A 72,089-nucleotide genomic window follows, 5' to 3' on the forward strand; every position below is an offset into this window, starting at 1 on the left:
CCCACGGTTACTTGAGTGGGACACTGCACTATGACCACCCAAAAATCCAGCAGCGGTGGTCGTGCTTGCACACTATAGGAAAAAACTACGACCTCTCTGGTGGCCGGACAGCGGGAGTGTGCTTAGGCCACTTTTTCGTATAGTGTGCAAGCATGACCACCACTTCTGGATTGCAAGGTGGTCGTAACTCCTGGATACAAGCAGTGAATAATATGATAGTAAAAAATAAAAAAAATAAAAAAAAAAAACTATGAAATGTACTGTAATATTAGACCCCTGTGGCTGTTGATCTTAACCTGTTCTCCTTCTTCTCTTCCTTAGTGGATGAGTTTTGTGAAGAAAATTGCAACACCAACAGCATTATCACCATTGGACGCATCAGTGTCTGTTTTTAATCCAGTATGGCACGCCTCATAGCAAATCCATAGCATTTTCTGTATAGATCTTTCTTTTTATATGAATAAAGCATTTATATCAATGTCTTTTTAATCTTATGTTTTGTATCATGAGTGAGACAACTGGTGCAAAATGATAAATTATATTTAAGCGATTGTCCACAACTATATACACTCATTGCCAAAACAAAAATAACACACCAAAAATGATTGGTTCAATGAAACTTTCTATGTGTGAATGTAAGGATGATATCAGCAGCACCCAATCATTTACACTGGGGATGAACAACGCATGTGCTTGTTCCCCTGCCCATCTCCGATGTTGGAATAGACGGTCACATGACCCTCCATCTGTTATCAACATAAGAAAGGTAATATGGAAAACCATTGTTAAAACCCACCGAGTATGATCACAAAGTGTACATCTTTTTCAAGATTTAGGTAAATCCCTGCACAGTTAGAGGAATGGGAGGATGAAGGTGGGCAAAGTTTAGATTTAATACCAAGAAGAACTGAGCAAAAGAGGAACCTCTGGTAACCAGATGAAATGATCCCCAAATTGGTTGACAGGAAGTAGCTGTCAGAAACTTACTGAGACAGAAACTGAAGACAGGAAACATCTGTAGCACAGAGTTACCGTACATAAGCAGTGTTGAAGTAAACTTCTCTGGGCCCACCTAAGAAAATTATTATCAGGGTCCACGCTTCATCCCTTTTCCATATGTCCATTCCACAAAAAAAATGAAACATGTCTTATTATTATCCGCATTATGGACAAGGATAGGACTGTTCTATTAGGGAACAACTGTTCTGTTCAGCAAAATATAGAATGAACATGGACGTCATCCGTATTATTTGGGTGAAGACCAGGGATAGGTCCTGTCTAACAAATTTGATCAAACTTCTATGAGGAGGCACAGTACTTTCTAGGCTGGACGAGGGTAATGCTGTGGATGTTATGTATCTGGACTTTTCAAAAATATTTGATACTGTATTACAAAGAAGGTTAGTACATAAAATGAGGATGCTGGGACTAGTGGAGAACACGTGTACAACATGAGTTAAAGGGATTTTCCAAGTGCTTAATGCTGATAACCTACAGTATCCTCAGGATAGGTCATCAATTTCATACCAGTGGGGGTCCAACTCTTGGCATCCCTGCCAGTCAGCCGTTTGAAGTGACTGCAGTGCTGTGCTTGGAAGCCTGCAAAGAGGCTGTGGCTCTTACTGGAGAACCATGGCCTCATCAAACAGCTGTTCAGCAGGGCTTCAGTGTGTCGGATCCCCACCAATCTGATATTGACGAGCTATCCTGAGGATAGGCCATCAACATCAAACACCCGGTAAACTCCTTTAATCTCTTCTGTTGCATCTTTAAACATAGCACCCTCTAAGGAGTTGAGCTGGCACCATCTGGTTTCTGCAATTTTAAACAGCAGAAACCCAGAGCTAATGCCTGTGATCAGCGATAACACCAGTCACAAACATTGAACCACTCCGATGCTGTTGTCAATTATGACCACGGTTTCTGAGAGCCGTTCATTCGTTGTGGTAGCCTCTGGCCTTCCAAAGGCTCTAAACAGGGAGTAAAAACCAAAAATTCAAAAACAGAAAATTGCAGGGTCTTGAGTTAACAACTGGCATAGGGATAGGAAACCTAAGGTGGTTATCAATGGATCACAGTCACCAGTGGGGTACCACAGGGGTCAATATTGGGCCTTTACAGTTCAATATGATTATTAATGATCATGTAGAGGCACTAGAGAGAAAAATAAAAAATGTTATCGACGACACTGAACACTGTAAAATATTTAGCATAATATCTGACCATCATCTAGTTAAAACAAAGTTATCTTGGCTCAGGAAATATGGCTTCATTGCCAAGGGTGGTGCAAATAATTTTCTAAATCATGTTCCAGAATGGCCAAACCAGGCAGCCTGCAAAGAGAATATGCAGCAGATTACAATTTCTTTATAACCATGGCAGCAATAACAGGTTGAAGTACAATCTATTTTATTTAGTAATTGTAATGTCTTATACCATCTCAATATGATCTTATAATTGAGTTCCTAAAGCCTAGTAGAAATCAAGACTGAGTGCAAGTTGTGTCATAAAAGCCTTATTTAGGTCTCTTTCCCATTTTCAGTTTACAATGCAATTGTGTGTGTCATAAGGAGAGAGATACGGCAACCTGAGAAGACACCAGTGCAGAGTGTGCAGAGTGCACCAGTAAGAGTCTTATCACGGCATGTAAAGCAGTAAAGCAATCATTGCTGCCTAACAGATATCTTAGACAAGTTTTGTAACCAAGGGGAGTTGGGTTCACTTGAATGGAGCGAGCACTTGTAATTACACTATGTAACGGCTGTAAGGGAGACGACACATAGTGTAATGAAGAGGAAGCAGAGCTCGGTGGAGTGCTGACTCCTCTCCAAACAGTTGATTAGGGATCAATCTGTCGGACCACTACCGATCAGATATTGATAACCTATCCTGAGGATTATTAAGAAATAATAAAAAAAAAACATATAACATACTGATACCACATGAATAAAAAAAAGTCCAATCTTTTATGCTCCTTATAAAAATATTACAATGAATGTCACTACTATCAAGTAAAAATCACAAGCATGAAAAGAAAAATGAATTCAAGTTGCCACTAAAACAATTCTTTGCACAGTATTAAAAAACATAGAATAGTAAAGTACTCCAGGCCACAGTATTACCCTGTGGCCTGGAGACTAAGCATACTTATAAATTTCATCTATGGCTTTCTCAAGAAAGAGGGTACTATGTGCCCTCTGAACAGTAACAATGCCTAGTTGACTGAAATAAAGCCCCCTTTCTGTCCCTAGAAAGTAATAATTCCCTGTGAGTGCCCCCTGGAAAGTAGTAATGCACCTCATCTACCTTAAAATAGTAAGATGTTCTCCTCACACAATAAATATAAACAATAAATATAAAATATATATATATATACTTTTATTTCCCCTGATAGAATAGTGCCCTATTTGTTTGAAAAAGTAAACTGATACTGACCTAATCCTGTGTGAAGAGTGTAGCGTCAGGTGCCATGATGCAGTGATGTCATCGAATCTCCTGTGATGGTATTCTGACATCCTGTGCATGATCTTGGTGTCTTATAAGCCATAGGCCTGAAAAGCATGTAGTAAGTAGCATCCAGATGAATGCTAGAACCCAAAGTTGTCCAGCATAACAGTACCCAGAACATCACACAGCCTTCTCCAGTTTTCCTTTCCATAGTGAATCCTGGTGCCATCTCTTGCCCAGGAAAGTGACATACATGCACATGGTCATCCACATGATTTGAAAGAAATGATTCATTAGACCAGGTCACCTTCTTTTGCTTCTCCATGGTCCAGTTCTGATGCTCAAATGCCCTTTGGAGGTGTTTTCAGAGGTTGAAAGCATGGGCTTTCTGACTGGTCTGTAGCTACTCAGTTCCATACATATACTTTTAAGAACACATAGAATCTTTTCTGTGGAGTTGGACCAGATGGGTTATTCTGTGTTTCCCATGCCCATCAATGAGCCTTCAGCACCCATGTGTCACAACCAGACAGCTGAGAAGCTCTGACAGAGGCCTTTCAGAACCTCCTCCTTGAGTTTTCTTTGTTGTGGTATTCAGTTCCTCATCTCGTTAGCCTCTCTCAGCTGTCATGTAGTTGGACTGATTGCTTCCCTTTAAATTCCTCCCCATAATGCTTTACTGGGCGGCTTATACTTCTTCCTGGAGTGTGTGTGCATGCTGATCCTGTTTCCCAGTCTGCTACAAAGTTAAGTGCTGTACATTTATCTGTTATTTTCTGTTTGCTGGATCCCAGGTGACCCTGACTCCCTCCGTGTCTGGTGTAGGGAGCCGGTGGTCGTGTCCCCTCACTATTGTAGGGTGTTCAGGGGTTATATAGTCGAGGTACGTGGATATGCAACCATCCACCTTTGGGATCTTTGCATAGGCTGAGCAGCCAGGGAAAGTGCTAGGTCTTGTGCAGGGGTCTCCCTTTTGGTTCCTTAGCTTTGGATCCAGTGAGTCATATATGCATGTTGCTTTGTCCTGTTTCCTGTACACCGTCAGTGACATTATAAGCCGCCCAAAACCGTCTCAAGCATGGATCCGGTTTCACTTTTGGCTAAACGCCTTCAGGGTCTTTCATTGGAGGTAGCTGATCTCCGCAGGACTTTTTCTCAGCTTCAAGTGACCGGTTCAGCTGGCGTTCATGGAGTTTGTTCTGAGCCTAAGATCTCGCCCCCGGATACGTTTTCCGGGGGTAGTGAGAATTTTGTGCGTTTTAGAGAGGCTTGCAAACTCCATTTTCGCCTTCTTCCCCATTCCTCTGGTGATGAGGAACGGAGGGTGGGGATCATTATATCGCTGCTCAGGGGTAACGCTCAGTCCTGGGCCTTTTCACTGCCGGAGGGGGCACGGCCCCTCCGTTCAGTGGATGAATTCTTTTTAGCCCTGGGTCAGATATATGATGATCCAGATCGTATTGCTCTGGCTGAGTCTAGACTACGTCTATTATGCCAGGGTAAACAATCCGCAGAGATATACTGGTCAGAATTTCGAAGATGGGCAGCTGATACTGGTTGGAATGATGCTGCACTCCGAAGTCAATTTTGCCATGGTCTTTCAGAGGGATTGAAAGATGCATTTGCCTTTCATGAAAGGCCTATTTTCTTGGACTCTGCTATGTCTCAGGCCGTTCGTATTGACAGGCGTCTTAGAGAGAAAGGAGAGATCTCTCCTCCCTGTCATACTCAGTCCCAGGACAGTGCAGCGGTCCCATTCTGTGCGCAGGGGTCTCAGTCGCTGTCAGCCCCTTCTGAGCAGGAGCCCATGCAGCTGGGGTTGATTGCTTCTGACAATAGAAGATTCAGCCCACATGGGAGAGTTTGTTTTTGTTGTGGAGGTATAAATCATTTGAAGGTTTGAAATTGAAAGGTTTTCCGTTTGCTTGTAGTTCCCGTTTTGTCCTGCCTGCTAGGGTGGCGCTAGAGAGCAAGAACATTTTTTGTGAGATTTTTGTGGATAGTGGAGCAGCGGTCAATCTCATTGATAGTCAATTTGCAATAACTCATGGTTTCCAGGTGTGCACTTTGGGAAAGGATATTCCTGTTTTTGCTATTGATTCCGCTCCACTTTCTCAGAAATCATTAAAGGGCATAGTTCACAATATCCGTTTAATTGTGAGTGATGCTCATGTTGAGGATGTGTCATGTTTCGTCCTTAGCGGTTTGCCTACTCCTCTAGTGTTGGGGCTACCCTGGCTCACTAAACATAATCCCACCATTGATTGGCAAGCGAGGCAAATAAATGGTTGGAGTGACTTTTGCAGAGAGAATTGCCTCACGACATCTGTTTCTGAGGTTGCTACTAAGACTGTACCATCTTTTCTCTCTGAATTTTTGGATGTCTTCTCTGAGAGTGGAGTTCAGGATTTGCCCCCGCACAGGGAGTACGATTGCCCTATTAATCTCATCCCAGGCGCCAAGCTGCCTAAATCTCGTTTATACAATCTTTCCCAACCTGAAAGGATCGCTATGCGTGCTTATATCTCTGAGAGTCTGAGAAAAGGACACATACGACCCTCGAAGTCACCTGTTGCCGCTGGTTTTTTCTTTGTTAAGAAAAAAGATGGTTCTTTAAGACCTTGTCTGGATTTCAGGGAGCTGAACAGTATCACTATTCGTGACCCTTATCCGCTTCCTCTAATCCCGGACCTGTTTAACCAGGTTGTTGGGGCTAAAGTCTATTCCAAATTAGATCTAAGAGGCGCATACAACCTGATCAGGGTCAGAGAAGGAGACGAATGGAAGACGGCCTTCAATACCCCTGAGGGCCATTTTGAAAATTTGGTTATGCCTTTTGGTTTGATGAATGCCCCAGCCGTTTTTCAGCATTTCGTGAACAGCATTTTTTATCATTTGATGGGAAAATTTGTATTAGTGTATTTGGATGACATTTTGATTTTTTCTCCTGATTTCAAAACTAATAAGGAACATTTACGTCAGGTATTGCTCATTCTGCGGGAGAATAAATTATATGCGAAATTGGAAAAATGTGTGTTTGCGGTTCCAGAAATTCAATTTCTGGGGTTTCTTCTCTCCGCTTCTGGTTTTCGCATGGACCCCAAGAAGGTCCGCGCTGTGCTTGAGTGGGAGCTTCCTGAGAATCAGAAGACGCTGATGCGTTTTTTGGGCTTTGCCAATTATTACAGGAAGTTTATTTTGAATTATTCCTCTATTGTTAAACCACTCACTGATATGACCAGAAAGGGGGTAGATTTTTCTTATTGGTCGGTAGAGGCGCGTAAGGCTTTTTCTAATATCAAGGAGAGTTTTGCTTCCGCTCCCATCTTGGTGCAACCTGATATTTCTTTACCCTTCATAGTTGAGGTTGATGCTTCTGAGGTGGGTGTGGGTGCGGTCTTGTCTCAGGGTTCCTCTCCTGCCAAATGGCGACCCTGTGCCTTTTTCTCGAAAAAACTCTCCTCCGCAGAGAGAAATTACGATGTGGGAGATAGGGAATTGTTGGCCATCAAGTTGGCTTTTGAGGAATGGCGCCATTGGCTGGAGGGAGTCAGACACCCTATTACCGTGTTTACTGACCATAAAAATCTGGCCTACTTGGAGTCAGCCAAGCGTCTGAACCCGAGACAGGCCAGATGGTCTTTGTTCTTTTCAAGATTTAATTTTGTTGTCACGTTCCGCCCTGGAGTTAAGAATGTGAAGGCAGATGCCCTGTCACGTTGTTTTCCGGGAGGCGGGAATTTTGAAGACCCGGTTCCCATTTTGGCTGAAGGTGTGGTGGTCTCTGCTCTTTTTTCTGAATTGGAGGCAGAGGTGCAGGCAGCCCAGTCAGAGGCTCCTGATCTTTGTCCTCCTGGGAGGTTGTTTGTGCCTCTCGCTTTAAGACACAAGATTTTTAAGGAACACCACGATACGGTCCGTGCTGGGCACCCGGGGGCAAGAGCCACACTGGATCTCATCGCTCGGAGATTCTGGTGGCCTGCGCTTCGTAAGTCGGTTGAGGGTTTTGTGGCAGCCTGCGAGACTTGCGCTCGTGCCAAAGTCCCTCATTCACGGCCATCAGGTCCTCTCCTTCCCTTACCCATTCCTTCCCGTCCTTGGACACATCTGTCCATGGACTTCATAATGGACCTGCCTCGTTCTTAGGGGAAGACTGTGATTCTGGTGGTGGTGGACCGTTTTAGCAAAATGGTGCATTTCATTCCTTTTCCTGGTTTGCCCAATGCTAAGACGCTGGCGCAGGCATTTATTGATCACATTGTCAAATTGCACGGTATTCCTTCAGAAATAGTCTCTGATAGGGGCACGCAGTTTGTTTCCAGATTCTGGAAGGCTTTCTGTTCTCGCTTGGGGGTTCGGTTGTCATTCTCTTCTGCCTTCCACCCGCAGTCGAATGGCCAGACAGAGCGCGTCAATCAGAATCTGGAGACATATCTGCGCTGTTTTGTGGCGGAGAATCAAGAGGATTGGTGTTCTTTTTTGTCCCTTGCTGAGTTTGCTTTAAATAACCGTCGTCAGGAGTCCTCTGATAAGTCACCATTTTTTGGTGCATATGGGTTTCATCCGCAGTTTGGGACTTTCTCGGGAGAGGGGTCTTCTGGTTTACCTGATGAGGACAGATTCTCCTTGTCTTTGTCATCTATTTGGCAAAAGATTCAGGATAATCTAAAGAGCATGAGTGAGAGATATAAGCGTGTGGCAGATAAGAGACGTGTGCTTGGTCCGGACCTGAATGTTGGTGATCTGGTGTGGTTGTCTACCAAGAATATCAAGTTGAAGGTTCCCTCCTGGAAGTTGGGTCCTAGGTTTATTGGGCCTTACAAAATCCTGTCTGTCATCAATCCTGTTGCCTACCGTCTTGATCTTCCTCAGACTTGGAAGATCCATAATGTTTTTCATAAGTCCTTATTGAAACCTTATATTCAACCCATTGTACCCTCGCCTTTGCCTCCTCCTCCGATTATGGTTGATGGGAATCTTGAATTTCAGGTCTCTAGGATTGTGGATTCTCGTCTTGTCCACGGTTCTCTTCAGTACCTTGTTCATTGGGAGGGTTATGGTCCTGAGGAGAGGATGTGGGTCCCAGTGACGGACATTAAGGCCTCTCGTCTCATCAGGGTTTTCCATAGGTCCCATCCTGAGAAGGTGGGTTCTGAGTGTCCAGAGTCCACTCGTAGAGGGAGGGGTACTGTCACAACCAGACAGCTGAGAAGCTCTGACAGAGGCCTTTCAGAACCTCCTCCTTGAGTTTTCTTTGTTGTGGTATTCAGTTCCTCATCTCGTTAGCCTCTCTCAGCTGTCATGTAGTTGGACTGATTGCTTCCCTTTAAATTCCTCCCCATAATGCTTTACTGGGCGGCTTATACTTCTTCCTGGAGTGTGTGTGCATGCTGATCCTGTTTCCCAGTCTGCTACAAAGTAAAGTGCTGTACATTTATCTGTTATTTTCTGTTTGCTGGATCCCAGGTGACCCTGACTCCCTCCTTGTCTGGTGTAGGGAGCCGGTGGTCGTGTCCCCTCACTATTGTAGGGTGTTCAGGGGTTATATAGTCGAGGTACGTGGATATGCAACCATCCACCTTTGGGATCTTTGCATAGGCTGAGCAGCCAGGGAAAGTGCTAGGTCTTGTGCAGGGGTCTCCCTTTTGGTTCCTTAGCTTTGGATCCAGTGAGTCATATATGCATGTTGCTTTGTCTTGTTTCCTGTACACCGTCTGTGACACCATGACCCTGTCATCAGTTAACTGTTATCCTTCCTAATACCACATTTGCTAGGTAGTAACCACTATACACTGGGGACACCCCACTGTAGAATAATATACCATATTGTCTCAGTCAGGCATCTTTTATTTCTATGTTATACAGTATTTGTACCTTAAAGTTCATCATAGAGTTAAAGTGAGGAAATAACTTGTTTATTGGTGAATAATTTTGCTAAAAAAAATAGAGGTCCTCACGTGATCGATGAAAACATATGTTTTCTGATTAGGAGTAGCCATGAGATCATGGCGTCTTAGTGACATATTTATGTATTCCATTGGTTTTTCTAGATACTTTATTATTGGACATTTGTCAGCTTCATTAGTTTATGGCAAACACTTTTAAGGACAATGAGATCAGAGGAAGATGGAACAAAGTTTAAAATGCATTAGATACTCATGCTTATACGTGCTAAAACACTTTTGGCCAATTAACTATCATTAAGTATAAAGAGGCGTAGGTCTTCCTTATGCATATCGATGTTTGAAGGTTGTCACATAACCAGAACTTTTCACCAATCAAGAATTGTGTAGTGTACAGCAGGTGTGACTTTTCTTACATATGGTAATGTTATAATGTGGTTTTCATAGAAATGAATATTAACATATCAATGATGTAATGTGAAACATTGGTATCTATGGACTGATGTACACTGCGGCAAACTTGATTTATACTAATGATCTCTCCTTTGTTCTCTGAGGTATAAAAGTTCCTGTTTGGTGAGATAAGGCACCATTACCTTCACTACCATCAACTCTGCTTCATTGCCGTGATCTGCTCGCCACCTATATTATTTCCTGTTACTTGTCTTGATGCTCTGTCTCTAATAAACATATAAGAACTTTCCCAAGAAGACTTTATCTCAAGAGTTTCATATTCCTGTGGATGACTTCTAACACCAACAAGTTCTCCAGTTTAGTAGATACTTTGGCCTAGTCAACTAGCAATTAGATTTGGCCCTTGCTTAGATCTTTTTGTTTGCCCATTTTTAGTGCTTCCAACATGTCAACTTCAAGAAATGACTGTGCCCAATGCATGCCCCCACCTTGACAGTTGCCATTGTTGTGAGATAATCGATGTTATTCACTACACCTATCAGTAGTTTCAATGTTATGGCTTATTGGCATAGTAATATGGTATACTTATGCAGATTTATTGATCAATGTGAAAATCAACCTTTAAAGAACAAATATTGATAGAAGGATCCTGTTCATCATAAGACATCACATGGAAGAGTTGTTAGTTGGGCAACCAACAATGAAAACCTCCATATGCTCCATCAGCCACACAACTTGAAAATGCAGACCTCAGTCTAGACCAGGGGTGCACAACGTTTCCTGGTTGGGGGCCACATTGCCAGACTAAACCAATGACGAGGGCCGAAATAAAAATTTAAAGGTGTATTAACAACTGAAATATTGTACTTATGGCATATTGAACACACATTATATACCATTAATGTCTAGTTACACTTCAGGACTACGATCTAATGGGAGAAATACCTGAAAAATACATACGAGCAGCCACAAGACATAGGCATACATGTCTGTTACCAGATGGTTGGGGGCCACACAGAATGGTATCAAGGGCCGCAGGTTGTGCACCCCTGGTCTAGACTATTAAATTATACTTAATATATTAACTATGGCTGCTGTGGAAGTAAGTTACACCACTTCTCACTGAGGTTCAGCAACTTATTGCACTTATTCAGCTTGCTAGGTTAGATTTTTACATAGTTTTATATATTTCAGTTAGTTTTCATTGTTATTTGCATAACCTAACTTAAAAAACAATAATAATTATAGTGTGGCATTTATGCTTAGTATTGGTGTTCTGCTTCCTGGAGGGTCTGTTTTCAACAGTAAAATTCCCAAGAAACCAGGCAGGCTTACTAATTCCCAAATATTAATAAGCCTGCCATTGGCAAGACTCACATTGTATAGTCCAAGCGTCATAACAAAGTTCCTTAGAGACTTCATAGTGATCCTTCAACCATTGAGAGTAGTGATGAATGAACATCGGCTGGGACGGTTCGCAAACACGATCGTGCGAACGCAATTAAATGTTCACGCACAACAAGTTCGTGGCATGCCCAATTCACTTTAAAAGCAGGCGAACCTGGAATACCTTCAGGTCAAATTTGCAGCCACCAAATACTAGACGTGCACAAATAGTCCCACAACATGGACAGTGACATACCAGATGTATTATTCGAATTTACGATCTCCATTCATAATTATTTTCAATGCAAAATTTTGGCAATGTAATTTTTGCCTATGTGCATGCGCAAAATAGGTGCGGCCTACTACAGCAACTGGGTTTCCACCAGACCGAAGTTGGATGCAATCAGAAAAGATGGTTGGCAACAATTTTCGCGACGTTGAGGAAGAATTTCTGATCGCTGTAAGTAATTTGACATTAAAGCAGTGTATTTGATTACATTTCACATGCATGTTATAACAATCACTTTATATGCAGATTGAGTGTTTAAAAAAAGCGCCATTGAGAAAATCTCTAATGATGCGATTAATTTTTTCGCAAGTACACACAACTTCACATTTTATAAGGTCTCATGAGATATTAGTGATTGATGCAAGTATTGTTGTGAGAACTTGCCACTCCAGTACAGGCCCCAAAAATTAGCCAATAGGCATTCACCTGACAGCAAACAACTTTGGATTCTGTGGCTGGAGGTACATTAAGCGGTCACAGGATAAATATGTAACTGTCGGCCAGTACAGGCCCCAAAAATTTGACAATAGGCGTTCACCTGACAACAAACAACTTTGGATTCTGTGGCTGGAGGTACATTAGGCGGTCACAGGATAAAAATGTAACCGTCGGCCAGTACAGGCCCCTAAAATTAGGCATTCACCTGACAGAAAAGGCCTTTTATGCTGCTGTATTTACCTAAGACAGGCACCATGATTTGGTTCTGGGAGGTGGTGGATATTTGTGCGCTGTGAGGAAATTCAATCAAACATGGTCGACTCGTCACATGTGTTTAATTCCTCTGGGATCCATGCCTCATTCATTTATAGAAATGTGAGGCATTCCACACTGTCGTTAGTTAGGTCACGATACCCCCTGCTGCGCTGAAAGTCCTTTTGTACAGGACACTGGACGAGGGGCAAGCCAACAGTTCCATGGCAAATTGTGCCAGCTCTGGCCACAGGTCAAGCCTGCAGACCCAGTAGTCTAGGGGTTCATCACTTCTCAAAGCGTCCACATCGGCCGTTAACCCGATGTAGTCGGACACCTGTCGCTCTAGGCATTCCCTGAGGCTGGATCCGGAGGACAGCTGTCGATGGGTTGGCTGCAAGAATGATCTCATATCCGAAGTGACCAACACATCTTCAAACCGCCCTCTTCTTCCATGCGCTGTTGGATTGGTACCCGCAACTGTTTCTCTGTGAGTGGAAATTTGTCTGCCAGAGCCCGCAAAAGCAGAATGCAGCATTTCTCGAAGCAAGGCCTGGAAGTGCTGCATTCTGACAGCCCTCTGTGATGGTGGTAACATTTCCTCCATTTTGTGTTTGTACCGGGGATCTAAGTACGTGCCACCCAGTACTGGTCCATGCCCTTTATGCTTTTATACAGGGATCCCTCTTCAAACACTGAAGCATGAAGGCCCCCATTTGCACTAAACTGAAAGCAGTGTAGAGGCCTGGCACCTGCTCATCATTCAGGATAATGTCGTCCTCGTTTTCCTGCCCCCATCCACGGACAGCACCAGGGATCCCAGAAACGTTTAAAGCATGCTCTTCTTGTTCCTCCTCCACCCCGGCAACACCCTCCTCTGACTCTTCTTCGTATTCCTGTTGTTTACTTGTCTCTGATTACATTCATCCAGCATTGCAACTTCCTCATCTTCCTGCTCCTCGACAGCTTGATCAATGACACAACGCAATGCACGCTCCAGAAAGAAAGCATAAGGTACGATGTCACTGATGGCGCCCTGGCTGCGACTGACCAGTTTGGTGATCTCATTAACTGGCCACAGAAGTCTGCATGCGTCGTGCATGAGCAGCCACTGGCGCAGTGAAAAAAAACCAAGCTCCCAAAACCTGACCTGCCGCAGAGTTCGTATGGGTAGTCATCAACTGCATGTTTCTGCTGGAGCAGCCTATCAAGCATATACAATGTGGAGTTCCATCGCGTCGGGCAGTCACAAATCAGACGTTGGACGGGCAGGTGTTGTCGCCGCTGAATGTCAGCAAGGCGAGCCATGGCTGTGTAAGATCTTCTAAAATGAAGTCCTGGACCCTTGGGTATTTGGCAACGAATCGCTGCACGATTAAGTTCAGGATGTGTGCCATGCACGGCACGTGTGTCATTTTGCCCTGTTTCAGCGCGCTCAGCAGATTGGCACCAATGTTGCACACCACTTTGACAACTGTCAAATAGAGCGGGGTTAGCCACTGATCTGCCTGTGACAGCAAAGCTGAAAGGAGTGCAGGACCAGTGTGGCTCTTGGCTTCCAGGCACAACAGACGCAACACAGCATGGCAACGTCTCAACTGGCACGTCGAATAGGTTCTGGGGACCTTGGGGGGTGCAGTGGAAGAGACGGTATCTGTGAAAAAGAGTCAGCCGAGGAGGAAAGGGAGGATGGAATAGGAGGAGGAGAAGAAGAGGCATGCCTGCATGCAATCTGTGACGGTAACACCAAATCTACACGGGTGCCACGGGTTGCATGCTTGACGGCCGTCAGAAGGTTTACCAAGTGGGCAGTAAAAGTTATGTACCTTCCCTGCCCGTGTTTGCTAGACCACGTGTCTGTGGTCAGATGTATCTTGGTATCGACACTGTGTGCCAGAGATATATTCACTTGCCGCTGAACGTGGCCATATAGCTCTGGGATGCCCTTCTGGGAAAAATATTTCCTTCTGGGGACCTTCCATTGCGGTGTTCCAATGGTCACAAATTTTCTAAAAGCCTCCGAGTCCACCAGTTTATATGGCAGTAGTTGGCAGGCTAGCAGTTCTGACAAACCAGCGTTCAGCCGTTGGGCAAGAGGGTTATCCGGCGTCATCATATTTTTGGGGTCGAACATTTGGGGCAAGGAAGCCTGCCTTTTGCCGAATGAACGCGACAACGGCACGGTGGAAGGTGGAGTGGAGGATAACTGGGAGGAGAGAGAGAAGGAGAAGAGGCAAGACGGTGAGCGCTGGGAGTGTGGCTTTGTGGGTTCTGACAGTGTTGCTCCCACTAGGCACGGTGATGGGAGGCCAGGTGCCTTCTTAAGGCGGTCGTCCCTAGGTGAGTGTTGGGCTTACCGCGACTTATGCGTTGACAGCAAAGGCTGCAGATGGCAACACTATTTTCAGAGCAGACACATTAAAAAACTCCCACAGATCTGACCGTGCATGGTGGATGTTTCGTTCCAGATACATTAGCAGTCTGCTTTTTGCCTCCTGTGCACTGTAAGTTCTGCCTGCTTCTCCTCCTTCTCCTCCCTATCTGCTGCCCCGTCTTTCCCTCTGAACTCCCCTCCTCTTCCTCTCTTATGGGCAACCACGTGACGTCCATTGACACGTCATCATCGTCACCATCACCACCACTGACATTAGAGATCTCGTAGTAGGCAGTAACAGCGGGGACCACCCTCCTTGGGCTGATCTGGGTACTGTCATCAGACTGCTGGGTGGTGACCGTTGATACCTCCTCTTCCTGATCCAAGGCCAAGAATGGCTGTGCATTGGTAAGGTCTTGGAATGTATGGGAAAATAATTCTTCTGACTCGAGAAGAAGGGATATGGTGGTGGTGGTGGTGTTTTTGGGGGGGAACACAGCAGAGAACGAAGAGGGTGCAGATAGAGAAGATGAGAGTGCAGAAGCGGAAGGCTGAGTGAGCCACTCAACCAAGTCTGGTGCGTCCTTCTGCACGCACCTTCTGCAAATTCCCACTTAGGCTCCGGCCTGGTGCACCTGCCCGACCCCTACCACCCCTGCGGAATGGCATGCCTGTTCTTCTGCCTGCAATTTTCAAAATGACCCTGTGACAAAAGTCCCTATAGAAGAGCCGTATTTGTCGAAAAAGGTATATCACCCCCCGCCTCAATCAGTTTTTTTTGGGGGGCAACTGGTAAATTACACCAGTAGAAATTAGTGGTTCCAATAGTGTTTGTTACTCTGTGTAGATGCAGTAATGCAAATGCACTATATAGAACGTATATTATTGGTATATAAAATCCCTGCTTCAATCAGTTTTTTGGGGGGGCAACTGGTAAATCACACCAGTAGAAATTATTTCTTCAAATAGAGTTTTTCACTCTGTGTAGATGCGGTAATGCAGCAAAACCGCAAACAAATGCTGCACTACCTAAATGCACTATATAGAAAGTATATTATTGGTATACAGTTGCAAGAAAAAGTATGTGAACCCTTTGGAATTATATGGATTTCTGCACAAATTGGTCATAAAATGTGATCTGATCTTCATCTAAGTCACAACAATAGACAATCACAGTCTGCTTAAACTAATAACACACAAAGAATTAAATGTTACGATGTTTTTATTTAACACACCATGTAAACATTTACAGTGCAGGTGGAAAAAGTATGCAAACCCTTGGATTTAATGACTGGTTGAACCCCCTTTGGCAGCAATAACTTCAACCAAACGTTTCCTGTAGTTGCAGATCAGACGTGCACAACGGTCAGGAGTAATTCTTGACCATTCCTCTTTACAGAACTGTTTCAGTTCAGAAATATTCTTGGGATATCTGGTGTGAATCGTTTTCTTGAGGTTATGCCATAGCATCTCAATCGGGTTGAGGTCAGGACTCTGACTGGGCTACTCCAGAAGGCGTATTTTCTTCTGTTTAAGCCATTCTGTTGTTGATTTACTTCTATGCTTTGGGTCGTTGTCCTGTTGCAACACCCATCTTCTGTTGAGCTTCAGCTGCTGGACAGATGGCCTTAAGTTATCCTGAAAAATGTCTTGATAAACTTGGGAATACATTTTTAACTCAATGATAGCAATCCATCCAGGCCCTGACGCAGCAAAGCAGCCACAAACCATGATGCCCCCACCACCATACTTCACAGTTGGGATCAGGCTTTGATGTTGGTGTGCTGTGCCTCTTTTTCTCCACACATAGTATTGTGTGTTTCTTCCAAACAACACAACTTTGGTTTCATCTGTCTACAGAATATTTTGCCAGTACTGCTGTGGAACTCTAGGATTCTTTTTCACCTTATTGCGCAGGCTGCGCTGTGCTCTTGCAGTCATCTTTACAGGACGGCCACTCCTAGGGAGAGTAGAGGCAGTGCTGAACTTTCTCAATTTATAGACAATTTGTCTTACCGTGGACTGATGAACAGCAAGGCCTTTGGAGATACTTTTATAACCCTTTCCAGCTTTATGCAAGTCAACAATTCTTAGTCGTAGGTCTTCTGAGAGATCTTTTGTGCGAGGCATCATTCACATCAGGCAATGCTTCTTGTGAAAAGCAAACCCAGAACTGGTGTGTGTTTTTTATAGGGCAGGGCAGCTGTAACCAACACCTCCAATCTCATCTCATTGATTGGACTCCAGTTGGCTGACACCTCACTCCAATTAGCTCTTGGAGATGTCATTAGTCTAGGGGTTCACATACTTTTTCCACCTGCACTGTAAATGTTTACATTGTGTGTTCAATAAAAACATGGTAACATATAATTCTTTGTGTGTTATTAGTTTAAGCAGACTGTGATTGTATATTGTTGTGACTTAGATGAAGATCAGATCACATTTTATGACCAATTTGTGCAGAAATCCAAATCATTCCAAAGGGTTCACATACTTTTTCTTGCAACTGTATAGCACCCCTGCCTCAATCAGGTTTTGGGGGGGCAACTGGTAAATCACACCAGTAGAAATTATTTCTTCCAATAGCATTTGTCCCTCTATCTAGCTGCAGTATCACAGCAGAACTGCACACAACTGCTGAACAATACAACTGAACTATAATATACTTTCTATGTTAGAAAGTATATTATACGTATATTACACCCCTCAGTATGTCACACCTATCGGTAGCACACCTATACCAGTCCATAAAAGGACTTTTGTGGCCCTATTAGCTAGAGATTTGTGTCCCTAACAGCCTGTACCTGCTCCACACAGCAACCTCTCCCTACACTGGCAAAATACTGAAAGTAAAATGGCGGCCAGATCAGGTCTATTTATAAGGTAGGGGGTATGTCCATGTGCTGAAACATCTCAATTGGCTGTCCTGTACCACCTGATGGATGTGTCATGGGTCAAAGTTTTTCACAATGTAAAAGAATATGGCGGGCGCGAATATCGCCATATGTTCGCATGTTTGGCGAATCGCAAACGTGCAAAGTTTGCCGCGAAACGACCGCCTGGTAAACCGCAAGACCATGTCTAATTGAGAGGTCTCTGTTATGTTTACATTTGAACATATTACTCATAGTCAACTTTTGATTTGGTTACACACCATATTTTGTATTAGCAACTTTTCATTTGGCTACAAGAGCCTTCAGAATCACAGGTGCATATCCATGAAGCAAACAAGTTTGCTTTTTATTTGGCTACACACCATACCTTGCATTACCAAAACAATGGACCTATTATCAAATTTTGCCTGGGAGTTTCATACCTATGTTTAATAAGATAAAATATGCATCATAACTATTCTTCACAAGGTGGACACATTCCAAGGCTAAATTTGGAAGTTGGTTTGTTTGTCCTTTCTTCTTAATATAAATGAGACAAAACCATGTGTCTGTACCTTAGACTTCATTCTAAGCTTCTTTTCCTGGAGAGACAACCAAAATGAAAACCTTGGTATGTATCGACACATGGAAACTATTGCTTTAATGGCTGACACTGTTTACATTATAAGGGCACTGGGCCTTGTGCTTGCCACCAAAATAACCCCTTTCAGATGAATGAAACCAATTTGCAGTTGCAGAACTATATGCAACAAATCTGCTGTGTGTGAGTCTACCCTCGAGGGAGTTAAAATGAAGATTATATTAACATAAAACTTGCAGGTAAGTTATAGCTTTGCATTGCTGGGGCCACTGACATAGGAGGCCACTTGAAGCTTATTAAGGTTTATGTGTGATCCAATAAGCTTGCAATTCATTCCAGAAAATGGGTGTAAGATTCAATAAATTGAACATGTGGAGTTAATTTTTTAAAGGCAAGTTCAGTAGAGATCGAAACGTAAAGAGGTATTAACAATTCAGCCATAAAGGTTCTTGTTTGTATAGTAAAAATGGAAGCAGTTTATATATGTTTTCAGCGAATGTTCCTCTTGGTTTTCAGGATTTCTACTTGTAGTCATTCAATAAGCACCTTCACTGTTACCATCCAGAGGATATTTCTAGTCATATTTGCTGGAACTGTAATAGCCCTTTAGCCTCTCTTCTCTTGTCTAGTCTACAGAGTGGTCATTGTGTGATCTGTAGTGAACAGTAGTGACTCACCTCATCTCCTCATGGCATGTCCAGGCTACACTATAGGGAACTGTTTTCCTCCAGTGAAGAACTACAAAATCTTCCATCAGTGGAGATTACAAAAAAATGATGAAGAATAAATATTCCCAAGAGGTCTTTTCTGGCCATTCTAGACTAAAAATGAAATGAAATGCAAATAGTTTTCAAAAAGCAACGGCACCCATGCCAACACAACAGCCACCCTGTTTACCTGAGATCATACATATTATATATATCAAAACAACAAAAACAACATTTGGAAGCCATTCTATTTGAGTGTGAATATACAAATTTAAAGGATTATCAACCATATATGTATCTATGTTTTACCTTTTCAAGTATTACCCCTAAAACAAAAGCTCAAAAAAGAAAAAAATATGAAATGCTCTGGCTCTTAAGGGGTTAAGTATACATTAGATGAAGGTAATAACGTGAAATGAATACTGTGCATATTTCTCCCTTTCAGGTGATTTTCGCTGCTCTCCTTGGATCTCTGCTTGCTACTGATGTAAGAATTCCCATTAAATTCTTCATATCTGCTAGTCATGTATTTATACATGGAATGTGGCTCCGGTTTTGTTCCCGATTTTCTTGGTTCTTTTTATTTCTTATGGAGAACAGTTGTGTTAACTTTGAGCCAATGTGTACTTACCAGCTATCCCTTGGTAGGCTCTCATTTTCACACTATTCTTGTTCTGCTTTGATATTATAAAAGATTGTAACTTTCTAGCATTCTCCTATAGAACATCAATGTTAATAATCAAGGTAACGATGGAGACAATGTGCATCAGACAGTGAATATCAACAACCAAGACCAAGTGGCCAACATTCATAATCTAAATGGCTGGGACTCCTGGGACTCCATCTGTGACTACGGGAAAGTAAGTACCTGTCTGACCTCATCAACCACTTGTCTTCATACAATATAATAAGGATAATGTATTATTGTATACATAGTGCCATACAAGATACGTTTAGTAGGAGCCTTGTCCATACCAGTTTATATTTCATAAGCAATAGGGAAAAGATAAATGAAGTCACAAATAGCATGTGCAGCTCTGGTCATCTCAGATGGAGACAGTTCTGGACAAGAGGTCAGGAGCCAGGTAATATGCTTGTCAATAGAGAGAAGTAGTAATGGCTTTGCGGTTCGCCCGGCGGTTCGGTTCTCGGCGAACTTCGCGATTTGCCGAACATGCGAACATATGGCAATATTCGCGCCCGCCATATTATATTGTGAAGAACTTTGACCCATGACACATCCATCAGGTTGTACAGGACAGCCAATCGAGACATTTCAGCACGTGGACATACCCCCTACCTTATAAATTGACCTGATCTGGCTGCCATTTTACATTCTGTCTTTTGCCAGTGTAGGGAGAGGTTGCTGTGTGGAGCAGGGACAGAATGTTAGGGACACAAATCGCTAACTAATAGGGCCACAAAAGTCATTTTAAGCACTAGTATAGGTGTGCTATTGATAGGTGTGATACACAGAGGGGTGCTGTATACTTATAATATACTTTCTAACATATCAAGCATATTATAGTGGATTTGTATTGTGCAGCTTTGTGACTGGTGAGTGGTTCTGCAGCGATACTACAACTACAAAGAGTGACAAACGCAATTAGAAAAAATAATTATAACTGGTGTGATATACCAGTCGCCCCCCCAAAAAGACAGATTAAAGCGGGGTGTTATATACCAATATACTTTCTTTATAGTGTATTTGGGTACGGCAGCATTTGTTTGCTGTTTTGCTGCGTTCCCTCGCCTACTCACAGTGACAAACGGTACTGGAAAAAAATTATTATAACTGGTGTGATATACCAGTCGCCCCCCAAAATGACTGATTGAAACGGGATGTTATATACCTTAGCTTGCTGCTAATTCAAGTGCTGCTTGTCTAAGTGCATTGGAGATATTCAGGAGACTAATAGTCTAACTCAGAGTTTTTCCACTGTAGCAGAACGTCAGTGGTGTTTCTGGTGAATACTCAGACACTGTGTTTCAAAAGAGCAGAACGTCAGTGGTGTTTCTGGTGAATACTCAGACACTGTGTTTCAAAAGAGCAGAACGTCAGTGGTGTTTCTGGTGAATACTCAGACACTGTGTTTCAAAAGAGCAGAACGTCAGTGGTGTTTCTGGTGAATACTCAGACACTGTGTTTCAAAAGAGCAGAACGTCAGTGGTGTTTCTGGTGAATACTCAGACACTGTGTTTCAAAAGAGGTAAGGAATTTGCTAGACACAGTATCTCTATTGTCTGATTGCAAATGAGCATAGGCAACTAAGGTGTTAATTTGCTGTTGGGGGAGGAGCCTTTGTGGGAGTGTGTGTATATATTTCCACACAGTATTAGCTTTCTAATCATAGCTTGCTGCTAATTCAAGTGTTGCTGGTCTAAGTGCATTGGAGATATTCAGGAGGTAATCTGGAGGTGTATACAATCTAAACAAGTAAGATTTGTTTGTTTAAAATCTTTCCCCTCTTTACAATGGCAGACCTGGTTCTGTGCAGGAATTGTTATGCTTTTATTTCAGGTTCCACTCATCAGAGGTTTGGATACTGTCTGATCTGTAGACAGCGCTCCATAATGCAGCAGGAAATTACCTTTTTGAAATATGAGATTTTTAAATTAACCACTAAAGAAACTCAGGCTGAGAACATTGCAATGCCACTGCCACAGAGGCCCCCTAGAAATGGAAGATGGGTTACTGTTGGTTCTGGTAGATTGAGAGTTGTGGATAGAAGGCATGTCCCACAGTCTGTGGTTCTCCATAATTCATTTGCAGCACTTTCAGAGTGCAAGAGCAACATGGAGGATGGCTCAAGCACAGTGGGTGAGAAACAATCATCTCCCATGCCTAAAGTATGTAAGACTGCAACCAAAGACAAAAAGGAGAAGGTGAGGATTGATAGTAAGCAGCTGTTGGTGGGCGATTCCATCATAAGAGGTGTGATGTTTGAGGAGAATGGTGTTGTGAGATGTCTCCCTGGTGCTACCGCTAGCAGGGATAGACGACGGATCCTAAATATTGTTAGGCAAGCAAAGCAGGAAAGGGAAGTAGATGTTATTCTCCATCTTGGGACAAACGATCTGGCATGCAATGAGGTTTCAAAGGTGAAGGAAGCTTTTCACACACTTGGAAAGGATATACGGGAGGTTGCATCAACTGTTTCATTCTCTGCAGTTTTGCCTGTGCAGAACCTTCAGCATGACAGGAAGATGCGCATTAGGGAATTCAATGTATGGCTTGGAGAATGGTGTCTGAACCAAGGGTTTGGCTCTGTGTCTCATGTTAGCTCTTGTTGGAATGGAAAAGAACTGTACAAGAAAGATGGTTTGCATCTTTCTCTCAAGGGAACGAATGTCCTCGGTGAACAGCTCCAAGTATTTGCTAAGAAGCATTTAAACTAGGAAAGGGGGGCAAAAGAGTGATAATCCAGCAGTCCGACTGCCCCCCGGAACAATGCCAGAAGAGGCCAGTAGCACAAAGGTTAAGAAATGACAAGCTCAGAGTCTAGTCTACAAATGCTCGCAGTCTAGGGAATAAGATCAATGAACTTGAGGCTATAATGGCATCTGAGAATATAGATGTAGTGGCTGTTACTGAGACGTGGTTCAAGGGGAGTAATGACTGGGATACATCAATACCAGGGTTCTCTCTATACAGGAAAGACAGAGTAGGCAAGACGGGGGGAGGGGTGGCCCTGTATGCGGAAGATAGCTTAAAATTTAATTTGATTAGCAAGAACAATTTGAAGTCAGTTTGGGTTACCTTGCAGCTTGATAATCATAAGGTAACTTGTGTAGGTGTGATATATAGACCACCTAGCCAAGTCAAAGAATTAGATGATCTACTAGTTGAGGAAATAGCTAAAATGACATTGAAGGGGGAAGTTATCATTATGGGAGACTTCAATCTTCCAGATGTAAACTGGAAAACCAAAATAGCTAGTTCTGCCAGGAGTACAGATATTCAAAATTCCCTACTGGGATTATCTCTACAACAAGTAGTGGAGGAGCCAACCCGGAAGGAGGCCATTTTAGATTTAGTATTCACAAATGGGAATTTGGTATCTGATATTACTGTAGGGGAAAGCTTGGGATCTAGTGATCACCAGGCAGTGTGGTTTACTATAAGTACAGTGACTGAGTCACTCCACACAAAAACAAAAGTTTTAGATTTTAGAAAAACAGACTTTTCTAAAATTAGATTAGTGGTACACGAGTCCCTATCAGACTGGAACAGTTTCATTGGAGTCCAGGAGAAATGGGACTGCTTAAAAGTGGCACTATTGAAGGCAACAGAAAATTGCATTAGGCTTGTCAGTAAAAGCAAAAAAAGGAAGAGACCACTGTGGTACTCAGCAGAAGTGGCCAAAATCATTAAAAACAAAAAGATAGCATTTAGGAATTATAAAAAAAAACAAAATGAGGATGACAGACAAATTTATAAGATTAGGCAGAGAGAGGCCAAACAAGTTATAAGAGCTTCTAAAGCACAGGCAGAAGAGAAATTAGCTCAGTCAGGGAAAAAAGGCGATAAGGCATTCTTCAGATACATAAATGAAAAAAGGAAACTAAAACAAGGAATTACCAAATTAAAAACTAAAGAAGGAAGGTATATGGAAGAAGATAAAGAACTAGCTGACTGCCTCAATGAATACTTCTGTTCAGTTTTTACAAAGGAAAATGAAGGAGAAGGACCTCAGTTAGGAAAGAAGACTAATGAATCTTTTGACGCATGTGTCTTTACAGAGGAAGAGGTTCTAAGTCAACTGTCTAAAATTAATACAAATAAGTCACAGGGGCCTGATGGGATACACCCAAAGCTATTAAAAGAGATCAGCGGTGAACTAGCAAAACCATTAACAGATATATTTAACCAATCACTGGTAACAGGAGTCGTCCCAGAAGATTGGAAATTAGCAAATGTTGTGCCCATTCACAAGAAAGGTAGTAAGGAGGAATCGGGCAACTATAGACCAGTAAGCCTGACATCAATAGTGGGGAAATTAATGGAAACCATACTTAAGGAGAGGATTGTGGACCATCTAAAATCCCATGGATTGAAAGATGAAAAACAGCATGGGTTTACTTCAGGGAGATCATGTCAAACTAATCTTATTGATTTTTTTGATTGGGTGACTAAAATAATAGATGAAGGAGGTGCAGTAGACATCGCTTATCTAGACTTCAGTAAGGCTTTTGATACTGTTCCACATAGAAGGCTTATCAATAAAGTGCAGTCATTGGGCTTGGACTCCCATATTGTTGAATGGATTAGGCAGTGGCTGATGAACAGACAACAGAGGGTTGTAGTCAATGGAGTATATTCAGACCAAGGTCTTGTTACCAGTGGGGTACCTCAGGGATCTGTTCTGGGACCCATATTGTTTAATATCTTTATCAGCAAAATTGCAGAAGGCCTCAATGGTAAGGTGTGTCTTTTTGCTGATGATACAAAGATTTGTAACAGGGTTGATGTTCCTGGAGGAATACACCAAATGGAAAAGGACTTAGGAAAACTAGAGGAATGGTCAAAAATCTGGCAACTAAAATTTAATGTTGATAAGTGCAAGATAATGCACCTGGGACGTAAAAACCCAACAGCAGAATATAAAATCAGTGATACAGTCCTAACCTCAGTATCTGAGGAAAGGGATTTAGGGATCATTATTTCAGAAACTTAAAGGTAGGCAGACAATGTCACAGAGCAGCAGGAAATGTTAGCAGAATGCTTGGGTGTATAGCAAGAGGAATTACCAGTAGAAAGAGGGAGGTGCTCATGCCGCTCTACAGAGCACTCGTGAGACCTCATTTGGAGTATTGTGCTCAGTACTGGAGACCATATCTCCAGAAGGATATTGATACTTTGGAGAGAGTTCAGAGAAGAGCTACTAAACTGGTACATGGATTGCAGGATAAAACTTACCAGGAAAGATTAAAGGAACTTAACATGTATAGCTTGGAAGAAAGACGAGACAGAGGGGATATGATAGAAACTTTTAAATACATAAAGGGAATCAACAAGGTAAAAGAGGAAAGAATATTTAAAAGAAGATAAACTGCTACAAGAGGACATAGTTTTAAATTAGAGGGGCAAAGGTTTAAAAGTAATATCAGGAAGTATTACTTTACTGAGAGAGTAGTGGATGCATGGAATAGCCTTCCTGCAGAAGTGGCAGCTGCAAATACAGTGAAGGAGTTTAAGCATGCATGGGATAGGCATAAGGCCATCCTTCATATAAGATAGGGCCAGGGGCTATCCATAGTATTTAGTATATTGGGCAGACTAGATGGGCCAAATGGTTCTTATCTGCCGACACATTCTGTTTCTATGTTTCTTCCACAAACACTGCGCTACTCTAGAGACTTTTGTCACAGGGTCATTTAAAAAATGACAGGCAGAGGAAGAGGCAGGCCCTTCCCGACGGGGTGGTAGGGGTCAGGCAGGTGCACCAGGGGGAGCCTAAGTGGAAAGTTGCAGAAGGTGCGTGCGATTACGTCAAAGGACGCACCAGACTTGGTTGAGTCACTCACTCAGCCTTCCGCTTCTGCACCCTCCTCATCCTCTCTATCTGCACCCTCTTCACTCTCTCTTGTGTGTACCCCCAAAGACACCAACACCACCACCACCACCACCATATACCCTCAGCTTGAGTCACAGGAATTATTTTCCGATCCATTACAAGACATTTCCAATGTGCAGCCTGTCATGGAACCATGAACCAGACGTACAACAAGAGATAAGTGGAAATAAGAAGGTTTTATTGAAAATCAAGCTGTAAGGCAAAAGTCCAAGCGGATGGCTAAACGGAGCAGGGTCTTGCGAAGCCAGAGGTCAGGAACCAGAAGGGTAGTCAGACGAAGCCTGGATCAGGAACCAGCAGGGTAGTCAGACGAAGCCTGGATCAGGAACCAGCAGGGTAGTCAGACGAAGCCAGGATCAGGAACCAAAAGCAGCAGCAGTCTTAGAAGCATGTGAACACAGGAGGACCAAGCAAGGAACTGAAGCCACAGACCTCCTATATATATGAGCTAGGCATCCAGCTCCTCCCAGTGGGAAGGAGAAGCCGCAGGGTGGAAGGCTACAAGAAACCCAGAAACCAAGATGGCCGCCAGCACATGTCAAACGAAGGAGAGCAGCAAGAAGGTAAGACCGTGACAGTACCTCCCCCTCAAGGGCCCCTCCTCCGCGGAGTAAAGAACGGTTTCTGAGGGAAGCGTGCGTGGAAGGCTCGGAGCAAGGCAGGAGCATGGACATCTGCGGAGGGAACCCAGGAACGCTCCTCTGGACCATAACCACGCCAATGGACCAAAAACTGCACCCGACCGCGGACCAGGCGTGAGTCCAGGATATTGCTCACCTCATACTCCTCACGATTGCCCACTTGGACCGGACGAGGCCGAGGAACCGAGGAAGTGAAACGATTACACACCAGTGGCTTCAACAGGGAGACATGAAACACGTTGGAGATCCGCATGCCAGGAGGAAGTGCAAGGGCATAGGCTACCGGGTTTACCCTGCGAAGCACTCGGAAGGGACCAACAAAGCGAGGCGCCAGCTTGGGAGTGGGCACTCGAAGGTTGAGGTTGCGGGTGGACAACCATACGCGGTCTCCGACCTGGTAGGAAGGAGCGGGCGCTCGTCTGCGATCAGCCTGGAGTCTCTGGCGCTGCGCAGAGACCTCAAGGGACCTCTGGATCTGTACCCAAGAAGCACGTAGGACGGAAAGGTGATCCTCCACAGCTGGAATATCCTGGGGAGAGAATACCTCCGGTAACACGGCAGGTTGGAACCCATAATTGGCCATGAAGGGAGACGTCCCAGAGGAAGAGTTCACCGCCGTGTTCCTGGCAAACTCAGCCCAAGGCAGGAGGTCAACCCAATTGTCTTGGTGATCGGAGACATAGCAACGAAGGAATTGCTCCAAGGCCTGATTGGATCGTTCTGCGGCCCCATTGGACTGAGGGTGGTAGGCCGAGGAGAAAGAGAGATGAATCCCCAACTGGGAGCAAAAGGCGCGCCAGAACCTGGACACAAACTGACTCCCCCGATCCGACACAATCTCCTTGGGCAAACCGTGCAACCGGAAGACCTCCCTGGCAAAAATCGTGGCCAACTCTTGTGCAGAGGGTAACTTCTTGAGAGGAACACAGTGGCACATTTTGGAAAACCGATCCACAATCATGAGAATGACCGTATGGCCTCGGGATGCAGGGAGGTCCACAATGAAATCCATCCCCAGGTGTGACCATGGATGCTCCCCGGTGGCTATGGGTTGCAAAAGACCAAACGGAAGGTGCCGAGGGGACTTACTCTGGGCACAAACGGAGCATGCCGCTACATATGCGGCGATGTCGGAACGTAGAGAAGGCCACCAGAACAGACGTGAAACAGCCCAGGACAGCTGATTCTTTCCAGGATGCCCCGCGGCCTTGGAGTTATGGTAGGTTCGCAACAACCGAGTGCGCAACTCCTCAGGCACAAAACATCTGCCGTTGGGTCTCCCAGAGGGAGCACCAGATTGAGCCGCCAAAATCTGCTCACCCAGGGGAGAGGTCAGGCTGGTGCGAATGGCGGCCAGGATCTGATTCAGAGGTATGACCGAAGTCGGAATCGACTCCTCCCCGGACAGCTCGGAGTACTGCCGTGATAAGGCATCCGCTCTGATGTTCTTGGAACCGGGTAGGTAGGAGACCACGTAATTAAAACGTGACAAGAACAGAGCCCATCTGGCCTGACGTGGTGTCAATCTCTTGGCCTCAGAGAGGTAGGTCAGATTCTTGTGGTCCGTCAGGATGAGAACCGGAACCACCGAGCCCTCGAGCAAGTGCCTCCATTCTTTAAGGGCCTGCACGATGGCCAATAGCTCCCTGTCACCAATCTGATAGTTGCACTCCGCGGAAGACAGTTTCCAGGAGTAAAACCCACAAGGAAGCAGAGGACCCTCTGGTGTTCTACGCTGAGACAGAAGGGCGCCTACTCCCGTCTCAGACGCGTCCACCTTGAGGACAAAAGGCAACCCAGGGTTGGGATGCGACAGAATCGGAGCTGACACAAAGGCGGACTTTAGAGCCTCAAAAGCTCGGATGGCCTCGAGCGGCCAGACCTGGGGATTACTGCCCTTCCTGGTCAGATCCGTGAGAGGCTTGGCTAGCATGGAAAAGTCCCTGATGAACTTCCGATAATAATTGGCGAAGCCCAAAAAGCGCTGCAGGGCACGAAGACCACTGGGCTGGGGCCACTGTAAGACAGCCGAAACCTTCTCAGGATCCATGGAGAACCCCACAGCGGAAATGATGTAACCTAAGAAGGTTACCTGGGATCGGTGAAATTCGCATTTCTCAAGCTTACCGAACAGCTTGTTCTCTCGTAACCGTTGCAACACTCGTCTGACATCCAGAATGTGGGCCTCCATGGATTCAGAATATACCAAGATGTCATCCAAATAGACCACCACACACTGCTGCAACAGGTCACGGAAAACATCGTTGATGAATTCCTGGAAGACTGCGGGCGCATTGCACAACCCAAAGGGCATAACCAAGGATTCATAATGACCGGTCCTGGTGTTAAACGCGGTCTTCCACTCATCGCCCGCCTTGATCCTTACCAGGTTATATGCCGCCCTCAGGTCGAGTTTGGTAAAGACCGTGGCCCCTTTGAGGCGATCGAACAGCTCGGAAATCAAGGGTATCGGGTAAGCGTTCTTGATCGTGATGCGATTGAGACCCCTGTAATCGATGCAAGGCCTCAACTCACCGCCCTTCTTTTTCACAAAGAAAAATCCAGCCCCTGCCGGGGACGAGGATTTGCGAATGTGTCCGCGTGAAAGCGCCTCCCTCACGTACTCCTCCATGGCCTCATTCTCCGCTACCGACAGTGGATAGACTTTGCCACGAGGAGGAACGGCACCAGATTGTAACTCTATGGCACAATCGTATGGGCGGTGCGGAGGTAGGGCAACCGCACGCACCTTATCGAATACATCCCGGTACTCCTCGTATTCAGGAGGCAACAGAGAGTCCGAGGAAGTACACAGCAACTTGACAGACCCATGGATGCAACTAGCCCCACACTGCGGTGACCATGAGAGGATCTCGGCCGATCTCCAATCGAAAGTCGGATTATGCTTCTGGAGCCAGGGGTACCCCAAGACCACCGAGTAGTGTGGAGACGAAATAACCTGTAGACAGACCGACTCTCTGTGAACGGCACCAATGGCCATCCCCACTGGAAGGGTCTCATGAGTCACGTGTGGCGGCAGAAGGGGTCTGCCGTCTATCGCCTCAAGAGCCAGTGGGGAACCTCGAGGCTGCAGAGGAATGGAATTGGCGGCAGCGAACACACTATCAATGAACAAACCACCAGCACCAGAGTCCACCAACGCCTGGGTCGTCACCGAGCTCCCGACCCAGGAGAGGACAACAGTAATCAGTGGTTTGTCAACACGGGAAACCGGGGACGAGGAGACTCCACCCAAGATCTGCCCCCGACAGGATCTCAGGTGCGAGCGTTTCCCGGACGGTTCGGGCATGCCAACCGAAAATGCCCACCGAGACCACAGTACATGCATCGGCCCTCGCGTCTCCGGAGTACCCTCTCCCCCTCGGACAGGCGAGCAAACCCCAGCTGCATGGGTTCACCCCCAGACAAGTCATCCCCAGGAGGCGTGGGAGGAGAGGGAGGCACGGGTGGGACAGCAAACGTAGGCGCCAATCTGTTAGAAGGCCTCCGCAGGCTCTCCTTAAAGGAAGGTCTCTCCCTGAGTCTGGTGTCAATCAAAATCAGGAAAGAAATAAGAGACTCGAGCTCCACTGGTAGGTCCTTAGCTGCAACCTCATCCTTCAAGGCATCCGAGAGACCATGAGAGAAAGCAGCGACCAGAGCCTCATTATTCCAGCCCACCTCTGCTGCCAGGGTACGAAACTCAATGGCGTATTCAGCTACGGATCGTGAACCCTGTCTGATGGACATAAGGAGCTTCGCAGCAGAGGCAGCACGAGCCGGCACATCGAATACCTTCCGAAGAGAAGCAACAAAACCGGAAAACTCGGCAACCACCGGATTGTTGTTCTCCCATAAAGGGCTGGCCCAGGCCAAGGCCTTGTCCGAGAGCAGCGAGATCAAGAAGCCCACCTTTGATCTCTCAGTAGGAAAGGCATGTGGCAGCAACTCGAAATAAATGCCCACCTGGTTAAGGAAACCTCGGCACTGAGTTGGCTCTCCCCCAAAGCGCTGTGGAAGGGGGGCAGAACCGGTCATACCCCGAAACACCGCAGGCGCAGCAACAGGTGTCGGGGTAGACTCTGGCGCAACAACCGGAGCGGCAGTAGGAGCGGGCCCAGGAGCGACAACCGACCCATCGGCAACGGAAGCTAAATGAGCCGTGCGTTCAAGCAGGGTTTGCAACGCCACAGAGAACCGACCCAACAGGTGATCCTGCTGATCAAGTCTGGCAACCAGCGTAGGTAGCGAGGATGGCCCTGTACCGTCAGAATTCATGGCTTGGTCCTAATGTCATGGAACCATGAACCAGACGTACAACAAGAGATAAGTGGAAATAAGAAGGTTTTATTGAAAATCAAGCTGTAAGGCAAAAGTCCAAGCGGATGGCTAAACGGAGCAGGGTCTTGCGAAGCCAGAGGTCAGGAACCAGAAGGGTAGTCAGACGAAGCCTGGATCAGGAACCAGCAGGGTAGTCAGACGAAGCCTGGATCAGGAACCAGCAGGGTAGTCAGACGAAGCCAGGATCAGGAACCAGAAGCAGCAGCAGTCTTAGAAGCATGTGAACACAGGAGGACCAAGCAAGGAACTGAAGCCACAGACCTCCTATATATATGAGCTAGGCATCCAGCTCCTCCCAGTGGGAAGGAGAAGCCGCAGGGTGGAAGGCTACAAGAAACCCAGAAACCAAGATGGCCGCCAGCACATGTCAAACAAAGGAGAGCAGCAAGAAGGTAAGACCATGACACAGCCATTCTTGGCATCGGATCAGGAAGAGTAGGAAGCAACGGCCACCACTCAGTAGTCTGACGACAATACCCAGATCAGCCCAAGGAGGGTAGTCCCCGCTGTAGCTGCCTACTCCGAGATCTCTAATGTTAGTGGTGGGGAAGGTGACGTTGATGATGACGTGTCTATGGACGTCACATGGGTGCCCACAAGAGAGGAAGAGGAGGGGAGTTCAGAGGGAGAGATGGACCAGCAGATAGGGAAGAGAAAGAGGCAGAAATTACAGGGAGCGAGCTATCTACCATGCACGGTCACATCTGGCACTCCCAGGATGCCGGCACATGGCTCCGCAGTGTGCTCTTTTTTTAACGTGTCTGCTGCTGACAATAGTGTTGCCATCTGCAGCCTTTGCTGTCAACGCATAAGTCGCGGCAAGCCAAACACTCACCTAGGGACGACTGCCTTAAGAAGGCACCTGGCCTCCCATCACCGAGCCCACTGGGACCAATGCCGTCAGAACCCACAAAGTCACACTCCAGACGTTCACTGTCCAGCCTCTTTTCCTTCTCCTCCCAATTGTCCTCCACTCCACCTTCCATCATGCTATCCATAAACTGGTGAACTCAGAGGCCTTTAGAAAATTTGTGGCCATTGGAACACCGCAATGGAAGGTCCCAGGAAGGAAATATTTCTCCCAGAAGGGCATCCCAGAGCTATATGGCCACGTTCAGCGGCAAGTGAATGTATCTCTGGCAGTGTAGGGCATGGGAGCGTCTGACGAAAGACGCTAGGCTCCGCCCCCCTCTACCTTGCCGCTTGACTCATGGCTTGTTCACCTGCTCCGGTACGAGGTGCCTGCCGGGGGACGCCGATGAAGTTCTAGACATCGCCCGGCTGGTCCGGTCTCCCTTCCTGCCTGTGCGTCGATGATGCCTGCTCGTATCGACTGGTCGGCTCCTGCGACGCTGGGTCCTGCACTGCCAGAGAGGTTGGGAAAAGGTTGAAGTGGATGGTCCGGCGTTCACTCCTGCCTGCATGTCGGATGGGTTCCAGGGACCTGCTGCAGATCGGCTCTATATCCAGGTGGTCGTGCCGGGGGTGGTGAGTCGCTTGTTCGGAGGAGCAGAGGAGACCATTGGTTGTCCGTCCCCCCCCTTTGGAAAATTTCCTTTTTTAGGGCTTGGAGGGCTCTAACTGTGCCGTGGGGTCTCCGGAGGGTGTAGCTGAGACGAGCGTTCTCCAAACCTGGACTATAACTTTGTGGAGATGCCCCCCCTTTTCTATAACAAGGTTATAAATATAAAAAAAAAGGGGATAAAGAAGAAGTGGAGGAATTGTGAGGAGGGGAGAGGAGAGAGGGTGGAAGGAGGAGGAAAGATAAAGGAAGGATAAAAGGATTAAAGGAGCAGTATTGTGGAAAGTCTAAACTGCGTAGTATTAATAAAGCACGTACAGGTGGGAATTGAGTGTTTTTTCTGAGCGTCGTCGGAGGGAGGGAGAAAATAATACGTCAACAGAGGGTAAGAAAGAAGGGAAGAAGAAAAAAAAAAAGCGGGTGAGAGAAAAACAACTAGACGGTCGTGGACTACGGAGTATAGCGATCGCAGTTTTTATGTGTATACCCCTGACGCAATTTCGACTTGGACCTTTGAATCTAACCCTCAGAAAAAAATAAAAAATAAAAGGAAAAACCTTTCTCACTTTCCACACTAGTATTAACAAGACTAATCCTCCACCTCCATGACACCCCTAAACTCTCCCTTACTAACCAGGATTAATGCGGATTTGGACTGCTGGACACTGCTGCTTGGGAATTAACGTTTAAAAGATTTCTGGACACTTGATAACTGTTATAGTCTGATTGCTGGATTTTCTTTTCATTTTTTTTTTTATTCTTTTTCCTCTTTTTCTTTCCCCTTCTGGTATTAATGTCCTTTATGTTGAAGGGCCTACACCTTTTGGCTGTGATATAAGGGGGTGTTGAATTTGGTGGAGACTCATACTTAGGTTGTTCTATGTTGTAGATTTTACCCTACATTTATATTTATGAGTAACGGTCGGGAGGAGTGGTGACTGAGTTTGGATAAGTGAGGGGGAGACGGGGGGAGGGATAGAGAGGGGGAAGTGGAGGAGATAGGGAGTAAGTGGGAAGGGGAGGAAGGAGTATTGGAAAGGGAGGTTGGAAATTGGAAGGAAAGAGATAACAGTAAGTTAAAAAAGATGCCCCCCAAGGAAAAGGAGGAACAACGTGCCCCTATCGGTGCTAGCAGTAGGAGGTCAGCAACAGGACTAGAGACCGGGTCGAAACAACAGGGACTAAGTAAATTTCTGGTTCCAAACTCCCCAGGCTCTAGCCCCCTACAGAAAGAAAAAAAATATAGAGGTAGAGTCTCAAGTTTTGACACAGGAAAATTGATCTTCGGGTGGAGTAGGTGAGTGGGGATCCACTGTAGCATTTACAGAAATAGATGTAAAAATAATGAAGGACATATTTTGTCTAGAGGATGGAGAATCTAATGGGGAATATGGTGACACAGTTCGGGGAAGTGCAAACTGATGTCAGTGTAATAAGGGATGAGATGGAGAAAATAAGGCAGAGATTGCATGAGATGGAAAAAAGGATCCCCGCCCTGGAGATCTCAGTTCAGAACTTAGAGAAGCAGGTCCTATCCCTAAAACAGATGAACAGCAAGATTGAACAAAAACGAATAAATCAAGAAGATAGAGCAAGAAGAATGAATATAAGATGTGTCGGGATCCCAGAACGGGCAGAAGGGGATAACTGTACCGAATTTATGGAGAGATGGATAAAGGACAATTGTAGAGAGGGCACCCTTTCCCCTTTGTTCGCTATCGAGAGAGCACATAGGGTTCCCACTAAAAAAGGGCCACCAGGGGGATACCCTAGACACATGTTGATTAAATTCTTACTGGCTAAGGACTGGGATACAATATTGTAGGAAAAGATAAGACTCTTCCCGGATTACTCAGCTGATACTAACGCCCGTAGAAAAGAGTTTATAAGTGTTAAAAAGAGATTAAGGGAGGCAGGCCTGAAGTATAGTCTATTCTTTCTGGCAAAATTAAGTGTGGAACATAAAGGAAGGGTGGAACTTTTTCAGACGCCACTGGAGGTCAGTGAATGGGCGGATGGGTTGGGTCTTTGAGGGTAAGGTGTGAGGGGGGGGACAAGGAGCAATATACAAAGTAATGGAGTCGCCCCGACTGCTGAAGAGCAGTCAGGGGGGCTATTTAAGGGAGGGGGGCTATTTAAGGGAGGGGGGAGGTGGGTTGGAGAGGAGGGAGAGAGAAGACGGGAATTTTTTTGTTTGTTTGTTTTCTTCTTCCCTCTCTGCTAGATGGTTAGGATCCTTTCATTGAACGTGAGAGGTTTAAGAGAGAGAGTAAAGAGATATGCTATCCTGGAGTGGATGAAGAGGTTCTTGCCAGCCATTGTTTGCCTCCAAGAGACACACCTAGACAAAGAATCTCTAAAGTGGTTAGAGAAGAGATGGATAGTGGAAGGGTACCATTCGGTACATACTACTTATTCAAGAGGGGTTTCAATTCTGATACATCATGGGATTAAATTTGAGTGTGTTGCATATGAGGCTGACGACTGTGGTAGGTACCTCTTTTTGTAATATAGAAGGGGTTAAAATAGTAATTGCAAATATATATATTCCACCACCATATAAGCCAGATGTTCTGTATGAATGACATAGATTTATGTTGAATAGACAAGAATGTACAATGATAGCGATAGCAGACTATAACGCTGTAATGGACCCACTCAAGGATAGGCTCTCTAGCAGAGGGGGAAGAACACAAAATGTGAATTTGTTTAAATTGGCCTCGGAATTCAACTGGATAGATGTGTGGCGCTATCAGAACCCGGAGGAAACCATGTATTCTTGCTATTCTAAAACCCATCAAACCTGGTAAAGAATAGATATGGTCTTGGGAAATAAAAATCTAATGTCTCAAAACAGGATTAAGATAAAGTATGCACCCATGGTCCTATCGGATCATAGTGCAGTGGTAATGGAACTGGATTTGAATAGAAAGAACAATCTCCCATTGTTCAAGTTCAACGCCCATTGGCTGTCATTGATTTCAGATACAGAGAGTATAATGGATGAACAAAAAAAAAATTCCAGGAGAATAACAATTCTGCTAACAGATCGATAGTCTGGGACACCGCCAAAGCATTCCTGAGAGGACTTTTGTTTAAAGAGGTGAATTACTGGGAAAAAAAAGTAATAAGGAAAGAGGTGATCTATTGGAAAAGAAATTAGAAGAGGTAAGAATGGCATGTATGATGAATCCTACTGAATACAATAGGAAGGAAGTAATGGGAGGAGGAACAGGAAAAGCTAAAAATACATCAGCTAGAGAAAAGTAGGAAAGAATTGTTCTTCCAAGGGTTTTGGCTGGCTTCAGAGGGAGAAAAAGTTGGAAAAATTTTGGCAAGTATTGTAAAATATCAAAGAGGTAAATCTTGGCTAGGGGCAATTAGAGATAATAGGGATAAAATAATTAGTTCACTGTAAGGAGTCAAAAAGGTTTTCATGGAGTATTTTCAGGAACTCTACAAAACTAGGGTACGATATTCAAGAATAGAGTTGGACTCATATTTAGACCAGATCGTCTGGAGAAAGATATCAGAGGCTCAAAAGGAATATTTGGATAGAGAAATATCAACCATAGAAATTAATGAGGTTTTGGGTAAGGTAAACCCTGCAAAAACACCAGGGTGTGACGGCCTCCCCTTTGAAATATATAAGGTATTTGCCCAGGTTTTAACACCTGAATTAAAAATAACATTGAATGAGGCACAAAAGATAGGGGATTTACCAGACTCCATTAAAGAGGCAATTATTACATTAATTCCAAAAAAGGGTAAAGAACAATTAGATCCTGGATCATACAGACCAATATCCTATAATAAGGATAATATTTATTATAGTGGTAATATGGATTGTGTTATATTATGTTATTGATGTGTTGAATGTGTATACATAAAAAAAAAAGAAAATAATAAAGTAAAAAAAAAAAAAAAAGAATGTATCTCTGGCACACAGTGTCGGTACCAAAATACATCTGACCACAGACATGTGGTCTAGCAAACACAGGCAGGGAAGGTACATAACTTTTACTGCCCACTGGGTGAACCCTCTGACGGCCTCCAAGAATGCAACCTGTGACACCCGTGTAGATTTGGTATTACCGCCACGGATTGCATGCAGGCCTGCCTCTTCTTCTCCTCCTCCTACTCCATCCTCCCTCCCCTCCTCGGTTGACTCCTCATTTTCTGCTGCTACCGTCTCTTCCGCTGCGCCCCCCAAAATCCCCAGAACCTATTAGACATGCCAAGTGAGACGATGCCATGCTATGCTGAGTCTGTTGTGCCTGGAAGCCAAGAGCCACACCGTTCCTGCACTCCTTTCAGCTTTGCATTCACAGGCAGATCAGCGGCTAACCCCGCTCAATTTTACAGTTGGTAAAGTGGTGTGCGACAACGGTGCCAACCTGCTGAGCGTGCTGAAACAGGGCAAAATGACACACGTGCCGTGCATGGCACACGTCCTGAACTTAGTCGTGCGGCAATATGTTGCCAAATACCCCGGGGTCCAGGATGTCTTGTGGCAAGCCAGGAAAATCTCTGGCCATTTCAGAACATTTTACACGGCCATGGCTCGCCTTGCTGACATTCAGCAGCGACACAACCTGCCCATCCAACGTCTGATTTGTGACTGCCTGGCGAGATGGAACTCCACCTTGTATATGCTTGATAGGCTGGTCCAGCAGAAACGTGCAGTTAATGACTACCTATATGAACTCTGCGGCAGGACAGGTTCTGGGAGCTTGTTTTTTTTCACTGCCCCAGTGGCTGCTCATGCGCGATGCATGCAGACTTCTGCGGCCATTTGATGGGATCACTAAACTGGTCAGTTGCAGCCAGGGCGCCATAAGTGACATCTTACCTTATGCCTTCTTTCCGTAGCGTGCATTGTGTCGTGTCATTGATCAAGCCATCGATGAAGATGAGGAAGCCGCAATGCTGGATGATTTTCCAGGGGGGCTACTCCATCTGGGACAAGTCAACAACAGGAGACTGAAGAGGAGTTAGAGGAGGGTGGTGCCGGATGAGGAGGAGCAAGAACAGCATGCTTTAAACGTTTCTGGGATTCCTGGTGTTGTCCGTAGATGGGTGGAGGAGAACGAGGATGACATTATCCTGGATAATGAGCAGGAGCCAGGCCACTCCACCGCTTCCAGTTTAGTGCAAATGGGGGCCTTTATGCTCCAGTGTTTGAAAAGGGACCCTCGTATAAAAAGCATAAAGGGCAAGGACCAGTACTGGGTGGTAGGCTTGCCCTGTGGCCAGAGCTGGCACAATTTGCCATGGAACTGTTGGCTTGCCTCTTGTCCAGTGTCCTGTCCGAAAGGATGTTCAGCGCAGCAGGGGGGATCGTGACCGATAAGCGCACTCGCCTAGCTCACGACAGTGTGGACTACCTCACATTTCTAAAATTTAATGAGGCATGGATCTTGGAGGAATTCAACACATGTGACCAGTAGACCATGTTTGATTCAAATTCCTCATAACAGCCCACAAATATCCGCCACCACCCAGAACAATTCATGGTCCCTGTCTTAGGTAAATACAGCAGTATTAAAGGCCTTTTATGTCCGTTGAATGCCTAATTTTTGGTGCCTGTACTAGTGGCCGACACTTACTTATTTATCCTGTGAATGGCTAATGTACCTCCAGGCATAGAATACAAAGTTCTTTGCTGGTAGGTGAACGCCTGTTGGCTAATTTTTGGGGCCTGTATTGGCAGACACGCCTGTGAATGCCTAATTTTGCTGACTGGAATTGAAAATCAATGGGTCTGTAACCGTTCCGCTAAATTGCAGAACGGATGCGGACCCATTTTACAGACATGTGAATGGACCCTACATGAATTTGACATGTATTTACCGGCTGCTGTCAGTTCTGGCTGATTTAGGCCGAGCTATTACACTAAAACAGAGCGATATTACAAAAAACAAAATACACGTTATAACTGTAGTAAACGATGTATATAACTTATTAGAAAAAATATATATGTTAAGGCAACTTTTCCAATAGCAGGAGCATCTTCTGCACCCCCTTCATGGCCTGGCGGTGCCTCTCCTCCATGGCCTGCATCTGCTCCTGAATGGCCCGCATATCCTGGCGGTGCTCCTTCTGCATTTTTGCCACTTTGGCCTTCAATGTCTTCATTACTGTTGGAAAAAAATATATATGAATATTATTTGCAATTATTATTAAACCTTTAAACCTTTATTTTGTGGTGTATATGTCTTTTTGATCGCTTGCTATTACGCCTTTTTGTGATAAAAGTTGTCCAAAAAATGCCTTTTTGGAAAGTTTTTATTTTTTTGTTTTGAAAGGTGTCCATCTGAGGGGTTACTTCGTATGATATTTTTATACAGCTGGTTGTTACAGATGCGGCAAGATCTAATATGTTTCCTTATTTTTTTGTTATTTCTGTTTTACACAATAAAAGCATTGTTGAACCAAAAACAATTTGTGTTTTATTGTCTCCATAGTTTGAGAGCCATATTATTATTTTTATTCGGCTATTGTCTAATGGTAGGGTCTCATTTTTGGCCGAATGAAATGACAGATTGGTACTATTTTGGGAGGCATTTACCTTTTCTGATAGCTTGGTGTTGCACTTTTAGTGATGTTAGGTGACAAATTTATATATTTTTTTTAATTGTTTCAATATTTTTTTTTACAGTGTTCACCAGAGATCATAGGACATTTTTATAGAGATGGTCGATATGTACACAGCATTACAAAATATGTCTGTTTGTCTATTTTTTACCTTTATTTTTTATTTAAAGTTTTTATACACATTGACGATTTAAAGGGAACCTGTCACCCAAAAATCGCCTATTAAGCTGTTTACAGTACCTTATAGTGCTGTATAGTCGTTTCCTGATGCACTTTTTGTTAGTTTTGCAGCATGTATGCTCAGTCAGAAATCGATGTTATATTCAGCTGCTGCCCCGTGCTTCAAGTCAGGCTTGAAGTCACGGGGGCAGCGGCCTCGGCGTCTTACATGGCCCTCTCCCCGCCCCCTGCCTCTGTGACTGACAGCCGAAATCCGATTCCGGGACCGCGCTCAACGGCCGCATGCGCAGTAAAGGGCGGCAGGAGCGCTGGTCCCGGCTGCCGCGCGTACTACTCGCCGTCTTACTTTCGCCGCACTGCGCATGCGCCCGACATCCTGTATCAAACGCGCCCGCGCCCAGGCATCTGGGCGCGGGCGCGTTTGATACAGGATGTCGGGCGCATGCGCAGTGCGGCGAAAGTAAGACGGCGCGTAGTACGCGCGGCAGCCGGGACCGCGCTCCTGCCGCCCTTTACTGCGCATGCGGCCGTTGAGCGCGGTCCCGGAATCGGATTTCGGCTGTCAGTCACAGAGGCAGGGGGCGGGGAGAGGGCCATGTAAGACGCCGAGGCCGCTGCCCCCGTGACTTCAAGCCTGACTTGAAGCACGGGGCAGCAGCTGAATATAACATCGATTTCTGACTGAGCATACATGCTGCAAAACTAACAAAAAGTGCATCAGGAAACGACTATACAGCACTATAAGGTACTGTAAACAGCTTAATAGGCGATTTTTGGGTGACAGGTTCCCTTTAAATCTCAATATGTTAGATAGTGATATTTATGATGATTATATAGTTTATTAGTTAGTGATATTTCAGTACAGTATAATTTTATTTAGTTTGTTAGTGATAGTTCAATAGAGTTTAATATTATTTATTTGTTAAGTTAATGGTTTTAATGTAGATTAAAGAGTTATTGTCCAGTGTTCTTTTTTTTGTATTACTATAGTATATGTTGTCCCCTCATTGTTGGTCCTTTTAATGTTTATGTACATGTTATGGATACATACTCATATTGCTATGTGCACATATTTACCCTCCTGGCGGGGGCTGGTGATCGCCTCCTCTTCCTCCGAGTCCTGAGATGGGGTGGTGCTGGAGGGTCCAGCACTTTCCACCTCCACCTCCTTCACTTCTCCCACATCTTGTTGGGGTGGCTCAATAGGCTGGGAGGGTCCGGCATCCTCCTCCTCTTCCTCCTCAACCTCCACCACCTCCACGGCCTCCGCTGATCGCTTTCTCTGAATGGAGGGAATAGGATCTTCTGTAATCACAGAATGTTCAGATTTTAGAGAAATAACTCCGAAATCTTAACAACATTAGATATAAAGAAATTCCAATATGGAGGGATCTATATATAATTGCAGTGGCTGCCAGCTTTATGCCGCATAACTCAATAAAAAATGAACAGCATGCTAAAAGACATCCCCTCCACAGTGTCTTGATGAAACAATAGGGAGAGAGGAGACCCATGGGATGGGATTATGTCCTGAGTGTATCATAGGATGATCTACTTCTCTACACCAGAGTTGGCTACTTCTTAATCCCATCACTAACACAATAGAACAAAGGGACAAATAAACTAACACATTCATTGGGAGTTTCAGAGCAGAGTTAACCCTTATTGCGTTTATGGATTCACACCATGCAACTTTAATGGAAATAGGAAAAATGTGGCCTATAAACTCAACCAAAATATCATGGTTTATAGTTCCCTCTAACCCAAATAGGTCAGAGTGGGGGTCTCCATAGTCCTATGTCCATAGCCCGTAGGAAGGAGGCTAGCCCTCAGGCTTCTACGGCAGACCCGGTGATGGTTCAGTCCGTCACTTGTAGGAAATCAGCTGGTTACATCCGAAATCTCTATCGCGCTGTGTGTTTAAATATATATATATATATATATATATATATATATACACACAATACAACCACAGCTAGGTTGAGATTTTGGATGTAATTTGGTTAACCTGGGGCGTGTCCCACCAGGTACTAATTAATCAGTTGTAAAGGGATGAAATACTTTTTTGCATTACTGTATATACAGTACCTTTCAAATGTATTCACCCCCCTTGACTTTTTGTTTATTTTGGTACATTACAGCCTTCTGTTAAAAAGTTTTATTAATCTGAATTTCATGTGATGGATCAGAACACAATAGTCTAAGTCGGTGAAGTGAAATTAGAAAAATATAAAAAAAAAAATATTATATAGAAATAGAAAACTGAAAACTGCCATGTGCGTATGTATTCCACCCCTTTGTTCAGAAGCCCATAAAAAGCTCTGGTGCTGCCTATTACTTTCGGAAGTCACATAGTTAGTAAAATGATGTCCACCTGTGTGCAATCTAAGTGTCACATGATCTGTCATTACATATACACACCTATTTTGAAAGGCCCCAAAGGCTGCAACACCTAAGCAAGAGACATCACTAACCAAACACTGCCATGAAGACCAAGGAACTCTCCAAACAAGTAAGGGACAATGTTGTTGAGAAGTTAGGTTAGAAAAAATACCCAAATCTTTGATGATCCCCAGGAGCACCATCAAATCTATCATAACCAAATGGAAAGAACATGGCACAACAGCAAACCTGCCAAGAGACAGCCGCCCACCAAAACTCATGGATCGGGCAAGGAGGGCATTAATCAGAGAGGCAGCACAGAGACCTAAGGTAACCCTGGAGGAGCTGAAGAGTTCCACAGCAGAGACTGGAGTATCTGTACAAACTGAACTAAGTCAAGGGGGGGTGAATATTTTTTCTTAGCACTGTATACATTACAGAGTGTTGGCAAAACATACAAAAGTTATTTACACATCTACCTGGGCATTTTTCATCCCGGATTATTTTTATAAACCGGGGATGTCTTCTCTTTATGTCTGACCATTTTTGATGATGGCCAGACGGCGGTGTTTGAGACCCGTTTTGCACCAGATGTCAAATGCCAGCTCCCGCACAATCCGCTGCTTCTCGGCGTGGGACCGGGTGCGGTCGTATCCCAGCCCCAACATCCGCTGCAAGATAAAAATGCAAGCATATAATTCCAATTTTTAACAATAATAGTATTGAAAATAATTTACTCAAGTAAACTGCAAAAAGTATTTAAGTCTTTGAAGTGGAAATATTAGATTTAGGCCGCCTGCACACGGGCGTGTTTTTTCACAACTACGGACCGTACAAACCCATCCTGCCGTCCTGCAGAGTGGACGAGCACACGGCGTCATTGGTTGCTATGATGCCGTGCGCTTCCAGCCACCACCGCTGTACTGTGATACACTTCTATGATCTATACAAGTCTATTACTGTACAGCGGTGGCAGCAAGAAGTGCACAGCGTCATAGCGAGTTACCAACCAATGACGCTGTGCCCTCGTCCACTCTGCAGGACAGCAGCCTGGGTTTTTACGGTCTGTAGTTGTGAAAAAACACGCCCATGTGCATGCGGCCTTACTGTTACGGTTAGAAGATGGGATTGTATTACAACTGTATGTGGGTGGGGTCGGAGCCATCAGATACTGTCCAGCTAAGCAGAGATGTACCTGTCTAGTGAAGTGACGGTACGGTATGGGGTGTACAGCTGGTTCGCCGCCCTGGGAGTCCTGAGCAACAGGATACAAACTATAATCTATAGACTCTGTGTGTGTGTGCGGTATATAGTGTGTGTGCGGTATATAGTGTGTGTGTGCGGTATATAGGGTGTGTGTGTGCGGTATATAGTGTATTTGGTATATAGTGTGTGTGCGGTATATAGTGTGTGTGTGCGGTATATAAGGTGTGTGTGTGTGTGTGGTATATAGTGTGTGTGTGTGCGGTATATAGTGTATTTGGTATATAGTGTGTGTGCGGTACATAGGGTGTGTCTGTCTGTGTGCAGTATATAGTGTGTGTGTGCGGTATATAGTGTGTGTGCGGTATATAGTGTGTGTGGTATATAGTGTGTGTGTGCGGTATATAGTGTGTGTGTGCGGTATACAGTGTGTGTGTGTGTGCGGTATATAGTGTGTTTGGTATATAGTGTGTGTGTGTGGTATATAGTGTGTGTGCGGTATATAGTGTGTGTGTGGTATATAGTGTGTGTGCGGTATATAGTATGTGTCTGTCTGTGTGCGGTATATAGTGTGTGTGTGCGGTATATAGTGTGTGTGTGGTATATAGTGTGTGTGTGTGGTATATAGTGTGTGGTATATAGTGTGTCTGCGGTATATAGTGTGTGTGTGGTCTATTGTGTGTGTGTGCGGTATATAGTGTGTGTATGTGGTATATAGTGTGTGTGTGGTATATAGTGTGTGTGTGGTATATAGTGTGTGTGTGGTATATAGTGTGCGGCATGACAATGGATATGCTATGTGCATGTGAAATATATTTCTCTGCTTTCCATACAAATATGCTACTAACATAGTGGGTGCGATGTCACAGGAATACTTAGTGCAACAATCACTAATATCTAGTGAGACCTTATAAAACGTGAAGTTTTGTGCGCTTAAGAAAAACTAGAATCGCAGAAGGTTGCACTGGCGATTTATTTTATAACACTCTTTATACATATAAAGCGATTGTTCAGACATGCAAGTGAAATGTAATCAAATACACTACTTTAATGTAAGATTACTTACAGTCACCAGGAGTTCTTCCTCTTCGTCGCTGAACTTGGTTCCCACCATCGCATCCATCTAATTTCTAGTCGGTGCAAACCAGTTGCTGTAGGCCACGCCTTCCTAGCGCATGTGCTTTAGCGATTAATACTTTGCCTAAATTTCGCTTAATACTTCTGGTATGTCAGTGTCCGTGTTGTGGGACTATGTGTGCACATCTAGTAAGTATTTTGTGGCTGCAAATATGACCTGGAGGTTTTTCAGGTTCGCCTGCCATTAAAATGAATGGGACCTGCCGCAAACTGTCCCAGCAGATGTTCGTCCATCACTAGAGAGAAGTTTTCAGTGAGAGGATTGGAGCATGAGAAGTCTTACATATAAGATACATTTTAAGCATTAATATTTACTGAATATGGGAATTCTTTAGTTCTACAACCATTTCCCAATCTAGCATCCCATTTCTACCATTAAAATGTAAGCAAATATAGAAATCTTAGCAAAAGCTACCTTTCCTTAAGAATTCTATAGGGAAGGATACATTCATCATTCAGAAGACTATCACTTTTTAAAATATACATATTATAGTCTCAGCACATGAATATAATTCTTCATACGATTATATAATTTCTTAATACACTTCGCAGTTTTTCTATTATATATTTAAAAAAAAACATTCAGTAGGAACCTTTAGGGTAGGACCACAGGTTCAGGTTTTTGGATGCAGTTTTGGAAGCAAAAACCAAGAGTTGAATTAAAAAAGCAGAAGTTTTATCTGTCATTTATATTTTCTCTTCTTTTATGATCCCTTCATGGTTTTGGCTTCCAAAACCCCACCTACTTTAAAACATTGTGCCTGCTCTCAGTAGTTATGCCCCCATTGTGCCCCTCTCACAGTAGTAATGCCCTCATTGCGCCTTTTCACAGTAGTTATGCCCACACTGTGCCCCTTTACAGTAGATATGCTCTCAATGCACAACTTCACTGTATTTATGTCCACATTATGCCCCCCTCACAGCAGTTATACCCACACTATGCCCCTTCACAGTGGTTATTCCCACATTGAGCCCCCTTCACAGTAGATATGCCCTCATTGTGCCCCTCAGTGTAGTTATGTCTAGAATGTGTCCCTTCACAGTAGTTTTCACACATTGTGCCCCCCTCACAGTAGTTATCTCTTCCTGGTGTCCCCTAACAGTAGTTATGCATTCATTGTGCCCCCTCACAGTAGTAATGTTTTCATTGTGCCCCCTCACAGTAGTTATGCCCTCTCTGTGCCATTTAACATTAGTTATGCCTTCATTGTTCATCCTCACAACAGTTATAAACCTCCTGTATGCCCCTTCACAGTAGTTATCCCTTCATTGTGCCCCCTTCAGAGTACTTATTCCCTCTCTTTGCCTCCTTCACAGTAGTAATGCCCTATCTATGCTCCATTCACAGCAGTAATGCCCTCTGTATTCCCTCTTCACAGTAGATATGCCATCTCTATGCCCCCTTCAGAGTAGTAATACCCTCTCTATGCCTCATTCACAGTAGTAATGCCGTATCTGTGCCTCTTTCACGTTAGTAATGCCCTCTCTGTGCCCCCACAAAACAAAACACTGGATGTAAGAAATGCAAAGTGTTTAGGCTTTGAATAGAAACAAAAATAATCTGTTATACTGAAAGCAGATAATGAAAGCACCAGTGGTGGTAATGGGGGAGGGTAAAAAGGTAGCGTGCAAGTAATTTTTTTGCATATTTTATTTGTGCTTTAGCAGCGATGGCCAGTGCTTACTGGGAGCATGTTTTACCTCCTGCTGGCAGTTATAGTATATTTTATGCCAGAAACGGCAAAGTAAAGCTACAATAGACTGCAAAGGCTACCATAGACTCGTTTTTCTTGGACACGAACAGCCAGAAGACGCACAAAATTTATGAAGATGCAACTTTTTAATACATTTGACACATCTTACTCCATCAAACTGCTGACTTAGACGAGTATGTAAAATATTGTGCATATGTAAACCCTACTCATTCCTGTACTTGTAAATGTATATTTCATTCCATTTCATTTGTCACATCTACTTTTTTGTTGCAGATTTTGGTGTTTCAGATTTTAAAAAATTCATAGAAAGAATTGATTTGCAAATCTGCACCAATATCAAATTTTTCCCCGGGGTGTAGATGAGATACGTTAAAAATAATTCTCATCTACTTTGCTGATGCTGCAATACGCTGAGGATTTCCAACCCCCTAATTTGAAGGAAAAATCTGCTACATATATACCCTTAGACTATAAGACATGGACAGTTACAGTAGTGATGCACTTACTGGATTTGTAATCTGTTTGAATCTTTTTCTATTAAAGGGAGCATTTGCAACACGACTGTATGGAAAGAAGATGTGCATGGTGACAAAGATCGATAAGACTGTTTTCCCCAGCCTGGAAGTCCTTAAACAGAATCCCGTAAGGAGCTCAATCATTTACTGTTATATTATTGAGAATAGAAATATTGGAGAATGTATCATGAGGGGAAAATTTGAAGTCAGTTTTCCCGCGTTGTCATATTTTGCTCCTAATTTATCAAACGTTGCACGTTGTTTGTTAAATTTGGCTCATCTTTAAAGGGGTTTTCCAGGAGTTTTATACTGATAAGCTATCCTCTGTATATCCTCTGAATAGTATCTGATCAGTCGGGGTCCGACACCAGGGACCCCCGCCGATCAGCCGTTTAAGAAGCACCATGGCCGTAGCCTTACCTCAGCAAACCAAAAATAATGCCATATATTGTATATTGTATGTCGCAGCTCAGCCTCATTGAAATGAAGTGAGCTGTGTCTGGGCCATGTGACCGATGAATGTGGTGCCACATGGCCTAGGCAATCCTGGAGAAGGCCGTGGTGCTACTGCAAGCGCCAGTGCTTTGTCTCAAGCTGCTGTTGGACACCTGCCAATCAGTTACCGATGACCTATCCAGAGGTTAGATCATCAGTGTAAAACGCCAAATGAACGCCGAAACTCGCGTCAGGGTAGCGGCATCCTGGTTTGGGCACACTGAGCTTCTTTGGTGAGTCTCTTTTTCCTCTGGTTCCTGGGTACTACCATTTTGCCTTCAGCAGTCTACATGTTTCTGTTCCTGTTTTATGGGCAGCATATCTAGTCTTGATACTGTTTTTTTTTTAATGACTGCTGGGAACATTTTGGAGATTTCTGTCCTTTATGCATATATTGCTGTAACATATGAGACTCAGATGTACGGATATATGATAACAAATTGCAGTTTTTTTTATTATAATACAAACATGTAGCCAGTGTCCCACTAGGATGGTGTTTTTCTTTGCTGCTACCTTCTTTTTAGCTACAACCTCTTTTATATACAGTACAGACCAAAAGTTTGGACACACCTTCTCATTCAAAGAGTTTTCTTTATTTTCATGACTATGAAAATTTTAGATTCACACTCAAGGCATCAAAACTATGAATTAACACATGTGGAATTATATACATAACAAAAAAGTGTGAAACAACTGAAAATATGTAATATTCTAGGTTCTTCAAAGTATCCACCTTTTGCTTTGATTACTGCTTTGCACACTCTTGGCATTCTCTTGATGAGCTTCAAGAGGTAGTCACCTGAAATGGTTTTCACTTCACAGGTGTGCCCTGTCAGGTTTAATAAGTGGGATTTCTTGCCTTATAAATGGGGTTGGGACCATCAGTTGCGTTGTGGAGAAGTCAGGTGGATACACAGTTGATAGTCCTACTGAATAGACTGTTAGAACTTGTATTATGGCAAGAAAAAAGCAGCTAAGTAAAGAAAAACAAGTGGCCATCATTACTTTAAGAAATGAAGGTCAGTCAGTCCGAAAAATTGGGAAAACTTTGAAAGTGTCCCCAAGTGCAGTCACAAAAACCATCAAGCACTACAAAGAAACTGGCTCACATGTGGACCGCCCCAGGAAAGGAAGACCAAGAGTCATCTCTGCTGCGGAGGATAAGTTTATCCAAGTCACCAGCCTCAGAAATCGCAGGTTAACAGCAGCTCAGATTAGAGACCAGGTCAATGCCACACAGAGTTCTAGCAGCAGACACATCTCTAAAACAACTGTTAAGAAGAGACTGTGTGAATCAGACCTTCATGGTAGAATATCTGCTAGGAAACCACTGCTTAGGACAGGCAACAAGCAGAAGAGACTTGTTTGGGCTAAAGAACACAAGGAATGGATATTAGACCAGTGGAAATCTGTGCTTTGGTCTGATGAGTCCAAATTTGAGATCTTTGGTTCCAACCACCGTGTTTTTGTGCAACGCAGAAAAGGTGAACGGATGGACTCTACATGCTTGGTTCCCACCATGAAGCATGGAGGAGGAGGTGTGATGGTGTGGGGGTGCTTTGCTGGTGACACTGTTGGGGATTTATTCAAAATTGAAGGCATACTGAACCAGCATGGCTACCACAGCATCTTGCAGCGGCATGCTATTCCATCTGGTTTGCGTTTAGTTGGACCATCATTTATTTTTCAACAGGACAATGACCCCAAACACACCTCCAGGCTGTGTAAGGGCTATTTGACCATGAAGGAGAGTGATGGGGTGCTGCGACAGATGACCTGGCCTCCACAGTCACCAGACCTGAACCCAATCGATATGGTTTGGGGTGAGCTGGCCCGCAGAGTGAAGGCAAAAGGGCCAACAAGTCCTAAGCATCTCTGGGAACTCCTTCAAGACTGTTGAAAGACCATTTAAGGTGACTACCTCTTGAAGCTCATCAAGAGAATGCCAAGAGTGTGCAAAGCAGTAATCAAAGCAAAATGTGGCTACTTTGAAGAACCTAGAATATTACATATTTTCAGTAGTTTCACACTTTTTTGTTATGTATATAATGCCACATGTGTTAATTCATAGTTTTGATGCCTTCAGTGTGAATCTACAATTTTCATAATCATGAAAATAAAGAAAACTCTTTGAATGAGAAGGTGTGTCCAAACTTTTGGTCTGTACTGTATGTGTATTTTTGTATTGGTACTTTGTGAACTCCAATTTTTGTAGGTCTTGTGTTTTGTTGTAGGTAGAGTTGAGCGAACACCTGGATGTTCGGGTTCAAGAAGTTCGGCCGAACTTCCCGAAAATGTTCGGGGTCGGGATCCGAACTCGACCCGAACTTCGCCCCGAACCCGATTGAAGTCAATGTGGACCTGAACTTTTCGGCACTAAAAAGGCTGTAAAACAGCCCAGGAAAGGGCTAGAGGGCTGCAAAAGGCAGCAAAATGTAGGTAAATCCCCTGCAAACAAATGTGGATAGGGAAATGAATAAAAAAAAAATATAATAATTAACCAATATCAATTGGAGAGAGGTCCCATAGCAGAGAATCAGGCTTCATGTCACCCACCACTGGAACAGGCCACTATAAGATATTTATGCCCCGGCACCCAGACAGAGGAGAGAGGTCCCATAGCAGAGAATCAGGCTTTATGTCACCCACCACTGAAACAGGCCATTGTCAGATATTTAGGCCCCGGCACCCAGACAGAGGAGTAAGGTCCCATAGCAGAGAATCAGGCTTTATGTCATAGCAGAGAATCAGGCTTCATGTCATAGCAGAGAATCAGGCTTCATGTCACCCACCACTGGAACAGGCCATTGTCAGATATTTGTAGGCCCCGGCACCCAGACAGAGGAGAGAGGTCCCATAGCAGAGAATCAGGCTTCATGTCACCCACCACTGGAACAGGCCACTATCAGATATTTAGGCCCCGGCACCCAGACAGAGGAGAGAGGTCCCATAGCAGAGAATCAGGCTTTATGTCACCCACCACTGAAACAGGCCATTGTCAGATATTTAGGCCCCGGCACCCAGACAGAGGAGTGAGGTCCCATAGCAGAGAATCAGGCTTTATGTCATAGCAGAGAATCAGGCTTCATGTCATAGCAGAGAATCAGGCTTCATGTCACCCACCACTGGAACAGACCATTGTCAGATATTTGTAGGCCCCGGCACCCAGACAGAGGAGAGAGGTCCCATAGCAGAGAATCAGGCTTCATGTCACCCACCACTGGAACAGGCCACTATCAGATATTTAGGCCCCGGCACCCAGACAGAGGAGAGAGGTCCCATAGCAGAGAATCAGGCTTTATGTCACCCACCACTGAAACAGGCCATTGTCAGATATTTAGGCCCCGGCACCCAGACAGAGGAGTGAGGTCCCATAGCAGAGAATCAGGCTTTATGTCATAGCAGAGAATCAGGCTTCATGTCATAGCAGAGAATCAGGCTTCATGTCACCCACCACTGGAACAGGCCATTGTCAGATATTTGTAGGCCCCGGCACCCAGACAGAGGAGAGAGGTCCCATAGCAGAGAATCAGGCTTCATGTCGCCCACCACTGGAACAGGCCATTGTCAGATATTTTTAGGCCCCGGCACCCAGACAGAGGAGAGAGGTCCCATAGCAGAGAATCAGGCTTCATGACACCCACCACTGGAACAGGCCATTGTCAGATATTTGTAGGCCCCGGCACCCAGACAGAGGAGAGAGGTCCCATAGCAGAGAATCAGGCTTCATGTCACCCACCACTGGAACAGGCCATTGTCAGATATTTTTAGGCCCCGGCACCCAGACAGAGGAGAGAGGTCCCATAGCAGAGAATCAGGCTTCATGACACCCACCACTGGAACAGGCCATTGTCAGACATTTTTAGGCCCCGACACCCAGACAGAGGAGAGAGGTCCCATAGCAGAGAATCAGGCTTCATGTCATAGCAGAGAATCAGGCTTCATGTCACCCACCACTGGAACAGGCCACTGTCAGATATTTTAAGGCCCCGGCACCCAGACAGAGGAGAGAGGTCCCATAGCAGAGATTCAGGCTTCATGTCACCCACCACTGGAACAGGCCATTGTCAGATATCTGGCTATCTTTTTAGGTACTGTATTACACTAATACAGGCACAGCAGTAACCACAGATTTTGCTGAATATAAATTGTAGGCCTAGTATTTAGGCACTGGATGACAGGTATCCCTTTTACGGACAGAATTAGACTTGGAAATGCACGGTAGCGTGTGAAGTTATTGAGGGTGACCCTATCCGCACTTTCAATCTAATATACCCTTTTATGGATAGATTTAAACTTGGCCTGATACAGAAGAAACCACTGATTTAGGGAATTGCTAATTTTGGAATTGTATTTCAACCTAGAACAAAATATATACTTTGCCAGACAGCAGACAGTATTACAATTGACTAGCCACAGCTGAAACACCAGATTTAGGGTACTGCTATTTTGGCAATTGTATTTCCCCCCTCAATAAAATAGCAAGCACAGCCAAGCACCTGATGTAGGATATAGCAAAAAAACAAAACACTATTGATGGTTAAATGGACCACAAGACACAAAATGGCCGCCGATCACCCCAGAAAAAAGTAACAGAAAAACGCTCTGGGCAGCCTAAAAACAATGAGCAATTAACTAGCAGAAGTTGAATGATTCACAGCTGTAGATCGATCACTTCATTAAGTGTTTTTGAAGAGTAATCTCTGCCTAACTCGCCCTAACAGCAGCAGCTGCAACCTCTCCCTACACTGATCAGAGCAGAGTGACGTGCAGCGCTACGTCACTCCAGCTTATATAGAGGCTGGGTCACATGCTGCACTGGCCAATCACAGCCATGCCAATAGTAGGCATGGCTGTGATGGCCTCTTGGGGCAAGTAGTATGACGCTTGTTGATTGGCTGTTTTGCAGCCTTTCAAAAAGCACCAAGAAAGCACCGAACACCGAACCCTAACTCAGACTTTTACATAAATGTTCGGGTCCGTGTCATGAACACCCCAAAATTCGGTACGAACTATACAGTTTGCGTTCGCTCATCCCTAGTTGTAGGAGCTGGTACTCTTATTTATTTTTTCAATTGTTGGCCCCTTGAATTTGCCGCAATATGCATTGCATATACTAACTGTAGTTCTGGCATGGGGGCCAGTTTTGGTCCTGCGTTTATATTAACCTTATTTATGATAGCGGATTGTCTCAGCTGCTCTCCACTCCTGATCTGCCGTAGCTGTGGCAGGTGAAAATAAGTCAGAATGCGTAAACTTAGCCTGTGCTAAATTCAACAACTGTTGTGCACTGCCTTCATAAATGTTTATATGTAAAAAAAATTATATATATATATATATATATATATTGTAGGGGATTAGCTCTTTTCCAGGGGTTGCAATCACACATTTCTTCACAGACACCAGGGTTTAGGGGCCAAACTGTGCTTTATTGTGGCACACGGCATAAAGAAAAACACACAAAGCCAAAATAAAATACCTTGCCCGTCTGGGCCCTATCTAAACACATAGGTTTCCCTGACTCACCTAAAGCGTAACACAGTTCACACGCGTGATGAGATGCGGCTTTCCCAGCCCAACCTCCAGCAGCCTCCAGGCTGCTCCCACACCAGGGTCTCTTGGGAGATAATGGTCTCTCAGCCTGTCCGCCCTCAGATCACACAGAGCCACTCCAGCCTTCTGTGTTCAAGTCCCCCAAAGTCCAGGCTATTGCATAGCCTAGTGGCCCCTCAGCCTGGCTTATCTGAGCCCACACTGACAGAGCCTCACCAGGCCTCTGTCTGCACACTCTCCAGAGTGAGACCCACCCAAGATCCAGTAGCAGGATTAAATAGGATCCCTGGACATGAGCATGCCCTAAGTCCCGGACTGGAACCTGGGGAAAACACTTAAAATGTTCACATTGCTACAATATATATATATATATATATATATATAAAAAGAAAAAATGTATGGCAGCACCAATCTGTACCAAAAAGAGATAGGGTGCTAGGTCCAGGGAATACACTGCTTACCCTTGTATTTAGACGAAAACGGACAGCAACTCCAGGTAGTACAAAATAGTATAATTTATTGGGCCACAGTGGCACAGAGGCAACGTTTCGGCTCAAAATCCAGAGCCTTTCTCAAGCATCCTTGAGAAAGGCTCTGGATTTTGAGCCGAAACGTCGCCTCTGTGCCACTGTGGCCCAATAAATTATACTATTTTGTACTACCTGGAGTTGCTGTCCGTTTTCGTCTATATATATATATATATATATGTTTTTCACCCCCTGCCTTCCTCGAGCCATAACTTTTTTTATTTTTCCGGGTGTGTATGATTTTTTTGATCACTTTTTATTACATTTTTTCTTTGGGACGTTAAGGGATGAAAAAATGGTGAATAAGCCATTTAGATTTTTTTACACCATTCACCATATTGAAAAAGGTTTTTTTTTATATTTTAATATCACGGGTGTTTTCAGATGCAACGATGCATATGATGTTTATTCATTTATTATTAAACATTGATTTGGGGGAATGGAGGGTGATTAGAATTTTTATAGTTTTTTAACTTTTTTTTTTAGGTCCCCAAGAGGACTCCGTCACCCCAACATGCAATCATTAGATTGCTATTTATATACAGTAATGGAATTTAGTCCATTACCCTATACAAAGATTGATATATTTCAATTCATGCTGCCACCTGCTGGCCTGAATTGCAATTTACATGTAATAAGCCTAGAAGCCAAGTACATGCTCTGGCTCATTACTACAGTGAAACACCTATCCCATTCTCCACACCTTGGAGAGGTATTCTTGCCCGGCAAGTGCATGTTTCTGAGCTTTCAGCCTCTTAGATGACCACAGCATCTGAAGGGCTAAATGTAAGCGATCGGCATTACCGCCAGTTGCAGACATTAGCCCCAGGTGTCTGCTGTGGGAAACATTAGGCACCTGGTTGCAATGGTGCTTGCTTCGCTTCAGAGTGGGTGCCATCTTTAAAGACCCGACATTCACTGTAATATTACAGTGGATGTCAGGAAGGGGTTAAGAAAGTTTGTCACTTCTCCTGACATGTCTGTTTTAGTAATTAATTGTATTCCACATGTAATGATAATAATGCTGTAGTTTTTTTTTTTATATATATAATTCTATGTTTTTATATAATTCTATATTGTGCTATTTTTCCTAGAAGTTTAGACAAGAATTGCCAGCAGTCTGCAGTAAAAGTGAACGTGGGTGTTAGCGATTAGGGATGTGTCCCTGACAGTCGGACATTATGAGGCTTATAAAGGATTGGTAACTCATTCATAAATGTCTAGTAGGAAAATAGAGGAACAGAGCGATGCCCCAGAATATTTGTTGCATAGGTCCTGCAAGTAATCACTAAAACAGACATGTAAGGAGAGGTGACTGATCTTCTTTAAATACTTTTTTCCAAGTTGTATTACTTTGTGATGAGAATGTACAGAGAAGTGTACGTGACATTGGCAATAGAGGAATGTACCACTGAGCCTCTGCAGTCATGTGCCGCTTGGGGACAAGCCACTGCTGAGGCCAGTGAATGGCTCTAGCGCTGTACATGGCCACAGGCAGGACGTCACACTTCCAGTCCACAGGATACTGGGGATGGGAACTTCAACGCTGAAACGGTGGCCATTGAAGAGGTGATTGGGTTTCTTTTGTTGATTTTAAACACATTTCAGACTTTCATTAATTTCAGCTTGGGGGTTGGGCAATCCCTTTAATTTGTTCCAACATTATATTTTAATTAAATATTATTTATAATTTTTTTCCATGTTTAGGTCAAGACCACAACACAGCTCTTCAAGTTTAACATTAATAAAGTTCCCATTGCTAACATTGGCATTTATGGTGTCCATATTGATGCCCTGTGTCATGGAATCCCATCCTACACTGCTGATGCAAACCAAGGTGAGATCAGAGGCCTTAATCCCTAATTTTAAAGAGGACCTTTCACCTGGAAAAACATTGTGAACTAAGTATCATGACATATACAGCAGCGCCCAGGGATCTCACTGCACTTACTATTATCCCTGGGCGCCGCTCCGTTCGGCCGCTGTGCCCTCCGTTATCTTCGCTCAGTAGGTTATAGTAGGCGAAATCTGCCCTTGTTCTCCTTGGGCATCTCCTACTCCTAGGCTGTAGTGCTGGCCAATCGCATCGCAGAGCTCACAGCCTGGGAGAAAAAAACCTCCCAGGCTGTGAGCTCTGCACTGCGATTGGCCAGCGCTACAGCCTACGAGGAGGAGACACCCAGCAGAACAAGGGCAGATTTCGCCTACTATAACCAAGTCTCCGCCTACTATAACCAAGTGAGCGAAGATACCGGAGGCGCACAGCGGCCGAACAGAGCGACGCCCAGGGATAATAGTAAGTGCAGTGAGATCCCTGGGCGCCGCTGTATATGTCAGGATACTTAGTTCACAATGTTTTTCCAGGTGAAAGGTCCTCTTTAACACTGACTAGCTTCTAAATGTATGGCAGGAACTTACTGCAGTTTCCAGGTGGATGCATTTCGAGAACCCTTAAAGGGGCTCATTTTCTAGTAGCCATGCTTAATTTACAGTTATTAAAGCAGTTGTCTTACTTCGGCAAATGGCATTCATCATGTAGAGAAAGTTAATACAAGCACTTACTAATGTATTGTGATTATTCATATTGCCTCCTTTGATGGCTTCATTAATTATTCCATCACATTATACACTGTTCGTTTCCATGGCTATGACCACCCTGAAATCCAGCAGGGTTATAGTGTGCAAGCACGACCACCGTATAGTGTGCAAGCACGACCACCACTTCTGGATTATAAGGTGGTCGTAACTCCTGGATACAAGCAGTGAATAATATGATACTAAAAATAATGAAATGTACTGTAATATTAGACCACTGTGGCTGTTGATCTTAACCTGTTCTCCTTCTTCTCTTCCTTAGTGGATGAGTTTTATGAAGATTGCGACATTAACAGCGTTGTCACCGTTGGAGGCGTCAGTTTCTGTTTTTAATCCAGTATGGCACGCCTCATAGCAAATCCATAGCATTTTCAGTTTGAATCCTTTTTTTTCTATAAATAAAGCATTTATATCCATGTATTTTTTTTTATGTTTTGTTTCATGGGTGTGTGCTGTCCGCTTCAATGCTGTCCCCATAGAGAATGAATGGGTCCGCACCTGTTCCGCAAAATTGCGTAACGGAAGCGGACCCATTTGCGGACATGTGAATGGAGCCTAAGAGCCTTTTTATAGGGCACTAAGGGAAGCAATTTTACATATTGTGGCAAAACCCAGTGTTTAATCAGACCACAGCTGTACTCATTTACATAACTGCATGACAAGTTTTTCCAACAAGCTGATATTTCTATCTGGGGATGTTAGTCAGTGAGTGTATTATTAGGCTACTTTCACACTGCATTTTTGGCTTTCCATCTGTGAGATCCGTTCAGGGCTCTCACACGTGGTCCAAAACGGATCAGTTTTGCCCTAATGCGTTCTGAATGGAAAAGGATCCACTCAGAATCCATCAGTTTGCCTCCGATCAGTCTCCATCCTCTTTGGAGGCTGCCTGCAGCGTTTTGGTGTCCGTCTAACAAAACTGAGCCAAACGGATCGGTTCTAACACACAATAACTACTAACATATTGTTATTATCCATATTGCTTCCTTTGCTGGCTGGATTCATTACTCCTGCTGGCACAATATAGGAAAAAGCACTAGCCTATGTGCGATCCCATGGTCCCGTTCGTCAGAGAGGCTGACACTTTTTCCTATATTTTGCAAGCACAACCACTACTGCTGGATTGCAGGGTGGTCTGCAACCAGGGAAATGAACAGTGTATAATGTGATGGGAAAATGAATCCAGCCAGCAAAGGAGGCAATATCGATAATAACAATACATTAGTAAGTGGCTTGCATTAACTTTTTCTACATGATGAATGCAACTTACTGAAGTGAGACAACCCCTTTAAGCACAGTGAAAGGAATGGGAGGGTGAGTGTGTGCTAAGTCTGATTACCTACAAAGAAGACCTTAAAAGAAAAAGGATCCTTCGGGTAACTAGAAGAAATGATCCTCATAAGAGCAAATATGGCTAACAGGAAGTAGCTGTATATTTCCTGATACAGAAATGAAAGACAGGAAACATCTGTAGTTATGTACATAAGCAGTGTTGAAGTAAAGTTCCCCGGGCCCCACTGAGAAAATTATTATTAGGGCCCACACTCCATCTATGCCAAACATCCAAAGAGAAATGGCGAAATGACAAAATATGTAAAAGGCTGAACATGAATGCACAACACAACTGTCACGGCCTCGGTGTTGTGCGCTGTAACACGTTTGCCGTACCTGCCGGTTGCCTGGTTCCTCTTCTGTCTGGTGCTGTAGGGGTTAACTACCTTACTGGGTGTAGTCACTAGGTGCTTCTTATACCGGTGGTTTTTGGCCAGGAGTCAGTTGTACTCCAGCTTTGGTGTGTGCTGGAGTTATGCTCTTTGTCTGGATGTTCCATCTTCCAGTGTGAGGGCCACCTAGTGGGAGATCGATGTCTCCAGCGATGTCTTCCCATTTTATCCTCCATGTTCCATTACCTTACCTGTGTGGTTGTTTGGTGTGAGTTAATGTTCAGGGTTTGGTGTCTCGTCTTGTTGTTGTTGTTGTTACATGTCTGGTCAGTTGGTGTTATGGCCGGCATGTATGCAAGTCGTACCCTGTTTGTTGTGCCTCCGGAAGGGGGCTCCATGGTTTCCCGGAGGGGTGAACAAAAAGTCAAGTCTGTGAGCTGTTGCTGGAGTGCTGGTTCCTGTGTGTCAGTACATACTGTATCCGTTTTGTGTTTGGATTGCAGTACGTTTGTATGGGTTCCAGTTTACCTTGGTGTGGTCTTCTGTTGTGCCGTCCAGCAGCTGCAGCAGGTAAGTTACCATGCCTTCCTGGGTTCTAGATTCAGTGGTCATCCCCGCCACTGGATACTTACCTGCCATTCCACTTGGCTTCCTCTCCTTGCTTTTAGGCCTGCAGAGACTCCTGCTCTTCCGTGTCTTGGAAGAAAAGGTTGTCTCTCCCCTGCTCCTATGTGAGGGATTATCAGGGCGACTCTGGGTCCTAGGTATCCTGGGTATGAGCCGTCCTACCATCCAGGTCTGCTCATACGGTGAGGAGTTAGGGTGAGGATTAGGGACGCTTTAGGAGGTGACCTGCTCACTTATCTCGACATCCTGGCCTAGCTGCTTCCCCGCATACCTAATATCATACGGTGGGGAGTTTCCCGCACTCCCCACCATGACAACAACTTTACTCCAGCTGGAGTATGATGCTTGGTGATTACACAATCAAGGCTTAAAAGAGTTGTCCAGCTCCATCCTCAATTTTATCTAGGCCCTGGACAAAACACTATACTATTCGTATTCGCAAATAGTGTTGAATATATCACATTGCCAATTCTTTGCAATCAAGTAAACAATGACTGGAGATCACGAATTCTTGAATTTGCTAATTTATGGCAAATATTCAACCAAAAATTAGCGAAATATCGCAAATTTGAATATTGAATATTGCCTATGCCGCTCATCACTATTTGTGATGGTGGCCAGTGCTTGGTGCCTCTTTGCTCTCACATTCCTCAGCAGCTCCGAGCCACCGGACTTCCTCTTCTCCTTCACAGTGGGCCCAGCTGCCACAGTAGCTGCTTCATGCCTATAGTGCCTATCAGTGCTTGTAGGTGCAGTGTGAGGACCACCCAAATCTTCCTTAACTTATGGCCGGCCCCCAGGGATACTTAAGGCACTTTTCCTTGTGGGAGGTTGTCAGAGCAATAGGTCCTCTAATGTCCTGAAAAATTTTGCTGTCCTACGTTTATCTGCCCATGTACCTACTTCTGCCTATTTCCTTGATTTGACCCTCTGCTGCCTGACCTCACCTCTACCTCATCTCCATTCTGACCATAAGTTTCCCTGTCCCTGAGTATGTCTTTGTTGGATTCCTCAGTGCTCTCCACCAATGTCCTTTGACCCCTGTGGATTATCGGTTACTTCAACAGAGACTACTCCAAGAGGTAGCAGCCTGGTGGTTCCCCTACAGCAAAGCTCAGATCCCTGTACAGGATTTAAAGGTGAAGACCAGGGAGACACTTACATAATGCCTGACTCCACATTCACTTTGTAACATATTCCATGGTGCTGTACATATGAAAAGGGGTATACATACATAATACAGACAATTGCAATAAGCATGAACAAGACGAGTTACAAACTGGTACAGAAGGAGAGAGGACCTGCAATGGCTTACAATCTACAAGGTATGGAGGATGGACACAGTAGTGGAGGTAAAGCTGGTTATGGTGGATAGACCATTTATTTATTTATTTTAAGAGATAATAACATTATCCTAATTCAGTCACTCATGAGCCTAGGGAATATCAGTATCTTTCCAGTATCTGACTATTAGAATCTTGATAGTGTGTATCGAGTAAGGAATAACTGAAGACTGAGTAAATAATCGCTGATCATCCTCTAAGTTCAGCAAGGCTAACTCAGCTCGGGAAAGACAGACTTCATTGCCAAGGAAGGTGCAAATAATTTTCCAGATCATGTTCCAGAATGGCCAGACCAGGGAGCATTTAAACAAAATATGCAGCAGATTGTCAATTTTTTTTTATTACCATGGCATCAATACATGGAAGTACAATCTATTTTATTTAGTAATTAGGATGTCTAATACTATCTCAATCTGATCTTACAACTGAGTTTATGAAATCGAGTTGAAAACAAGAACGAGTGCATTTTTTTTTTTTTTTTTTTAAGGAGAACCTTTAACACCTTATATAAATTATTTTGATATAATTTTATATGTTTTCGGCTGGGATTGGTCATCATATTGTTGTGTGTATGGTATTTGAAGAAATGTAACTTCCTGTCTCAATTATTCTCCCCTTTCCCTCATCAGAAGAACTTGCAGAAACATTCCCACCTGCCTACCTTGAACCCTGCCTACCTTTAAGTGGTTTAATACTATTTTAACCTTTTTACCTGCTTCTATTTGCTTGTTCAATGTTCGCCGAACAGGCGAACATATGGCGATATTCGCACCTGCCATATTCTTTTATATTGTGAAAAACTTTGACTTATGAGTATGACACATCCATCAGGTGGTACAGGACAGCCAATTGAGACATTTAAGCACATGGAAATACCCCCTACCTTATAAATAAACCTGATCTGGGCTCCATTTTACATTCAGTATTTTGCCAATGTAGGGAGAGGTTGCTGCGTGTAGCAGGGACAAACTGTTAGGGACACAAAACGCTAGCTAATAAGGCCACAAAAGTCCTTTTAAGGACTGGTATAGGTGTGCTATCGATAGGTGTGATACACAGAGTGGTGCGATATACTTATAATATACAGGGTGGGCCATTTATATGGATACACCTTAATAAAATGGGAATGGTTGGTGATATTAACTTCCTGTTTGTGGCACATTAGTATATGTGAGGGGGGAAACTTTTCAAGATGGGTGGTGACCATGGTGGCCATTTTGAAGTCGGCCATTTTGAATCCAACTTTTGTTTTTTCAATAGGAAGAGGGTCATGTGACACATCAAACCAATGGTGTGCTTGGTTTTAACGTAACTTTATTTTTTCATGAGTTTTTTACAAGTTTATGACCACTTATAAAATGTGTTCAATGTGCTGCCCATTGTGTTGGATTGTCAATGCAACCCTCTTCTCCCGCTATTCACACACTGATAGCAATAGCGCAGGAGAAACGCTAGAACAGGCTTCCAGTATCCGTAGTTTCAGGTGCTGCACATCTCGTATCTTTACAGCATAAAAAAAACAACCACATCCGGCCCTAGTACAGCCATTTTTTCCATATTTTATCAGTTTTTCCTAGTCTCTCACTATATCTTTCAGACACCCGTTCCAGTTTGATCACGTTAGTGACTGCTTCTTGCTACTGTCCCACTGTAAGGGGATCTCCGTTTACACACTTCCGAAGTATAAGGAGTCTGGCTTGAAATAGTACTTGGCCTAAAACCAATCGTATCTCTTTATATAATTTAAGATGTTCTGTAGCCCCTAATATACAAACTACTGGGTCTCCAAAAACTTGAACATCCAAAAATACTGATATAATTTCTGCGATCTCTTTCCAATACCTAAAAAGTTTAGGGCATCTCCAAAAACAGTTTATTAGATCCGCCTTCTCTCCCTTACATTTTGGGCACTTATCAGAAGTTCTTACCCCTATTATTTTCTTTAGGACCCAAGGAGATTGATGTAACCTATGAACTATAAAAAACTGAGAAATTTTATGTGAGGCCCTTTCTGACACCATAATATAGCTTCTATGGATATCCTTCCATTTTTCTTCTGTAAGACACAGGAGCTCTTTTTCCCATTTTCGTCTTGCAGGTATTGTAATCCGTATTTTTTTTTTCCTCCATCAAAATCCCATATCTTTTTGCTGTTGTTCCTCTTTTTTCTCCTACATTAGTAAATTTATGTATTCTATCTGAATGTTCCTTTTCTATATTTATCTTAATACATCAGTATCTTGATAGCATTTTTGAGCTGAAAATATTTATAAATATCCTGTTGGGGGATCCCAAACTCCCTTACCAAGGTGCCAAAATCCTTCAATTTATCTTCCTCGAATACTTGACCTAGATATTTCCCCCCCTTTTTTTCCCAGTCTATATAAGACCTAATCCTTTGCACTTCCTTTAATTCGGTATTTTTCCAAATAGGTGTATACGGCAAATAACCTTTAATATCTAATATTTTTTTAACTTACACCCATATATATTCCATTGAATTCAATATTTTATTTACTGTGATATTTTTACCTAATGTTCCTGACTCCAAAACCTCTAAGTGATTCCTTTCCCCACTCCACCCGATTTTCATTAATTCCTCCCTTCCCACTAAGCCATTTAAACTTCCTTTTATCTGACTATATTGTGTTATTAAATAATAAATAAAAAAAGTTAGGAACTGCTAATCCACCCTCTCTTACTGGTAGCTGAAGCACTTATCTCTTTAACCTAGGAATGGCACCTTTCCAGATAAAATCCCCCATTAACCCATCTAGTAACCTAAATATTTTCTTCGGCAACCTCATTGGGGCATTTTGTAAAACGTACAGTATTTTGGGGAGAATTTTTTTTTTATTAAATTCACCCGACCCTGAATTGACAACGGTAATCTCTTCCAGATATGTATTTTTGTTCTGAGTTCTTTTATTAAGGGGAGTACATTCAATTTTTCATATTCTTTCTAGAAATTTGTATCCCTAGATATTTAAAACTCTCGTGTTGCTCAAGCACATGCACCCTTGAGCCATTCTGCAATTGCCCATTCCCTAATAACATCATATGGGATTTCTCCCAATTAATATTTAAACCAGAAAAAAAAAAAAGAATATATCTATTATATCTATTACTCTATTAAACTCATCCCCAGTGTTATAAATGCATAAATAGTAAAATATCATCGGCATACATTAATCATTTTTCATTTTCTTCCCCATATTGAAAACCATTAATCTCGCTATCAATCTCGAGAGGGCATCCCTGTCTAGTGCCCCTATCGAGGGCAAAAGGCAGGAACAAGCTCAGATCCACCATCACCCTAGACCTCGGGTTGGAATATATAAGTTGTATCCATCTTATAAATCCCTCCCCTATACCAACCTTCTACAAGACTGCCCTTAAGTACTCCCACTTGATACAATCAAATGCCTTTTGGGCATCCAATGAGAGTATGGCTTTTTCACTGATTTTCTGTTTTGTTAGCTTCAATATTAAGGTACAACCTTCTTATATTTGAATATATCGTTCTTCCTGGTATAAAACCTGTCTGATCTTCGGGAATTATACCTTTAATCACCTTAGAAAGCCTACCTGACAAAACCTTTGCCAGAATTTTAATATCCGTATTTAACAAAGATATTGGTCTATATGAGCCAGGGTCTAGTTGTTCTTTACCCTTTTTTGGAATCAATGTAATAATTGTTTCTTTCATTGAATTAAATCACCTATTTTTTGGGCCTCATAGAGTGTCGCTCTTAATTCTGGTATTAGCACCGGCGCGAAGGTCTTATATATTTCAAAAGGAAGTCCGTCACACCCTGGTGGTTTTACTGGTTTCACCATACCCAAAACCTCTTCTATTTCTAAGATAGATATTTATTTTTCCAGATATTTCTTTTGGGCTTTAGATATCTCATCAAGACAATCTGATCTAGGTATTGTTCCAAGTCTTTTTTTGTGTATTGTACTGTACCCTTGACTTATAAAGTTCCTGAAAGTAATCCACAAAAACTTTTTTGATTCCTTCAGGTGAACTAACTATTTCATCCCTGTTGTCTCTAATCGCCCCTATCCATGATTTCCCTCTCTGATTTTTTTACTATACCTGCTAAGATTTTCCCTAACTTTTCTCCCTCTGAGGCTAACCGAAACCCTTGAAAGAACAATTCTTTCCTAGTTTTCTCCATATAATACATTTTAAACTTTTCATGTTCCTCCTCCCATTTCTTCTTGTTATTTCCAGTGGGATTCGTTATACATACTAATCTTGCTTATTCTGAATTTTTTTCCAGTAAGATCCCCTTTTTCTTTAGTAATTTTTTTTCCAATAATTCACCCTTTTAAACAAAGATCCTCTTAAATATGCCTTGGCGGTATACCAAACTATCAATCTATTGGCAGAGTTGTTATTCTCCTGGAAGAAATTTTTTAACTCCAGCAATATATTTTCTTTATCTGGAATTAACGATAACCAGTGAGGGTTGAACTTAAACATTAACAAACTTTGCTTTCTGTTCAAGTCCAATTCCATTACCACAGTACTATGATCGGATAAGGCCATAGGCAAGTACTTTATTTTAATCCTATTTTGGGTCATTAAGTTTTTATTTCCAAAAACCTGTCACCGCCAGATCTCTGAGAAGTTTTGACAGACGTTCTTCAGTACCTCCTGCATGATGTTCTTTTGTTTTGGTTTCGATTTGACATCTCTTCTCCCTCTTCCAGCTGTCATCTATTAGCGGTGATTGCCTCCCTTTATATCCCCTCCCATACTGCCTCACTTTGCGGTTTATACTACTTCCTGGATTGTGTTCACTGCTAGATGCTACCACTGCTGGTTTCTCAGTTAAGTCTATTTCTGTATTTTCCTGTTGGCTTGATTCTAGGTGACCCTGACTCCCTCCGTATTAAGTGTAGGGAGCCGGTGGTTGTGTCCCCTCACTATTATAGGGCTTGCAGGTGTCATTCAGTCTAGGTACGTGGACATGCAACTTTCTATCATAAAGATCTTTGCATGGGCTGAGCAGTCAGGGAGAGCTCTAGGGCTTTTATAGGGCTCACCCATTTGTTCCTTCGTTTGGGATCAAGCCAGTCGGGTCTTTATTTGTTAGTTCTTGTTTTCTGCAACACCATCCGTGACATTATAAACCGCCAAAACCGTCTTAAGCATGAATCCGGTTTCAGCCTTGATTGACAGCATGCAGGGTCTTTCACTGGTGGTAGCATATCTCGGGAAAACTGTCTCTCAGTTTCAGGTGACCGTTTCTGCTTGCGGTCATGGAATTTGTTCTGAGCCTAAAATCTCGCTTCCGGATACGTTCTCCGGGGGTAGTGAGAATTTTGTTTGTTTTAGAGAGGCTTGCAAACTCCATTTTTGCCTACTTCCCCATTCCTCTGGTGATGAGGAGCAGAGGGTGGGGATCATCATCTTGCTGCTCAGGGATAACGCTCAGTCTTGGGCTTTTTCGCTGCCGGTGGGGGCACGGCCCCTCCGTTCAGCGGATGAAATTTTTGTAGCCCTGGGTCAGATATATGATGATCCGGATCGTATTGCTCTGGCTGAATCTAAACTGCGTCTTTTATGCCAGGGTAAACAGTCCGCAGAGATATACTGTTCAGAATTTCGGAGATGGGCAGCTGATACTAGTTGGAATGATGCTGCACTCCAAAGTCAATTTTGCCATGGTCTTTCAGAGGGATTGAAAGATGCATTTGCCTTTCACGAGAGACCTACCTCCTTGGAGTCTGCCATGTCTCGGGCTGTTCGTATTGACAGGTGTCTTAGAGAGAGAGGAGAGATCACTCCTCCCTGTCATAATCAGTCCAAGGACAGTGGGGTGGTCTCATTTAGTGCTCAGGAACATCAGTCTCTCTCAATCCTCTCTGAGCAGGAGCCCATGCAGCTGGGTTTGTTTGCCTCTAATAATAGGTGATTCAGCTCTCTGAGGAGGGTTTGTTTCTGTTGTGGAGATATAAATCATTTGGCAAATGTTTGTCCCTCTAGGATATTCAGGGAGTTTTTTAGGGTAATAAAGAAACAAAAAGAAAAAAGTCCTCTAAAAACGTTCCATCTGTTACCATTTGCAAGGTTGATGCGGAAATTTAAGGTTTTCCATTTGCATGTAGTTCCCGTTTTGTCCTACCTGCCAGGGTGGCGCTAGAGAGCAAGAATATTGTTTGTGAGATTTTTGTAGATAGTGGAGCAGCTGTCAATCTCATTGATAATCAATTTGCTATAACACATGGTTTCCAGGTATGCACTTTGGGAAAGGACATACCTGTTTTTCCTATTGATTCCGCTCCACTTTCTCAAAAATCATTAAAGAGCATAGTTCACAATATCCGTTTGACTGTGGGTGAAGCTCATGTTGAGGATGTGTCATGATTTGTCCTAGGCGTATTACCTACTCCTCTGGTGTTGGGGCAACCCTGGCTCACTAAACATAGCCCCACCATTGATTGGCAAGCAAGGCAAATAAATGGTTGGAGTGACTTTTGCAGAGAGAATTGCCTCTCGACATCTCTTTCAGAGGTTTCTACTAGGGCTGCACGATATATCGAAAAAATAATCGAATCGCGATAATCGCCAAATGCAATATGCCGATTTGGCCAACCCGAAAATGCCGCGATTATATATGAAGTGTGTGTAAAGTATTTTACTACTGTGTGAAACAATCTCTCTCCTATTGATAAAATGGCCAGCCTCTGTACACACTTTCACGATGAATGCACGGCAGCGAGCGGCGCTTGACTGACATCATCTGCTTCCTGATGTGGGAGGAGCGTTACTAAGTGACGTCAGTCGCGTGCCGGCTGGCCAGCTCGCTACCGCTCGCTGCAGTGCATTTGTAGTACTGTGAAAGTGAGTACAGAGGCTGGTCATTTTATCAATAGGAGAGAGCTTGTGTCACACAGTAGTAAAATACTTTACACACAAAGCCAGTTATGTGCGCAGTTTAGGACACTTGAGGGGGCACATAGGGCCATGAGGGGGACCAGCATAAGATGCTATATGTGTGTCTTATGCTGGCCCCCCTCATGGCCCTATGTGTCATAGCACAGGTCCCCCACATAACAGCGTCCTCCACAGGTCCCCCATAAGCGTCCTCCACAGATCCCCTACATAACAGCATCCTCCACAGATCCCCCACATAGCAGAGTCCTCCACAGATCCCCCACATAGCAGCGTCCTCCACAGATCCCCCACATAGCAGTGTCCTCCACAGATCCCCCACATAGCAGCATCCTCCACAGATCCCCCACATAGCAGCGTCCTCCACAAATCCCCCACATAGAAGCGTCATCCACAGATCCCCCACATAACAGCGTCATCCACAGATCCCCCACATAACAGCATCCTCCACAGATCCCCCACAACAGTTCATCATCCACAGATCCCCCATAACAGTGCATCATCCACAGATCCCCTATAACAGTGCCATTCACAGATCCCCCATAACTATGTAATACCTAGCCGCGACAGCTGCTCATATGGGAAAATCCAAACAAATAGACCTCTAGCACAATTCCCTTAAAATATTGCATTGCATATCATTATAGCAATTTTTAGGGCCCTAATCGCAATCACACAAAATTCCCATATCGTGCAGCCCTAGTTTCTACTAAGACTGTACAATCTTTTCTCTCTGAATTTTCAAATGTGTTTTCTGAGAGTGGTGTTCGGGAGCTGCTCCCTCACCGGGAGTATGATTGCCCTATTAATCTCATCCCAGACGCCAAGCTGCCTAAATCTCGTTTATACAATCTCTCCCAACCTGAAAGGGTCGCTATGCGTACTTATATCTCTGAGAGCCTGAGAAAGGGACACATACGACCCTCGAAGTCACCTGTTGCCGCTGTTTTTTTTTTTTCAAGAAAAAAGATGATTCTTTAAGACCATGTCTGGATTTCAGGGAGCTGAACAGTATCACAATTCGTGACCCTTATCTGCTTCCTCTGATCCCGGACCTCTTTAACCAGATTGTTGGGGCTAAAGTTTTTTCCAAGTTGGATTTTAGAGGGGCATACAACCTGGTCAGGGTCAGAGAAGGGGATGAATAGAAGACGGCCTTCAATACCCCTGAGGGCCATTTTGAGAATTTGGTTATGCCTTTTGCTTTGATGAATGCTCCAGCCATCTTCCAACATTTTGTGAACAGTATTTTTTATCATTTAATGGGGGAATTTGTACTAGTGTATCTAGATGACATTTTGATTTTTTCTCCTGATTTCAAGATTCATAGGGACCACCTACGTCAGGTCTTGCTCATTCTGCGGGAGAATAAATTGTGCACTAAACTGGAAAAATGTGTGTTTGCGGTTCCAGAAATCCAATTTCTGGGTTTTCTTCTTTCCGCTTCTGGTTTTCGCATGGACCTCGAGAAGGTCCGCGCTGTGCTTGATTGGGAGCTTCCTGAGAATCAGAAGGCGCTGATGCGCTTTTTGGGTTTTGCCAATTATTACAGGAAGTTCATTTTGAATTATTCCTCTGTTGTTAAGCCACTCACTGATATGACTAAAAAGGGGGTAGATTTTTCCTCCTGGTCGGTAGATGCGCGTAAGGCCTTTTCTAGTATCAAAGAGAGTTTTGCTTCTGCTCCCATCTTGATACAACCTGATGTCTCTCTGCCTTTCATTGTTGAGGTGGACACCTCTGAGGTGGGTGCAGTCTTGTCTCAGGGTCCCTCTCCTGCCAAATGGCGACCGTGTGCCTATTTCTCGAAGAAACTCTCCTCCACAGAGAGAAATTGCGATGTGGGAGATAGGGAGTTGTTGGCCATCAAGTTAGCTTTTGAGGAATGACGCCATTGGCTAGAGGGAGCCAGACATCCTATTACCGTGTTTACCGACCATAAGAATCTGGCCTACTTGGAGTCAGCCAAGCGTCTGAACCTGAGACAGGCCAGATGGTCTTTGTTCTTTTCAAGGTTTAATTTTGTTGTCACGTTCCGTCCTGGGGTTAAGAATGTGAAGGCGGATGCCCTGTCATGTTGTTTTCCGGGAGGGGGGAACTTTGAAGACCCGGGTCCCATTTTGGCTGAAGGGGTGGTTTTCTCTGCTCTTTATCCTGAATTGGAGGCAGAGATTCAGGCAGCCCAGGCAGAGGCTCCTGATTTTTGTCCTCCTGGGAGGTTGTTTGTGCCTTTCGCTTTACGACATAAGGTTTTTAAGGAGCACTACGATACTGTCCTTGCTGGGCACCCGGGGGGTAGAGCCACAGTGGATCTCATTGCTCGGAGATTCTGGTGGCCGGCTCTTCGTAAGTCAGTTGAGGGTTTTGTGCAGCCTGCGAGACCTGCGCTCGTGCCAAAGTCCCTCATTCACGGCCATCAGGTCCTCTCCTCCCATTACCCATTCCTTCCCGTCCTTGGACACATCTATCCATGGACTTCATTACGGACCTGCCTCGTTCCTCGGGAAAGACTGTGATTCTGGTGGTGGTGGACCGTTTTAGCAAAATGGCGCATTTTATTCCTTTTCCTGGGTTGCCCAATGCTAAAACGTTGGCACAGGCATTTGTTGATCACATTGTCAAATTGCATGGAATTCCTTCAGACATAGTCTCTGATAGGGGCACGCAGTTTGTTTCCAGATTCTGGAAGGCTTTCTGTTCTCGCTTGGGGGTTTCGGTTGTCATTCTCTTCTGCTTTCCACCCGCAGTCGAATGGCCAGACAGAGCGCGTCAATCAGAATCTGGAGACATATCTGCGCTGTTTTGTGGCTGAGAATCAGAAGGATTGGTGTTCTTTTTTGTCCCTTGTTGAGTTTGCTTTAAATAACCGTCATCAGGAGTCCTCTGATAAGTCGCCATTTTTTGGTACATATGGGTTTCATCCGCAGTTTGGGACATTTTCTGGACAGGGGTCTCCTGGTTTACCTGATGAGGAGAGATTCTCCTCGTCTTTGTCATTTATTTGGCAAAAGATTCAGGATAATCTAAAGAGCATGAGTGAGAGATATAAGCGTATGGCGGATAAGAGACGTGTGCCTGGTCAGGACCTGAATGTTGGTGATCTGGTGTTGTTGTCTACTAAGAATATCAAGTTGAAGGTTCCCTCCTGGAAGTTGGGTCCTAAGTTTATTGGGCCTTACAAAATCTTGTCCGTCATCAATCTTGATCTTCCTCAGACTTAGAAGATCCATAATGTTTTTCACAAGTCCCTATTAATACCTTATGTTCAACCCACTGTACCCTCCTCTTTGCCTCCTCCTCCGATTGTGGTTGATGGTAATCTTGAGTTTCAGGTCTCTAGGATTGTGGATTCTCATGTTATCCGCGGTTCTCTCCAGTACCTTGTTCATTGGGAGGGTTATGGTCCTGAGGAGAGGATGTGGGTCCCAGTGGCAGACATTAAGGCTACTCGTCTTATCAGGGAGTTCCATAGGTCCCATCCTGAGAGGGTGGGCTCTGAGTGTCTGGAGTCCACTCGTAGAGGGAGGGGTACTGTCACTGCCAGATCTCTGAGAAGTTCTGACAGACGTTCTTCAGTACCTCCTGCATGATGTTCTTTTGTTTTAGTTTCGCTTTGACATCTCTTCTCCCTCTTCCAGCTGTTATCTATTAACAGTGATTGCCTCCCTTTATATCCCCTCCCATACTGCCTCACTTTGCGGTTTATACTACTTCCTGGATTGTGTTCACTGCTAGATGCTACTACTGCTGGTTTCTCAGTTAAGTCTATTTCTGTATTTGTGTTTTCCTGTTGGCTTGATTCTAGGTGACCCTGACTCCCTCCGTATTAAGTGTAGGGAGCCGGTGGTTGTGTCCCCTCACTATTATAGGGTTTGCAGGTGTCACTCAGTCTAGGTACGTGGCCATGTAACTTTCTATCATAAAGATCTTTGCATGGGCTGAGCAGTCAGGGAGAGCTCTAGGGCTTTTATAGGGCTCACCCATTTGTTCCTTAGTTTGGGATCAAGCCAGTCGGGTCTTTATTTGTTAGTTCTTGTTTTCTGCAACACCATCTGTGACAAAACCATATCAATTCTTGACCACGTTTGATGTGATTTCGAATAACAGGATTACATGGCTTCTTCCGGGTTCAAATCCAATTAAACTCCAAGGCCAGTTTAAACAAATCCACATTTTGTGTTTTTCCCCCTCTGCTAGACTTTCTATCCCTGAGTGGATCCATTACGGCATTATAATGTCACCACCAGACATCTGAGAAGCTCTGACAGATGTTCTTCAGAACCTCCTGCTTGAGGTTCCTTTTGTTTTGCTTTCGTTTTCTCATCTCGTTAGCCTCTCTCAGCTGTCATGTAGTTGCACTGATTGCATTCCTTTAAATCCCTTCCCATACTGCATCACTTTGCGGTTTATACAACTTCCTGGAGTGTGCTGATGCTAGAAGTTGTTATTACTGCATCCACAAGATAAGTATGTTTTCTTTATTTATGTTTGCCTGTGGGATGTTCGGGTTCGAGAAGTTCGGCTGAACTTTCCGGAAATGTTCGGGTTCGGGATCCGAACCCGACCCGAACTTCGTCCCGAACCCCATTGAAGTCAATGGGGACCCGAACTTTTCGGCACTAAAAGGGCTGTAAAACAGCCCAGGAAAGAGCTAGAGGGCTGCAAAAGGCAGCAACATGTAGGTAAATCCCCTGCAAAGAAATGTAAATAGGGACATGAATAAAAATAAAAATAAAATAAATAAAAATTAACCAATATCAATTGGAGAGAGGTCCCATAGCATAGAATCTGGCTTCACGTCACCCACCACTGTAACAGTCCATTGTCAGATATTTAGTCCCAGGCACCCAGGCAGAAGAGAGGTCCCTTAACAGAGAATCTGGCTTCATGTCAGCAGAGAATCAGTCTGCATGTCATAGCAGAGAATCAGGCTTCACGTCAGCCACCACTGTAACAGTCCATTGTCATATATTTAGGCCCAGGCACCCAGGCAGAGGAGAGAGGTCCCGTAACAGAGAATCTGGCTTCATGTCAGCAGCGAATCAGTCTGCATGTCATAGCAGAGAATCAGGCTTCACGTCAGCCACCACTGTAACAGTCCATTGTCATATATTTAGGCCCAGGCACCCAGGCAGAGGAGAGAGGTCCCGTAACAGAGAAGCTGGCTTCATGTCAGCAGCGAATCAGTCTGCATGTCATAGCAGAGAATCAGGCTTCACGTCAGCCACCACTGTAACAGTCCATTGTCATATATTTAGGCCCAGGCACTCAGGCAGAGGAGAGAGGTCCCGTAACAGAGAATCTGGCTTCATGTCAGCAGAGAATCAGTCTTCACGTCACCCAACATTGGAACAGTCCATTGGCATATATTTAGGCCCAGGCACCCAGGCAGAGGAGAGAGGTCCCGTAACAGAGAATCTGGATCATGTCAGCAGAGAATCAGTTTGCATGTCATAGCAGAGAATCAGGCTTCAGGTCAGCCACCACTGTAACAGTCCATTGTCATATATTTAGGCCCAGGCACCCAGGCAGAGGAGAGAGGTCCCGTAACAGAGAATCTGGCTTCATGTCAGCAGAGAATCAGTCTGCATGTCATAGCAGAGAATCAGGCTTCACGTCACCCAACATTGGAACAGTCCATTGGCATATATTTAGGCCCCGGTACCCAGACAGAGGAGAGGTTCATTCAACTTTGGGTTGCCTTGCAATATAATGGTAAAATGAAAATAAAAATAGGATTGAATGAGGAAGTGCCCTGGAGTACAATAATATATGGTTAATGGGAGGTAGTTAATGTCTAATCTGCACAAGGGATGGACAGGTCCTGTGGGATCCATGCCTGGTTCATTTTTATGAACGTCAGCTTGTCCACATTGGCTGTAGATAGGCGGCTGCGTTTGTCTGCAATGACGCCCCCTGCCGTGCTGAATACACGTTCAGACAAAACGCTGGCCACCGGGCAGGCCAGCACCTCCAAGGCATAAAAGGCTAGCTCTGGCCACGTGGACAATTTAGAGACCCAGAAGTTGAATGGGGCCGAACCATCAGTCAGTACGTGGAGGGGTGTGCACACATACTGTTCCACCATGTTAGTGAAATGTTGCCTCCTGCTAACACGTTGCGTATCAGGGGGTGGTGCAGTTAGCTGTGGCGTGTTGACAAAACTTTTCCACATCTCTGCCATGCTAACCCTGCCCTCAGAGGAGCTGGCCGTGACACAGCTGCCTTGGCGACCTCTTGCTCCTCCTCTGCCTTGGCCTTGGGCTTCCACTTGTTCCCCTGTGACATTTGGGAATGCTCTCAGTAGCGCGTCTACCAACGTGCGCTTGTACTCACGCATCTTCCTATCACACAGTGCAGGAAGTAAGGTGGGCACATTGTCTTTGTACCGTGGATCCAGCAGGGTGGCAACCCAGTAGTCCGCACACGTTAAAATGTGGGCAACTCTGCTGTCGTTGCGCAGGCACTGCAGCATGTAGTCGCTCATGTGTGCCAGGTTGCCCAGGGGTAAGGACAAGCTGTCCTCTGTGGGAGGCGTATCGTCATTGTCCTACATTTCCCCCCAGCCACGCACCAGTGATGGGCCCGAGCTGCGTTGGGTGCCACCCCGCTGTGACCATGCTTCATCCTCATCCTCCTCCACCTCCTCCTCTTCCTCCAGTAGTGGGTCCTGGCTGGCCACATTTGTACCTGGCCTCTGCTGTTGCAAAAAGACCTCCCTCTGAGTCACTTCTAAGAGACTGGCCTGAAAGTGCTAAAAATTACCCCTCTTCCTCCTCCTCCTCCTGGGCCACCTCCTCTTCCATCATCGCCCTAAGTGTTTTCTCAAGGAGACATAGAAGTGGTATTGTAACGCTGATATCGGCGTCATCGCCACTGG

General features: G+C 44.3%; 1 protein-coding gene across 1 annotated transcript; it reads left to right on the plus strand.

The window, feature by feature from the left end:
• Window positions 1-17,957: 17,957 nt before the first annotated feature.
• Window positions 17,958-55,062, plus strand: LOC122926182 (gastrokine-1-like). The gene is made up of 6 exons (XM_044277562.1): window positions 17,958-18,007; window positions 19,130-19,171; window positions 19,407-19,544; window positions 45,524-45,622; window positions 53,778-53,907; window positions 54,928-55,062. The coding sequence occupies exons 1-6, from the start codon at window positions 17,996-17,998 to the stop codon at window positions 54,996-54,998; spliced, it is 492 nt and encodes a 163-aa protein (XP_044133497.1). The 5' UTR covers window positions 17,958-17,995; the 3' UTR covers window positions 54,999-55,062.
• Window positions 55,063-72,089: the final 17,027 nt, after the last annotated feature.

Source organism: Bufo gargarizans, chromosome 2 (genome assembly GCF_014858855.1).
Source record: "Bufo gargarizans isolate SCDJY-AF-19 chromosome 2, ASM1485885v1, whole genome shotgun sequence".
NCBI classification, from domain to species: domain Eukaryota; kingdom Metazoa; phylum Chordata; class Amphibia; order Anura; family Bufonidae; genus Bufo; species Bufo gargarizans.

What these genes read in the sequence shown, in the direction of transcription:
- LOC122926182 (XM_044277562.1), top strand. An exon ending in AAGTCCTTAAACAGAATCCC is followed by an intron (nt 45,623 to 53,777) that starts GTAAGGAGCTCA and finishes TTCCATGTTTAG; the next exon opens with GTCAAGACCACAACACAGCT. An exon ending in CACTGCTGATGCAAACCAAG is followed by an intron (nt 53,908 to 54,927) that starts GTGAGATCAGAG and finishes TCTCTTCCTTAG; the next exon opens with TGGATGAGTTTTATGAAGAT.